The 63,923-nt window shown below is 46.3% G+C and overlaps 15 protein-coding genes across 15 annotated transcripts; 6 read left to right on the top strand and 9 right to left on the bottom strand.

Moving 5' to 3' along the window:
* Positions 1-5,010: 5,010 nt before the first annotated feature.
* On the bottom strand, positions 5,011-6,176 carry GL218_02832 (glutathione-dependent formaldehyde-activating enzyme; the record flags this gene model as incomplete). The annotated part of the gene is made up of 2 exons (XM_033579369.1): positions 5,011-6,041; positions 6,095-6,176. 2 exons carry the CDS (start codon positions 6,174-6,176, stop codon positions 5,011-5,013), a joined length of 1,113 nt encoding a protein of 370 aa, XP_033436357.1.
* Positions 6,177-6,930: 754 nt separating this feature from the next.
* Positions 6,931-10,003, bottom strand: GL218_02831 (Dolichyl-phosphate-mannose-protein mannosyltransferase 1; the record flags this gene model as incomplete). Its single annotated transcript, XM_033579368.1, has 4 exons — positions 6,931-7,440; positions 7,606-9,356; positions 9,414-9,703; positions 9,768-10,003. The coding sequence occupies 4 exons, from the start codon at positions 10,001-10,003 to the stop codon at positions 6,931-6,933; spliced, it is 2,787 nt and encodes a 928-aa protein (XP_033436358.1).
* A 1,077-nt stretch (positions 10,004-11,080) lies between these two features.
* Positions 11,081-12,735, top strand: GL218_02830 (uncharacterized protein; the record flags this gene model as incomplete). The annotated part of the gene is made up of 2 exons (XM_033579367.1): positions 11,081-11,171; positions 11,231-12,735. 2 exons carry the CDS (start codon positions 11,081-11,083, stop codon positions 12,733-12,735), a joined length of 1,596 nt encoding a protein of 531 aa, XP_033436359.1.
* Positions 12,736-13,416: 681 nt separating this feature from the next.
* Positions 13,417-14,976, bottom strand: GL218_02829 (UBX domain-containing protein 10; the record flags this gene model as incomplete). The annotated part of the gene is made up of 1 exon (XM_033579366.1): positions 13,417-14,976. One exon carries the CDS (start codon positions 14,974-14,976, stop codon positions 13,417-13,419), a length of 1,560 nt encoding a protein of 519 aa, XP_033437132.1.
* Positions 14,977-16,748: 1,772 nt separating this feature from the next.
* On the top strand, positions 16,749-19,130 carry GL218_02828 (PAB-dependent poly(A)-specific ribonuclease subunit PAN3; the record flags this gene model as incomplete). The annotated part of the gene is made up of 5 exons (XM_033579365.1): positions 16,749-17,301; positions 17,357-17,454; positions 17,504-17,686; positions 17,741-18,047; positions 18,097-19,130. 5 exons carry the CDS (start codon positions 16,749-16,751, stop codon positions 19,128-19,130), a joined length of 2,175 nt encoding a protein of 724 aa, XP_033437131.1.
* Positions 19,131-20,735: 1,605 nt separating this feature from the next.
* GL218_02827 (U6 snRNA-associated Sm-like protein LSm7) lies at positions 20,736-21,360 on the bottom strand (the record flags this gene model as incomplete). The annotated part of the gene is made up of 3 exons (XM_033579364.1): positions 20,736-20,866; positions 20,956-21,027; positions 21,141-21,360. 3 exons carry the CDS (start codon positions 21,358-21,360, stop codon positions 20,736-20,738), a joined length of 423 nt encoding a protein of 140 aa, XP_033436407.1.
* Positions 21,361-24,316: 2,956 nt separating this feature from the next.
* GL218_02826 (uncharacterized protein) lies at positions 24,317-26,249 on the top strand (the record flags this gene model as incomplete). The annotated part of the gene is made up of 3 exons (XM_033579363.1): positions 24,317-24,431; positions 24,715-24,828; positions 24,892-26,249. The coding sequence occupies 3 exons, from the start codon at positions 24,317-24,319 to the stop codon at positions 26,247-26,249; spliced, it is 1,587 nt and encodes a 528-aa protein (XP_033437135.1).
* Positions 26,250-27,052: 803 nt separating this feature from the next.
* Positions 27,053-28,355, top strand: GL218_02825 (uncharacterized protein; the record flags this gene model as incomplete). The annotated part of the gene is made up of 3 exons (XM_033579362.1): positions 27,053-27,207; positions 27,316-28,060; positions 28,143-28,355. 3 exons carry the CDS (start codon positions 27,053-27,055, stop codon positions 28,353-28,355), a joined length of 1,113 nt encoding a protein of 370 aa, XP_033437134.1.
* Positions 28,356-30,193: 1,838 nt separating this feature from the next.
* GL218_02824 (Sorting nexin-3) lies at positions 30,194-31,080 on the bottom strand (the record flags this gene model as incomplete). The annotated part of the gene is made up of 3 exons (XM_033579361.1): positions 30,194-30,222; positions 30,439-30,760; positions 30,979-31,080. The coding sequence occupies 3 exons, from the start codon at positions 31,078-31,080 to the stop codon at positions 30,194-30,196; spliced, it is 453 nt and encodes a 150-aa protein (XP_033437133.1).
* A 1,493-nt stretch (positions 31,081-32,573) lies between these two features.
* GL218_02823 (putative rna rnp-1 protein) lies at positions 32,574-35,389 on the bottom strand (the record flags this gene model as incomplete). Its single annotated transcript, XM_033579360.1, has 6 exons — positions 32,574-32,825; positions 32,886-33,293; positions 33,356-33,769; positions 33,824-34,207; positions 34,331-34,909; positions 35,063-35,389. 6 exons carry the CDS (start codon positions 35,387-35,389, stop codon positions 32,574-32,576), a joined length of 2,364 nt encoding a protein of 787 aa, XP_033436411.1.
* Positions 35,390-38,711: 3,322 nt separating this feature from the next.
* GL218_02822 (Actin-related protein 2/3 complex subunit 4) lies at positions 38,712-39,456 on the bottom strand (the record flags this gene model as incomplete). Its single annotated transcript, XM_033579359.1, has 5 exons — positions 38,712-38,720; positions 38,774-38,818; positions 38,882-39,007; positions 39,071-39,397; positions 39,454-39,456. The coding sequence occupies 5 exons, from the start codon at positions 39,454-39,456 to the stop codon at positions 38,712-38,714; spliced, it is 510 nt and encodes a 169-aa protein (XP_033436410.1).
* Positions 39,457-40,027: 571 nt separating this feature from the next.
* Positions 40,028-41,796, top strand: GL218_02821 (Ubiquitin carboxyl-terminal hydrolase 6; the record flags this gene model as incomplete). Its single annotated transcript, XM_033579358.1, has 2 exons — positions 40,028-40,043; positions 40,133-41,796. The coding sequence occupies 2 exons, from the start codon at positions 40,028-40,030 to the stop codon at positions 41,794-41,796; spliced, it is 1,680 nt and encodes a 559-aa protein (XP_033436409.1).
* Positions 41,797-42,394: 598 nt separating this feature from the next.
* GL218_02820 (uncharacterized protein) lies at positions 42,395-42,784 on the bottom strand (the record flags this gene model as incomplete). The annotated part of the gene is made up of 1 exon (XM_033579357.1): positions 42,395-42,784. The coding sequence occupies one exon, from the start codon at positions 42,782-42,784 to the stop codon at positions 42,395-42,397; it is 390 nt and encodes a 129-aa protein (XP_033436408.1).
* A 1,092-nt stretch (positions 42,785-43,876) lies between these two features.
* On the top strand, positions 43,877-45,217 carry GL218_02819 (Sedoheptulose 1,7-bisphosphatase; the record flags this gene model as incomplete). The annotated part of the gene is made up of 4 exons (XM_033579356.1): positions 43,877-44,055; positions 44,482-44,748; positions 44,867-45,094; positions 45,151-45,217. 4 exons carry the CDS (start codon positions 43,877-43,879, stop codon positions 45,215-45,217), a joined length of 741 nt encoding a protein of 246 aa, XP_033436299.1.
* Positions 45,218-51,416: 6,199 nt separating this feature from the next.
* Positions 51,417-52,718, bottom strand: GL218_02818 (uncharacterized protein; the record flags this gene model as incomplete). The annotated part of the gene is made up of 2 exons (XM_033579355.1): positions 51,417-52,058; positions 52,125-52,718. 2 exons carry the CDS (start codon positions 52,716-52,718, stop codon positions 51,417-51,419), a joined length of 1,236 nt encoding a protein of 411 aa, XP_033436300.1.
* Between the last annotated feature and the right edge of the window lie 11,205 nt (positions 52,719-63,923).

Below are 63,923 nucleotides of genomic sequence, written 5' to 3'. Positions count from 1 at the left end.
TTCATTTACACCTGCGCGCGCGCACGCTGGGTGAGATCCCGCTAGGGTATCATCACGAGAAAATTATCAGATCCCGTCAAGTAAGACCACGGCTTTACTCCCCTTTGGCGGGTGATCATACATACATACATACCTAGATACAACCCCGACACGGTTGGATTTCAATTGCATTGCTTCCACTTTACGTGGGGGGTTTTAAGTAGTTGGGGGAATTTCCCGGTGCTCTGCTCCGGCTTTCCAATCCCGAACTAGCATCGGCTTATTACTAGTATATCTAATTTTCCTGCTAGGCCTCGGCTCTACTGCTACTACGGTACCTAAGGTATTGTTGGTTTAGCAGTTGAAACAAGTGCATGATAGCTTACGGGGCGAGAGACGTGTGCAGCAAAAGGTACGCTATGTAAGGATGAACCGGCCGGTTGTCTCCCATCGGCCAGAATAGCCTTTCTAGTGGGTATCTACAGTCACACGCACGAGCTTTCTGACGAGGTACGTAGGGACCCGTACATACGTGGTGTACTGCAAGTCGAGATATCCCTCTACGCATACGCAGTGTCAATCATCAGTGTCAATCGCGCATAGTTTAATATGGTACCGTATAGTACGACTGCTATACGGAAAAGGACGTCTCTTGCAACAGGGCGACGTCACTGCGATGGAAATAGCGCCTTTAGGCAAGGTTCTACCGGCTTGTCAGGTCCCCTTCCCTCCAAGTCCCCTGCCCAGCCTGCAAGACGGGCGCTGGCGAGATGTCGGGCGCCTTGGCAACGATACGCCAAGTGAGCCGCATCTTGAGGAGGAAGTGGGCGAGAGATAGATTTCGGACTACATATATAGATCGCATTACCTAACCTGTGCACTGCGAACACGGCACGGGCTGCAACGACAGCAGATCATGAGATAAGTGCCGGTGTAGGAAAGGCCCTACTAGACCTATACCCATAATACTGTGGATTCTCGCCCTTCGCTCTGCTTTGCCGCGCGATTTCATCTTAGATGGACCAGATGCGCGTGAGATCTTCGGTCCTCAGCTAGACGTGGCAAAGGTCGGCCTGTCGTGAGCGAGTGAGAAACGGGTGACCGTAGTGAGTAATGTTGAGTGTGACTTATTTCCCGTGCTGTAGTGTATATCCACGGTCTCGAAGCTGAGTCGACGGGATGTCCCGCCAAAGTCTTGTATACTTCCTCGAGACTTTGCCGTCACAAATCCCTACCACGACGCCATATTACCCGAATTCACCTACTCTGTTACCTTAACCGGCGACGAGGCCTTTTTCTGGTCCCCTGCCTTACCGATTGAGTTATAATAATTAAGAACGATTGGGCTGAGCTATAATATCCAAATATCCTTGAGTTTTGCTCTCTCTCACCCTTCTTCTTTCGGCGAGGTGATGGGAAGGATCTGGCGAGAGGGTGTCATGCAGTATGATGGACGTTGGGTGCGTGCTGGTGTCGGTGTGCCACAGCAAACAACGTCTTTTCTGTTTCGAGCTGGACGCATCGGGGCTTTGTTAGTTTACATACAGGGTCTCCTTTTCCCACTCGTCTGGCCCGTCTCCAACGCACGGGGAAAAAAAATTGCCATGCCATGTCACCTCTGCTCCCCCCCATGTATGTATATAGGGCTGCTACGGTGCCTCCACCTAGTTAGATAGATTGTACATGTCGTATACATACGCATACCGTACATGCACGCGTGTATTTGCATTACATCGTATGCACTGCCGTACATGGTCTGGCAGTCATATACCGGTAGCTATATAGTACTCAGCCATACATGACAGCCTATACACTACGTAGGTAGCAGTGCTCGTGCCTGCCGCGCAACCTCGATGCTGCATGCGAAAAGCTTGTTCCATCTTGGCTATTTGTTCCGTAGTGTTGGACCAGCTTACAGTCCTACCATAACATGCACTCGTCCCGGAACAGGGGGTTGATCTGCGGGCTGAAGGTCGAAGGGAAGTTGCCCTAGTCCTACGGGTGATCTGGAAGCTGGGACTACGGCTAGCGATGGCTTTGCCGTCGTCGGCGATATAATATCAAATGGCATATTTGATTTGTCAAGGTCGCGGTAGATGAGGGAGGGAGGGAATGTGAGGGGAGGAAAGGGAAAGGGAAGGGGGAAAGAAAAAGAAAGACGTAGGCATGTGATGCGTGGGGTGCGACACAGATCGCACTCTATTCCTTCTTAGAATCCTTCGAAAAAACGCCACGACGAGTCGCTCGGCTGGGAGATGCCGACGTTGCGCAAGGACTTACGAGGAGAGTTGGTGGCTAGCCGGGGCTTGTTCGGGTTGGTAGGTGGCGAAAGTATCAGGATGGCATAGACAAATAGATCCAGCCTAGAAGTATCTACGTTGATGGGGGAATGAGGTTATCGTGACCTCCTTGCTTGCTTATCGTCGCACAGACGAGGCGGGTGAGAGATACTGTCCCGTGGTGCCGACTTGACCCGGCGCTCGGGTGATGCCGGATTTTCGGCGCTGTGCCCGGTTCGTCCCGGTAGGGGTGAGTTTCGGGACCTTCCGGGGTTCTCCTTTTGAGGCGGTGGCGGAGTAAAGGGGTTGATATCGGCGGGTATTCACTTGTGGATGCGACAGACGGCGTATTATATATTCGGATAAGTGGCCCCTTTTCCGGACCCTAAGTCTTTTACGCCGGACGGAGCTGTCTTATTACGACTCCGTATGAAGGTTATGATTATGTTACGTCTCCTGTCACTCATAGATATTGGGAGTATTTCGCAATGCTTGTAGACTATAACTAGATGATATATATAACTAGATAGCCTAGTATCACGTCTTGTTTATTCTCTCTGCTCCTGTAAATATGTGTTAGTTATACTATAATAAATTCATATATTTGTAACTAGGTAGCCATACATTGGAATGTACATTCTCTATACGCGTATAGTGTTGGCTCGGACGTCTATCCTCCACCCCCTTTTTATGGGATTTGAGACGGCGTAAATCCTCAGGTGTAAACGATAAAAGTAAACCAACGATTGCGTTTTATCAGCCTGATTTATTGAGACTGACGTGTTTATGCTCTTGAAGTTTATAGATAAATTTTTTTTAAAATATCGTACTTGGTACCTAGGTAGTTATAGGTCGTCTTCACTAGCCCACTATATCCTTTCAATTGGATCGCTGATCCCTTTAAAGGATGTATCTTAGTGAACTCCCGCGCAAACAGCGTTTGGTATATAAGAGTTAATCCATGTGCGCTTAGCCGATGTTGAAGAATCGTCGAGTTCCAGCAAAAAAAATTCGATATGCGAGTAGCCGTGTTCAAGAGACGGTAGACGTGTACTTAAAAACATATACGTACCATATACTACGACTACCTTCCATAACCGATCATCTAAGACTATACACAGAAAGTAAAAGTATCGAGTCTCGAAATTTTAATTTATTTAAATGTCTAGCATACTTAAGACAATTCCTTTTAAAACTTGTAAGGAGCTAATCCCGGGATGGTCTCGAGCGGACCGGGGTGGATCCGACCCATTTCACGAAGTCCGGCCGGTATACAAAATGGAAGTAAAGGATTTTTTTTTTTCTTACTCCCACTACTGTTTGTGCGCAACTTAAAATGCGCGTTACCGTACAAAAATTCCATCCAAGTCCGGTCCCATAGCTCAGTAGGTTAGAGCGTCGTACTAATATAGTTACTATGTAATTATATCTTAGTCCATGCGAAGGCCGGCGGTTCGAGCCCGCCTGGGACCATTTGATTTTTTTGGTCTTTGAGGGAGATTTATTTTTGATGGATTTTTAATTAAATATTTTTGTGTTGAGAATCGTATAAGGCGTCTGTTCAACCTAACCCTGCTCCCTAATGCTGAAGTGAATTGATGGAATTGAGATGGTTCTTGTGTTATCTAGTAGCTTTCGATCTTATACTTCTTATTTTCTCGTTTTATAGTGCCTATGTGCCTTGTTCTGGTCAATACTAGTAAAGTGTTGTACAGCATAAAGAGTATTTCAAATCGAAGGTCATATCAGTTGGTTACACTAACTGCGAGCTTTTAACCTTCTATCTGACCTTTTATTTGACCTTACCCAAGTGTCTTAGAAATGTCAAAGCAGCTTTTGGTAGACGAGTGAATGATGCTGCGGAAATATGACTGGTCTCATCGACCGTCTGGAAATTTGAGCTGCGCGTCTGACCTCAATTGATCTAATTCGACCGCCGGAAGTTATTGGAATCATTACAGTTGTCCATGATAATTTTAGAAGTGACTTACCTAGCGCCTAGAGATATTAGTGTTTCGATCTTAAAAGCGTCATCCAAATTCTACAAGAACGTTGATATAGTAACTAAGAGTTCTTCTAACAATGTTATGTAAAATGCATTGAATAACTTGGCCTGTAAGGGTTTAAGAAAGCACTGTCAACCGAGTGATATCACTGCGCTTTATAGTCATGGGAATATAAGCAAAATCAGGATGTCGACAGGACTGGCTCGTCAACCCCAAGGCTGCTTGCTATCTAGTAGATCGACGTGATACACAATAGCTGATATACTCTAAGTGGAAGAGGTTCGTAAGATAATATCTTGATATATGGTCAATAAAGCTATAAGTCATGCGCGCGACTTATTATTGGCCATCATAGTGACTAACATACCCATCCCTTTTATGAAATACTCTCTGTATCGCTCTCCAGAGGCACATATTCTGTTATATTCTAAATTCAGGTTTAACCTATGAAAGTTGAGGACTCGGTAAGATTAAAAAAGAGTGTTAGCTGCCTGTTTAAGCATAGTGGTTGTGTCTACTCTTGGGGGAATCGACACCCCCCCCCCCCCCCCCCCCCCCCCCTTTTAAGATGTTGAAGCATTGTGTAGTAACATATCTAATTAGTATACCAACTGGACTATGTTCTCGTGTAAGTAAAGTTTGCCTGGTAACGACGAACGGGCAATTTGTTAGTTAACTTATTACATCAACTTCATATTATATACAACCCAAACCCCTATTCAAAGTCCTCACCCTTATCCTTTTCTTCAACTACCCACCATCCCATCTTCCTCTTCTCGCTCCCTTAACCCCTCTGCTAACATCCCTATCACATCACTCCCCCATCTTGCCACCTCTCCAAACCTTCCATTCTCAGCATCCTCCTGAAAACTCACTCTTCCACGCCACCAATCCAACCATCTCTCCGCTCGCGCCCCCTCATCCGCAGCTAGCAACCCAACGCTCACGTCGATAAGATCAGGGCGCCAGCGATCATGCCAGAAGACAGAGGCGCCGCAGCGCGGGCAGAACTCGCGGAAGACGCCCGGCGAGCTTTCGTAGGTGCGGAGGGGAGAGTAGGTCTGCTGGAGGGTAGAAAAATCGAGAGGGAGGGCATCGGATGATATATTTGAGAGAGAAGCAGGCGTAGGTGAGGAGGTAGAAGTAGGCAGTAGAAAGAAAATATTACTCCGCGGCACAAACGCCCACGTCTGTATTTCAAATCCAGCAGCTAATCGGCAAGACCGACAGGCACATGTACCGGCCATATACCTCGTCAAGTCTGGATTATCCTTACTATGCGGGCGCAGCCACCATTTCTCATCGCGCGGGTTATCGATGGCTTCGCGCGGCGAGGTCACGGCTGGAACTATAAGGTCCGAAAACCCGGACCACGGGAGCTGGCTCGAGGCATCAGGGCGTGTAATATAGAAGCGGACTGTTTTGCAGTGACAGTGCGCTTCCAGTATATCCTTGCTATCCCCGCCTCTGTCGTCGGTTATCTGGCTCTTTTCGGGCAACTCGGCCCCCTTGATGAGCTTGATGAAAGGGGATAGACCGCCGTCTTTAGTGTTATCAGTATTGATATGTCTAGCATATCTCAGGAGCGGCTCTTTCTCGTCGTCCGCTTCTACTAATTCATCGTCGGCGCCAACACGTCCGATGATAGTACCGGTAGCTACCTCCCAGGACTTATCGTTTTCATCGTCGCCAACGGCAGAGTACCGAAATACATGGCAGCCACAGGTGCCACAGAAATAACGCTGGGGAGTAGTGGCAGAGGGCCGCGCAGTCTCGACTGGATATGCGACGAGGTCGTTTAGAGATCGCGGCACCTGGATAGGTGCATACGATACGCATAGTAGACCGGAACTATGGCGGCAATCGTAGCAGTGGCATAAGTCAACACCCAAAGGACTGGATGTGAACTCATTGGTGCGCAATACGACCGTCTGCTTTGCAGCACCGCAGAGGCAAGAGATTACGATTTCGACATTACACGACATCGAGGGTAAAGAGTTAACTTTAGGTATATATTAATGTTGACTTGACCGAGGGAATTTTGAAGTCAAGCTATTAAGTTCATTAACATATCCATGGGCGTTCCCCCGCACCTTTATAAATCTAATGGGCGATAGTCGGAGCTTGTCTCACGTATATTCATTTAAATGTCTAGACGGAACTTGCTGCGATTGGAAGCATCATAGTACTCATATTCACGTCAGTATAGCGGAACTACGGCCCGTCAAAGCAAGGCATCGTAGTTGGAGGTTGGAGACACGAATAGCCCACCCGTTATGGACGATGACGCTCATCCTGACACTACAGAGAGAATACGACAGTCATGTAATAGATGGAACACATGGACACATCAAAATCTTCAGATTAAAGGAAATAGGCTGCGATCAGCAGGTATAACTGACATGGTTCTAGTTTGTCTTCGCAAGACAATCGCTCCAATATCCCTATCTCTTTTTGTTTGCATTCCGCATTCCTAAAAAGTTTTCCCCTTCCGTGATCTTCATTAATATGGTGATATACACGAGTCTAGCGGACAACGCCGTTCGTCCGGGTAAACTCTTTACATTTAGAATGAACCAACATCAGTGGAGATTTTCTTCGCCATGACTTTGTCACACAATGAAACGTGAGGCTAAATCAGGAACTAGAGCAATGAACTAAGGCGTTTAAACAGTTGCCTCGTTACCCTCGCTAGCTGGCTTAGGGACAGACTTCTCGGCTTCCTTCTCACCATCCTTGCTTGATGACGCTTCCTGAGGGATAGTGTCATCTCTCACTAAATTCTTAGTCTCCTGGTTAGCACCCTCAACATCAGGATGTGGTGGCGCGACGCCCGCGGCGGCGAGCTCTTCTACTGGAACTTCGACTTCGTTGCCGTTGGCGTCGACGACGCGCGTTCTCGTTTCGTACTTGGTCTTGAATTCGACTTTGCCTTCGAGCGCCTTCACTTGCTCTTCGTTGAGGATATTGCCGTCCTGGTCCCGGTATTCGACTCGCTCTTCGCGGTTGATCACTTTTTGACCCTGGGGTTCGAACTTGGGTGCCCCCGAGATACCCACTTTTGGGGCATCTTGATTGTTATCAGCTGCGGGCTGGACTGGCACTTGGTTTTTGTTGTCTACAGCGGGTTGAGAGGTCTGGGCGATTGGGGCTGCAAGTCCTGAGTATGCTTCGTACTATACAAGAGATATGCATTAGTCTAGTTACCGTCTAATTGATAATTTGTAAATCCTGACATATGCACTTCATATCTGTATCCAAAATCCATATAGGAACAAGAACACGAACATCTACCTTCAAACTCGCTCTCTTGACGGCATGCCATGGGGAGGGATACTTACGCTCTCCAAGAAAGTGTTGCAATCCCAATCCCAAGTGCTGAATAGCTTGACACGGTTGCATTCTGCCTTTGTCCAGGCATTTCCGTATGCGAGGGGCGAATATAGGGCAAAGACAGCGGCGGAGATAGCCAATAGCGTAACTACACTGGCCTTGTTGATGATAGAGTTTCCCCTGACGCTTGCAAATCGAGCCGTAGTAAAGTCGATAAACTGGGAAAATGCTAGGACAGCGAAGACCAGCGCAGGGAAGTAGTGGTGAAGGAAGAGTTGACGTCCCATCAAGAAAAAGGGGAAGTAGTGGAAAGCCCACCCGAGCACCCAAGTTCCAATCTCGTAGTCGAATCGCTTGAACGTGGCGCTCTCATAGTCGTTGCAGCTGCGCTGCCATCGAAGGACAGCGATGGCCTTGAAGACTACGTAAATAACAACGGCGAGGGTTGAGGTGTACCATACGATGGGATTACCCATTAGGTAGATCTGGCGGTGGTTTTTACCCCAGAAGTTGATACCACGGCGGAGGATCGGCCAAGACTCAGGACGAGAGTCCCAGGCATGAGACTCAACCAGACCTGCGTTGGTCTTCCACATAACCTTCTGCAGTTCCCAGAATTTGCCGAGGAACCCGGGGTTAACGTAGTTGACCTTCTCGGCATCGCTGTCTAATTGCGGGTGCGCATTGGACTCAATGTACCATAAGCTGTTAGGAAGAGTACCACCTTTGGCACAAGTAACTTCCTGCTGTTCAGATGCCCAATCCGGTAACTTCACCTTGTGAGAGAATAGGACGCAACCAGTCATAACGTGGACGAGTCTAAACTTGGTCTGGATGGTTCGGAGCCGCCCCTTGGCGATGGACCCGAGAGACTGCTTCTTGGCAATTTCGACACGGAATAGATCATTAGCGTCACCAGCGAATCCTTCATATCCATATGCAGATACTTCATTTTGCCAGTCGGCTTCACTAACGGGCGGTCTAACATCGTGAGAGTGAAGGCGACGATGAGTAGCCAGGTGATATAGTCGGATCACATCGCCATCCTTGATGTAGTTCTCAGTTATGTTCTTTGCATTGTCCCAAGCGCCGGTTCCGTTGATAGGTTCACCATTAATATCTAAAGGCTGAGTCTGGTTCTCGAGCAAGAATAGGTTGTTGTCATCCTTGTGGGGGTAGAGGGTGATCTGCTGTTGCTGACTGCCTGTAGGGTACATTAGGGGGTGAGAATGAAGATATCCTCCCTGAGTGTTAACATGCCGGATGGAGACACGGCTGCCGAAGGCAACATCGACCGGCACATCTTGCATGCCCTTGTTGTTCAACGTAGCCTGAAATTCAGAGCTCATAAATCCATCTCCGTCGCCAGGATTTGAGAGGCAAATGAAGTGAATAGCGAATATACCTAAGTATATGGTAATGGGAATAATAATCAAGCAGAAAGCACGGGCCAAAAAGTGCTTCGCAAAGATGCGAATGGTGACAGTTTTGGTGTCACCAAGGAGCACCCACAATTGTACGAGAGTCAAGGTTCCTACCCAGGCAATTGTGAAGAGTCCAACCCATTTGATGCTGAGTGTAATTCCCATTCCCACGCCGGTCATGAAAAGCCAGAACCACCAGCCGGCATCGAACGCCTTTGAAGGACCCAGTTCATGTTGGTTGGTGAAGGATGTGAAGGCGAGCGCAGTGAATGCAGTAGCGGCGACTAGGGGAGAATCGAGAAGAATCAGACGGGCTTGGGTGAGGAGACCATTCTCTATGTTGCATGTAAGCGTAAGGTTATTGTCAAGTGGTTAGTAGAAGGGGAGCTTACCGAAGATGAGAAAAGCAGCACCGAGGGCGGCCGTAGCCGTACGACAACCGGCAGCCTTCAGAGTCAAAAATATAGTCGGGATCAAGGCAATACCACAAATGGCAGGATATAGTCGCATAGCCACGTACGGGACACCTGGCTCTAGATAATCCTTGCCAATCTCCTTGAAGTCGAAGTCACCGTTAAAACCAGCAAGCCAACCGAAAAGTGTAATAAGTAGCTTAGCTAACGGTGGATGGACGTCCATGAAGAATTTACCCTTGATATACTTAGTCGCAAACCCACCAAAGCTATAAAGAACATCCGGTATTAATATTGATAACCTCCATGGCTATAGCTTAATAGGGAACTTACTGTACTTCATCAAAGACGACACTCGAGGGTTGGTAGATGCGGAATAGTCGCACAACGGCACCAATAATGGTCAAGACTAACATAACCTGGTAGTCAGAGAAGGGTAGTAAGAAGACATCATTATCCTCGACACCCTCTGAAGTATAGTCATCGTGTTTGACTTGATCCTTGGGTTTCGGAGGTGTGTAGGGACCGCCTTTTGTAGCGGGCGGCTTGGCCGAACTGGACCTCGCCATATTGAATCGGGATGCGGGATGTGGGATGCAGCTGCAATAAAACTCGATAGTATTGAATTGGGACAAAATGGAAAGAAAGGAGGCGCTTTGTGGCCTTTTTTTCTGGAATTACTCGCGTCGAAATTGCTTGCTCGTGTAACAAAAGGTTTTTTTGGTTACGCGGCAAAAAAAGTATCACACCGAAGAAGTGAATTCAGGTTGATTAACGAAAGTCAAGAAGTAGAAACAATCATTATAAAATAATAAGATAATGAAAGTCCCATTCAAAGAGGTGGGATAAAAATTAAAAGAATTGAGAGAATTCAGATATTTCCCCCCTTTAGTCGCAAAGTTAATCGCAGTTTGCAATTCGCAGTGCGCAGTGCGGCGGGATGGGTTGTGGGAAGGGCTGAAGGCTGAAGGGGGTTTAAAGGGGTGGTGTGAATACGGCGTCAGAATTTATTTTGAGCTTTCGAGCAATCTTCAAAATTCAGTTGCATGGTTAATCCGAGTAATAGTCTTGATGCTACAGTGGCCTCATCCGGATTGGCGGATTGCCCCCAGGGGCTGATAGGGTAGTCTTTTCTAGGCTTTCTAGGGTCCAAAAAAAGATTCAGCTGCCAGTCGCAGACCTCTACCACATGCGCTAGTGGATTAGGTGAATTAATTCGCTACAAGCCTTGTGAAGCCGCGCTATGTACCTAATGTATGCGCCTAAGGGTCTAGAACGAATTGAAATTCGAAGTGCCCCCGCAATTCCGTAATTTATGAACACGAGTAACAGGTATAGTGTTATCAGAGGTAATTGTATCGGGTTATTTATTGGGTTACCGTTATGTTATTGGAAAGTCAAAAGATAACGGTACAAAAGTTACAGTTTTGATTCCGAAGTACAGTTTGGACAGTTTGATTGGTTAAATTTACGGATTATATTTTAATCCGATTACGGTACATGGGTAAACCGACCTTCATGATATTTTGTTAAAGCTCTTTGCTGCGACATCATCGCGCAATTAGCCAATCCTTACTTGCTGCAGCCTCCACAATCGCGTTCACATCTACAAATTTCGAGGGAGGCTCTCTGAAACTGCCATCAATATGGCTACCGATACTAATGGTGATGCAGCTGCAGTTTTGGATGACATCAAACCTCCCCAAGGTGTTGTCTTACCACCCAAAGAATTCAGAAGTAAGTCGAAAGCATCATCCTACTGAATCAGAAGTCGCGCTGAGCTAACCTATCTATAGCTATCCTTGAGAAAACAGCCGGCTTCGTTGCCCGAAATGGTATCGCATTTGAAGATCGCGTCCGAGAAAAAGAGAAGAATAATCCTAAATTCAGCTTCCTTAGCAATGCCGACCCATATAACCCATACTATCTATGGAGGTTAAGCGAGATCAAAGAGGGCCGCGGCACTGCTGTAGCTGCAGGCCGGGTAGGCGAAGCCGCTGCCGTTGTCGAAGCGAAACCCGAAGGCCCTCCAAAACCTCCAGACTTCCAGTTTTCCGCGCGTATGCCCAATATCAGCGCCCAGGATCTCGAGGTTGTGAAATTGACTGCACTCTTCGTTGCAAAGAACGGTAGGCAGTTCATGACTGCACTCTCGCAAAGAGAGGCTGGTAACTACCAATTTGACTTCCTGAGACCGAACCATAGTCTTCACAATTTCTTCCAGCACCTCATCGATCAATACTCGATGCTTCTACGAGCCGGCGGTATCGATGGCGAAGGGGGAAAGGTTCAGCAAGAGAGGATTGCTGAGCTACAGCAGAATATCGATGATAAATATCGTATTCTGAGCCGAGCACGACAAAGGGCCGAATGGCTGAAACACCAAGAGGACGAGAAGCAGAAGAAGGAGGAGGATGAAGAAAAGGAACGACTATCTTACGCCCAGATCGACTGGCACGATTTCGTTGTTGTCGAGACCGTAGTCTTCACCGAAGCTGATGACCAAGCAAACCTACCCCCACCGACTTCCCTCTCTGAACTACAATATGCTTCTCTTGAACAGAAGGCCAAGGTCTCCGTCAGTGCTAACCTACGTATTGAGGAAGCGATGCCTACTGACGAAGACAACGCCTATGGCGGATACGCACAACCACCTAATTGCAATCTTCCTCATCATCCCGTACAACAAGGCGCTCAACCCCCGGCTCAAGGTGCGTATCAGATGGCCCCGCCACCACGCCCCGGTGGCACTCAGGAGGATGAGGAAGCACAGCGGATACGAGAGAGAGAGGAAGCTCGTCTGCGTATGCAACATGCTCAGGCGGAGGCCAAGGGCGGTGCCGCTCCGATGAAGATTAAAGAAAATTATGTTCCTCGCGCGGCTGCGCGAGCGGCTAACCGACAAGGAACTCAAATGGCCCTCTGTCCAAATTGTCATCAGCAAATCCCGATGAATGAGCTAGAAGCGCACATGAGAATCGAGTTACTAGACCCGCAATGGAAGGAGCAGAAGGCCAAAGCCGAATCGCGATATGCGACGACGAATCTGTCACATTCTGATGTTGCTAATAACTTGAAACGATTCGCAAGCCAACGAGGAGACTTGTTCGACGGCGTTACCGGACAACCCATATCTGAAGAAGAGATGGCGAGAAGAAAGCGAGCAGCACTGAATAGCTTCGACGGCAATCCGGATGGCCGGAGCCAGGCTCACATGAACCATATGCAGAGCGTGAACGTCGATGAACAGATTGCTCGGATCCACCAGAGATTTGCTAAGGACAATCAACAAGGCCATTAATGTCTAACCTAATGACCGGTGCGTCTTAATAGCTGGTTATATGCTGATAGAGGAAGCGAGTCATGTCTAGAGAATATCGAGTATGGGATTGTGCGGATAGACGAAACGTACCCGCTACTTATCCTCACCTCAACAAATCTCAAGCTTCTTCTTTACGATCACGCCACAAATATGTGGAGGGAAATCGGGCGAAACAGGACGGTTCACTGGAAGGTCACACAGGTAAACAATACCCAAAAATAATAGTTGGTCTATATTCAAATTGCTCATACTCTAATACAGCGCTGTGCTTCCTGATCGTATTGCTCCCGAACTCGTCGAAGTATCCCGTGATACCAGCTGGGCCGGACGAAGGCCCTGTGTAAAACTAACTCAAGAAATAGTCCGTGTAGGACTGCCTAGTAAAAAAGGTGATTGTAGAACTTGTACTCAAAATCCTCGCTTGATGAGGCTCTAAACATTATATACCTATGTACCTGTATAGCTGTAACTCTACATTGTAAACTAGTAGTAGGGCGTCTGGGATAAAATAGGGTTGGATAGCAGCATAGCTCTGGTTGTTTAACACGATGCATTAACGAACCCCACACATAACACATCTCTACAAATAGTGACCGATTCATTACATATTCATATAATGGTTCTATTCTGCTAGGTATATTAAGTAAGTCTGTATATATTCTACACTGCACCCTGATCATCATCCGACTCATCGGAGATTATACTCTCGACGATCAGGTTACCCGACCTGCCAATCGTATCCGCCAGCGTAGCAGTAGAATCCGGCTCGTAAACGACTCGGGGCAAGGGCGACGCAATCCGGAACTTGTACTCATGCTCATAGCCCTCGGGCTCCTCCACATCGTCATCGAGCTCCTCTCCTCCCTTGAGCAAATCGTAGCACTCCACAAAAGCATACAATTCCTCCACCGTAGTCGTGTCCACGAACCGTCGCACGATTCGCCCGTCCGCTTCGTCGGGCATCTTGAGAGCGAGCCGTACGACATCCTTGGCGGAAGCTTCGGGTTCGGGGGCCACGGTACACGCGCGCCAGCGTCGCCACTGTTGGCGCTGGGCGGCGCGGCGTTCTGCAGCTTTGGCTTCTTCTCTGGCGCGCTGCTCGGCCTCGGCGGCGGCGGCTTCGGCTTCCCTGCGCTGGCGGGCGCGCTCGCGGTCGCGAGCTAGAGAGCGCTCGTATGCCGAGTCCTGTTCGGTGCGCAGGGTGCGCGCGACTTCGTGGGCAGTGCGTTCGGCGCGGGCGCCGGCTAGGTCGGGGGCGTACTTGTTGATTGCGGTTTGGATCTCGGCGAGGTAGGTTCCGGGGGGTATAGGGCCGGCTAGTCGCTTGACGATGCTCATGCGGGTGCTGCCCTCTTTAGGGGTCAGGCACACTAGGCATGAGGAGGGGAACTTGGTGCAGTTGTACTCGGCGGCGACTTGGTACGCCTCGGAGTCGAGGACGTTGCCGCCCCATAGGACAATATTGTTGTTGGGCTCGTTGACAAAGCTGATGACGTCAGGCGAGAGTAGGGTCTCCCGTGTGAAAGATTCTGTGTCGTCGTGTTCGGGCGACATGAGCACTATTAGGAGGAATTTGAGCTCCTTCTTGGCTAAGTCGAGGGCTTGCGCGAAACCACCCTCAAAGAAGGGTAGGCTGTCGTTACCATATTCCTCTTCGAATTCTCGCTTGAACCGGGAGGCAGTATCACGCGGCATCAGCATGCGCCGGCCCATGGTGCCCTTCCACCCACTCGTCATACTCGTGGTTATCATGCGGGGCCGTATAGATGCGGGGAGAAATGCGAATATGTACATGAATGTGCGGAAGAGCGTCGAGACGGCTCTGTATCCGAAGTTGAAGGGAGCGAATAGGATAGATAGGACGAAAGGCAGGCGAGTGGTCGTCTGAGGTTGAGGCACTATCCTCGGTGCAGGATCAGGTCTGGCTCGCGGGACTGAGCGTCCAGAAGGCCGTGCGGATGCTGCGAAACTCTCTTGTAGGTTTTCGTGTCTCGCTGCTTGTCGGGGAATGTCGTTCTGAGCGGCCATAGCTTCGACTACGGGATCGGGACCTTCGCCATCGAAGAACTTAGCTATTGCTATTTGTACGTTCCATTGCGACCTCTCTAACAACGGCACCGCATCCTTAACATCTTGTGCTGTGACCTGGGTGTACTGTTCGAGGGCCGATTGCTGCTCCGGAGAGAGCTGGCCTATATCGATATCGCCGTTGGTTGCCATCGTCTTGATATGTACGACTAAGCGTAGGATAAAATTTGCGTGATTTAATATCAGGGCTCCATATGTCGTATGAATTAGCGATTCCTAATAAGTCGGTATCGTCCTTTGAAGTTGTGAGTTTGAATAGATCTAAAGCCTCGATAGCTTCTTCTTCTTCTTGCCACTAGTCGTTTTAGAAAACTTTCAATATGCCACTAACTACCTGTAATAGTTTATTGTTCTACCGGTTGAATGAAGATTTAAGAACTATAAGGGTACCGTGCTTAGGTTGATACTCAACAAGCTGGATGAGTAAGTTGGCCTGAGGTGAAGACAAATGAAGACTGGGGATTGTTAGGTTTGGTGGCCTTCCGGGCTGATAAGTTGAGTTACCTAACCTAATTGTAAGTCAGTACGTAGTACGTAGTACGCAAGGCAGGTATGTAAGTTTAATACGTATGTATTACTTTGAAAGGACTAGCGTGAAGCACAACGTTTAGACTTGAAGCCTATAATAGCTTAGTTTTTATCATAAACAGTATAGTACCGTGCATGAAAAGCTTATATTCTTCCATGTCAGTTCCTTTATTGTCTGTGCATTTACAATTAATTATTTCCAAGGCTGAGAGAGGACATCTTGGCATCGGACGTCGGGGCCAATTAAGTTGCTTTCCGGCTCTTAGTAATCTGGCGCCGTCATCCCACTACAACTTCACTGCAACTTCTACTGACGTGCTTAAACACATCCGCATCGTATCTTTGTGCCCTTATCGTCAGCCTCACACTCGCCTCCTAAACCTTTCAATTGATACTTTCAATTGATACTCTAGCATTATAGTTTCAACCCTTTCGTCCTTGCTGAGCGTACTGTTTTGATTTATGGGCGAGAGCTCGCCCATTCTTGCCAGAAAAATGGGAGCGCTTTGAGGTGTCTAAGTACGTGCGTGCACTCTGACTCGGACTTTCTTCTACTCTTACATTCTCTCGCCCTTACTCACTCCTCTAACCTTACAAACTAATACCTGACTATATATATATGTAGGGGTTGTATCGACAGGGGCAGCGTATACTTTCCCCCCTGACCTTACGTAGCGACTACTCCATGCCGAAACTACGAGAATCTGCAACCTCTACCCAATACCAATGGCGAATACGCGGTTCGGCACTGCCGATAGAGGGAGGCAGATGGCCTCCCCAAGACCTAAAACGCGTGGTATGTTTTCAATTCAATGGGGTTAATGGGCGCGTCATAGCGTCATGGGCGTGCCTCCTAGCTGACTCACTCATCTTAATATTCTAATTATGTTGACTTATACCCTTTTAGACAGCAAGGACACTCTCTGTCGAAACGTACTAATATATGGCCATTGTCGTTATGAAGATCAGGGATGTGCCTTCAACCATGATAAGGGCTCCTCTAATTCAATGGACAAGTAAGTAGTGACGCTCTTCATTTGTTTTATACACCGAATTTCAATCCCGATATCCTGGCTGGCTCCCTCTTTGGTCCCATTCGAGATTTCTACAACGAAGCAAGAGCAGTTCTGTATAGAATCAAAGAGACTTCAAACTAGGGCATGTAGAAATATTAGCCAATAAAAAATAGCCGCTCGACGGTCGAGGCAATCGACATGATAGGGTGGAAGTATCTGATCACTATTCGATATCTACCGACCTCTACTAGAGTTTTAGTCTTCTCGATTATCATAATTGCTATTAGACATAAGCAAAGAGGAAGGTGTCTTTGGGCTAGTCGTTTTATAAAATAACGAGCTATACAATTCGAGGCAAAAATGGCCTGCAGTTGGTGGAAAAGCCATGGGCGAGTTATTTCGGAGCCAACCGCCAGCTATTCTCAACCATTATCCGAGCTCACAGAAACACCGCTGTCTCCTACAACACCAGCATATTCATCGTATTGGGCTCTGCGATATTTTGGGGGCCGTAAAACCCTTTCGATAAACCCTTTAGTTACTAGCCGGTCCGACTTCGCGCCTCGCCTCTCGCCTCGTCCGGGTACCCGTATTACCGTGGTTCCTGGCCGCTCTATCCAGCGTGAAGAGTTCAACATGAGTCCTACTCACAGAAGTTCCTCAGTTCCTTCACGTTGGCCCTCGCCTTGGACATATATTCCAGAATTTAGTGATGTGGCTAGCCCAGGATATCCAGCCAGCTTTCACGATTCCAGTGCAACATATTCCGCCAGTCTTGCTAACCCATTGTCTAGTGGTTCTAAGAAATCTCTGAATGTCGAATCCCCGTCATTCACCCCTACTCAACTTGGAGGCAAGAAGTCTAACTTCTCGACGAACGCTACACCTTTTACACCCCGGGGTGCCTCTACATGTGAGGACGCCTATTTCCTAACGCCCTATTGTATACTTACCTACGTGTTCAACAGCTACAACTTCGACCTTACAACAAGATACGGGGACTACGCTGTTTAAACCAGCACCGTTTCCAGATTTTACCCCCCAAAATTATGATCTAAATACTGCGGTAAGTCTAAGAAAGATGGCTTTTGGATCAAAAAGTTAATGAGGCTCAGACTGCAAGTAACGGTTCGGCGGATGGTGGATCCCTTGGCTATGATCCGTTTACCATGTCCAGTGTAAATCAAACACTCCCTTCAACACCGTACAATCCATACGCCGATGATCACAACGCCTTGGCCGGAGCAGGTGCACCATATTATACCGCTCAAAATTCTTATGCGGCTCCGTCTCAACCTGTAAGACCCCGGTTTTGATATATCCATCCTGACCCACTATCTGACAGGCTATAGCTTCAATATCACCTCTACTACCCTATCACTACGGGGAGAGAGAGTATGCAGCCTTACCAGCGACAGATATATGACTTATTCCTTCCGGAATCTCTCAGAGAAGACCTTCAGAAAAAGTCTGAAGCTACTAGACAAGTCCTTCCGAGTCAACCTGGAGTACAGCTGCCTTCTCTCCAACATTATCATTCTCTCGTTCCTTTGGATACCAAAATTCGAAGCACAGCTAGTACTTTTGGCCTTCCGAGTTGGGTATTCAAAGCAACCTCTCGCAAGAATGGGAACACATTCTGCTTAAGGCGAATCGAAGGTCTGTCCCCAATTTGATTTAAGTAGAAGTCGAACTAAATAGACGTTAGGATTTCGCCTCACCAATGAGGAAGCCATTAAAGCCGTGAATTCGTGGAAGAAGATTATACATCCCAATATAGTCACTACGATTGAAGCATTTACTACAAGAGACTTCAATGACAGTTCCCTTGTATTCGTTCACAGTTATCATCCTCTCTCAAAGACGTTAGCGGAGCATCACTTTCCTACCAACCGCTTCGGGCGCCCGACAACCGTATCAGAGAGGGTATTATGGAGCTATCTTGTCCAGCTAGCTAGCGCTCTTAAGGCAATACACAAGGCTAAGCTTGCAGCGCGGTGCGTCGACATCAACAAAGTAATTTTGACGGACAAGAATCGCATTAGGCTTGGTGCATGTTCAATTCTAGATGTTCTGCACTTTGAAGTACCTCGTCAACTTGAGGAGTTACAGCAGGAGGATTTCTATAGCCTGGGACGACTCATCCTGAGCATTGCAACGAACACTCCACCACGAAATCTTGGTGACCTACGCCTACCCCTTGAGCAGCTAGGCAGAGCGTATTCCCCGGAATTAAAAGAGAGGATATCTTGGCTACTTAGCCCACCACAAAATGTACCGACAAGGACCGCGGAGCATCTAGTATACGATCTCGCTCAGCATATGGATGATGTACTGGTGGCATCATTCAATACCCAAGACGAGGTTACCGCTCACTTAGGCAGAGAACTCGAGAATGGCCGATTAGTGCGATTGATGGCGAAGTTGGGCTCTATTAACGAACGACCAGAATTTGACAATGACCCCAACTGGGCTGAGACATCAGAACGTTATACTCTGAAACTCTTCCGAGACTATGTCTTCCATCAAGTTGACGCCCAAGGAAACCCGGTCGTTGATTTAGGTCACATCGTTAGTTGCCTAAATAAGCTAGACGCCGGTATCGATGAAAGGATTTATCTCACTAGTAGGGACCACCAATCGACATTCGTAGTCTCATACAAAGAGTTGAAGAAGCAGGCCCAGAGTGCATTTAGCGACCTACTTAAGGGAGCTAATAAGCCGCAGGCCAATCGCTACTAGAGAGAGCGCGGTTCCGACTACCCAAGCACCCAAGATCAGCAAATTGATGTTTCACGGATGTTGGGGAGAAGAAAACGATTCACAGTTCGGTGAAGTTGGCAAATCAAATGAACACCATAACACGAGGAAAGCTAGAGGAACTCGGGGAATAGGACTATATTCTGAATTTGAGAGAAACAGGAACACCTATGAAGGGTTCTGCAATGAGGACATTGAGAACAATACACGATGGGATAGGATATTCAAAGTAGAATTCATCCGAAAGTCGTAGGAATTCGCGACGAAACATACAACAACCAAGGAAGCGAAGCCTCGTCTTTCAAATTCAGAACACGAAATTACAATCATAGAATCATCAACAGATCTAGACACTCTTCCACGCGAAGACCGTGGGACTACGACTTGAATCCCTTTCTTTGCGGCCGTCAATATGGAGTCGGCCCGAATCGAGAAGCCTCCGTGCCCTATTGGACTATATTTTCGTCAATCAGTTGAATACTGACGATACATAACAAGAGATGCACCATAGCGCTCCTCTTTCAGGTAGTAACCTCGCGATTTGGTTTGTCGCCGTTTCCCGCGGTCATAGACAGGGTCGGCTAGGCTGACTACGAAGGAAGGACATACAACATTGCGATTTGTTTTCTCAGCAAAGTTTCGGATCAAGATGCGGGTTTAAAAGAAAGAAGCATGCGTGAATGAAGCGTCTATGATCACAAACATACCTAACTATCTCCCAGAGTATAAAGTAGAATATAAGCAAAGTTTCTTACCGTTCAGGAATTTGTTCCTTGGCAAGAGTGGAATTATCTTGACTGATTGTGGTACTGTGATGTGATTTGATTGTTAGACGCACAGGTCAGTTTTACGTGTATACTTATTCGATATTAGAGCCAGAGTTCTGCCACACTATATGATACGACAGGAGCACATACGCAACTGACGTAATAAGATTATTATTCCAATATGTCTATCACCGCCATTGTCCCGCGGCCGTCTTAGAATTAGGAGGTAAGTTTTATGAGAGGGTATGATTTCATTAACCTGTGGTCCAAAGTATGTAATAGGCGTGTATTTTTATTTTGATATAAACAGATAGGAGCGTTGGGTTGTCAATATCAGTGTATTTCCAGGAAATGACAGGGCATTTTTTAAAAGGGATACACGACTATCTCGTGATATAGGTGACGTGTGTATGAACATGTATTGAACACTAAGGTGTAGCGTAAGAGAGGCATAAGCTGCTTGAAGTTGAAAACTCGAAGGGCCGAACACCATTTTACCGATAGTACGATAATATTTTTTCGATGGGTATACGTAGAGCCAATATAAGTATGTTATTTGTCATACATGTCCTAACCCTAGTCATGGCCTTGTTTACTTACATCTCATCTCCGGCAAGCATATCGTACTACTTACTATTTCAGTTTTTCATTTTCGCATCATAGCCGTATTTGATTCGATTTGATTTGAGACCTATGCCATTCATAGGGCTAAATATTCCAGGTGTCTCTTCCATGCTAAACTCCTGGGGGACATTTAAGAAATCCCGCTAGTTTTCATTATCCCGGCCTCTTACTCGCTGAGCCGCAAGCCTTCGGGATTCTAATCTTCCGCTTGTTGCCCGAAGGGATTCTCAATCTCCTCGCTTCCGTCTACTGGGCTGATGACTACTAGTAGAGTACCTCGGGCGACGACTAAGCCTAGTGATCGAGTCGCCTCTTTCCCCTCATCATCTACGTAGGCGTCCATTAGTTTTTGCCGGCAAGTTATATAGGATAGTAGATCTAGATTAGGCAGTTGAGGAACTTGATAGCTGGCTTACCTCGCATAACTTCTTGCACGTCGTCGAGGACCAAGTTCATAAGCGCATCATAACCTTTCAGTGTACCGGTGACTACATATAGTTATATAAGTTAGCTCGAGTCTATTATCGTTTAGCACTACAATAGATGTAGTCCAGGGTTATATAATTTGACTGAAAGGGGGATGGCATGGTCGAGGACAGACCTTCTCGGCCACCATTAAATTTAACGGTGATCCTCTTATCTACGTATTTGCTTAGATCGAGGATGTTCTCTTTCTTTGGGCGTTCCCGTTCCTGCGGTGCACCGCCGCTAGCGCCCGAGTCAGCTCCGTGTCCACCTCGTCCTCCGCCTCGTCCGCCCCGCGCTCCGCGGGGATGTCCGCCGCCTCCTCGGCCACCGCGGTAGTGACCACGGTCGGCCATTATGTAATCTGGGTGTGGACGTGGGTTTGTTTTGAAGTGGTAAAGTATGCACTGTTCCCCAGCAGAGCTGGAATGCAGAGGAGGACGCGCTGTTCCGAGCAACCGAAAAAGATGCGGTGAAGAAGACTAGGCTCTCGTGAAGACTGATTTCGGAAGTTGGACGGATGCAGTGATAGGGGGTCGCGGAGGTCTGGACCGTTCGGTGACGAATCGGTGTTGCAGGCTACTATGAATACGGTTGCAATGACAAGCGACAAAGGAGGTATCGAGATTGGGTGAAGTTATCACCGAGTAGTGAGAACCTTGTAATAATTCGGTCCGGGTTTCTGCGCCTTTAATCCGGGCTTTTATGTGTCAGCTAATAGGTGAATAGGTACATTTAGGACACGCAGCCACAAGTCCAAGTCCCTAGTCAAGTTAATGCGTTAATGCGTAGATTGTTATGTCTTTCTTCTGCAGTTTGCAGTTTGCAGTTTGCAAGTTGCTGTCGATCGTAGAATACGGGGAAAGTCGATTGCTTTTTTTTAAAATCTCCCCTCTGTGGCTTTGGGCTGCGTAGAAGCAAATTAGTGGAACCCCGCGATAAGGCTATTCTCCAATTGATCCAAGGCTGGAGTGCCCCTCAAAAAGACGAAGGAGGGGCGGTTTTTTTTTTTTTTTTTTTTGACCTGTAAAATTTAGCTTGTTCTCGAACGCTTCTCTCTTCTGGTGTGCCGTGTCCAGGGGTACCGCGGGGTGCTGAGTGGCTTGTTCGGGGCTTTTGGAGGGGCATTTAGAGCATTTTACATAAAAAGGACCCGACGAAGGACTAGCGGCCTGTATGCAGCATCTGAGTAGCGTCCTGCAAATGTAGGGATGTAAGCTCGGCAGCACCTCTATCTATTCTAGCGGCTCTCAGGGATGTAAGCTGCAGAGTATATCACATCTCTTCTCGTTTCTAAAGCTGTAAATATACTTACATTATTTCGTACCGTACGAAGAGTAATTGTATGGATGTGAAGAGTATAGTTAGTTCATGGCAAAATAGGAGAAAAAACAAGTAAAAAAGAAAAGTTCAAAAAGCATGTAACTAACTAATATGAATAAAAAGTACCTCATATGGGAGTTGTCAACTCGCGTTCTTCACTACCTCAAAAGAATTAGATCCTGAGCTGAGAAGGCCCTAAACCGTATTCTTCAAATCGCACCCATTCGAAATTTTTGCTTATTAGTCTAACGCACCTCAGATCCATCACCACAAGTGGGTTTCAACGCCAAACTCATGTAGTCCGTCGATCTTTTCCTTGTTTTGTGCGGCGACAAGGGATCATACGGTCGGGAAGTCTTTAAAAAGAGCGGAATTCCAGCGTCGATGATCCTCTCCTGTATACGGCTAGGGTTAACCAAAGCTGCAAAGGGCCCCGAGGCGAGTCCGGGGAGGCAATGAGAAGCGAGCGACAAAAGGGAACGGAAGATGGAGAGCTTTCGGTCTCTATTCCGTGAAGCTCATGTAAACAGCCGAGATGTCGCTAAACTTCAACTTTTTGGTCGGGTGTCATTCTGTTGATATCTACCCGCGTATTATCCTATGAGCATACAACCTACCCCATTAGAACATTATAATTTAGAAGAGGGGAGAGAAGAAAAGTTCAACCAGGATAACCTATGTTTAATATGAAATTACTATAAGCATTAGGTACATAATATACAGATAACAACATAATCAATGTATATGTAAATATTGTTTACATAATGTTAGGTATAGATGTATACCTTACACACATGCACAAATATAAAGGTAGGTGGCTTGTGGCTCTTACCTCAGCTCAATTAACCTGCAGAGCTTGGGGCAAAAAAAAAAAAAGCCCATCAATAATATCGAGTCTTATTACCTAAACCAGCAAGCTTAAAAGCGTACCTAGGAGGTACATAGGTACCTTAACCTAGGTAGGTATACCTAACCCACTTCGCCATTCGCACTTTGGGAATTGGATCCTAGCAAACTGCCGTCTGTAAAATCTGTGGGCGGATTTCTTTTTCACCACCAACCTAAGGAACTTTATCCTATTTTAATTCGTTTTTATACTACATGTACCTACATACTATACTATACTATACTATACTACCTCCTAACCTAACATACCTACTGCGGTATCGTTCCGTGCCGTGTCTCCCCGAACTACAAGGTACGTACATAAAATCTAGAGATCAACAATTATGTCCATACCTATTGAACACTAGACATTTTGAGCCCCGCGTCTTTTGATTCCACCCCGGTTTCCGAAATTCCCTTATCCCCAGCCCATTCTCACGGTAGTTTACTCCGTATTTTCTATTTGCGTCGAGGCTGAGTATCATCATACTTCACTTGCTTACTTTATCATACACGTACTTCAATACCTCCATATATTCCATACCTCAATCCCTCAATACCTACATCATATGTTTTCATATTGACTTTCCCCTTTTCTTCCTTCTCCATTTAATTTGTTTGGCCTCTCGTTCGAACCCATTTCCCCTATTTTTAAAGTATTTTAAAAGCTACCCTCTTACTCACTGCAAACGAATCTAAAGGTTCGTTCATATGACGGCCGCCGAGCTCAGAAAAACGGAAAAGCCCAAAAGCTCGGCAGCCCTAACTTTACAGTCTGCGTGCCGCTCCCGGGCGTTTCGCAATTCTCGGCCCATCTGCGACTTGGAGAATTAATTCGTAATAAAGCGTGCTCCCGCTGTTTGCTTACCCTTATAATACATCACATCACCTTCTCAAACCCTCGGACAGAAATAGCAACGTCAAGCGAACCACTCCCCACTCATCTTGTTTTATACTCATATATGTCAACTCGTATTTTCTAGCGACGGAATTAATTGGACGTGTCAATCGGTTATCCTAAAGCTGCAAATCATTTTGTATATCAAGACTCCTACCAAAGCTTAAGAGGCATCTGTAAATTTCTCAACTGTGAGGCGTGCTGGAATGGCGCACAATTCAGAGTCTGATCAACATAAACGAAAAAGAGACATATCTGATGACAATGGAAGTCAAGCACCTCATGCTGATCGCATACCACAACCGCCTCCGCCTCAGTCAGGTAAGTCTCATTCACCCACCCATACACACTTACACATATCCACACCTTCATAGGTAGCCTCCATTTGGGACACGATGATATCGTTACGCCTTGTTTCGTATGTAACATTGGCTTCCATCTCTTTATCATCACATGTCCTATTATGAAATACACTTACCTTATTTATGTATCGTATCTTTATATCCAACTATTTTATTACACGTTCGCAAAATAAGTCCAATTGAGGAGTGTAGCCGCTCCGTAGAAAGATACTAGGAAAGATACTAACCTATCAATATCGAAGGCACGATAGCCCCTATCAATTATCTGTCAAAGGCCCATCCGGTCAAACTGAAGCTCATACAAGGCGACAGCGATACCTTCTCCGATGTTCTCACCCTAGTCAACGAGTATGAGGGTGAGCCGTTTCCACCTTATACTATTCTTCCTTGAATATACAAGGACTGACGCGATGACTCAGGAGTGTTGAATAGACATGAGAGCCTTGCTTCTAATTTAGGAGCGAAGTTGACGGGTAGCCGCTTGCTGAAGGCGATGGAGGGCGCTTTTGAAGGCTCAATAACGACAACTCCGGCACAAACGATATTTAGCCCTGATCCGGTTACGTGGCTTGACATTGTCGAGTTTGCCAAGGCAAAACCTGGGGAGTTTGTATTGACGCCTACTCCTAATGGCGGGCGTTGCTGCCAATTCCCCCTAAAAGGTGTCCAGGTCGAAATTGGAGAAGATGACTGGAGGTTAATAGTATCTGGCGCTCTGGACAGGTTTAGGCTTGTCCCACCACAACCTCTAGAAGAAGACGAGACGGCGGAATTAGCAACTCTCGAAATTGTCGAGCAGCGCCTACAGGTTTTAATCAAGAAGGCGGACGAAGTGGCGCGTAGGGCCCGCCAACTCAACTACCACTTGAGCGGACGAAAAGCGTCTATACAAGCGCGTCGCGCGTCGCAATCAGCCTCCGGTCCCAACTTCCAAGCTGTAAATCAATCGTTAGGTTCCGGTGCCAACCCCGGTTACGACTTACATGCCGATCTTCTCCAGCAGTTCCTCGCTCCCTCCCAACCTTCTAGTCACAGAATCTCTTCTGTTGGTTCTATACCACCAACACCAAATCCAATGGGCACCGCAACATCGACACCAAGAACCTCTATTCAACAGCAAACTATTCTAGGTAGCAACCGGCCTTCACCTAGCTATCCCACTGAGCCAGCTATGAGGGATGTAGAGGAAGAGAATCGCGCCTTGGTAACGGCCAAGATCGAGAGACTAGCACGTGGAGACGCCATACATCCGCCATGTGACAGATGCAGAAGGCTCAAGACACAGTGTATTAAACACTTAACTGCCTGCCAGGGATGCACCAAGAAACACGCAAGATGTGTGTGGAAGGGGCTTACAGAAGAGGAGGTGGCTTGGCTTAAGGGAGAAGCTGGTGGAGATGGAGATGACGACGGAGACGAGGCAAGGGACTCCGGTAGAGCTGTATTCGGATCCCAATCGCATCTCGAATTCGGCGAACGACGTAGGGAATCGGAACGCAGCGACGAACCTAGCACGAGTAGGTCTGGTTCGAGGATAGCCATCGGTAGACCCGCCGACGATGTCTGGAGAAAGGGACCAGAGACACCAATAAGTAGGCATGAAACTATGGAAGTGGATATAAGAGATGTGCGTCAGGGACCAGAATACCCAAGGAAAGAATTAGCTAGTGGGATGTTTAGGGAGCAGAAGTCAATGCTTAGCCACATGGCTTCCGTAGCGTCCGCGGCGGCAGATGCTGCTGCGATTTCGCGCGGGGGACATCAACATTCAGAATAACCGGAACGAGAACAAGACAACAATAACTTGGCCGTACATATATACGTAGGTGGAATTGTACATGCGGGTTTTCTTTAGGTGTTGGAAACTTGTATATACCCGGGCAGCATACGGCTGGGAGAAGGCGTGCATTATAGCTTCATGTCTGCTCATTTGCTTACCATTATTCATTATCCAACATATACGAGAAATTGAAAAAATTGAAGTTATATTACTTAGCTCTGGCAATGGGATGAAGTTAAAATTGTGCTAGATAACCTGATGTAAGACACCGAGGCTTAACGAGGCTCAATTAAGTGTCTTACAATCCATTATATGTATGTATCTGACCCCCCCCTCCCCCCTGGCCTCCTTCGGGGTGACCTGCCTACATGCCCAAACTTCCCGAAAACCGGGCTCGCGGGTGTTTGAGGCACAGTTAATGATGACCCACTTAATTTAACAGTTGAGAAGCGCGCTAGTTAGGGCTGCTCTATTAGACGCGACGGGATAAGACAATGTGGCGGCGGTACCCATTAAAAAAAAAAGTCAAATCTAATTGTATGTAATTCTTTGACGTCGTCAGTAGCGAACCTCCAGTTTTAAATTTTCCAATTTTAAACAATACCTCCACTCACTTGTCGACAGCTTAAACAAAACGTTTCTCACTTTTAAAAATTGCCATTCTAATAAGCTCATAATTGTGAACATTTTAATGGAGTGTCGGTAGTAAATGTTTTCCTACAGGCCGCACAGAAACTGACTTATAGCCGTCATCTCCATAACGGGTCATGGCTCAGCCGCCACCCCATGCGATTTACACAATGAACAACACCAAAAAGCGTCACGATGGCGCATTTCCGATACCACAGCAGTCGCCATTACCGCAATCTCGTGAGCTTGGTCTTGCAACTCCCGAGGCTACAGCGACAACATCGTCGCCATTCTCCAGATCTTGGCCACACTTGGTCGCCGGAGGGTACGTCATGATTCCTCTTCCTCGTCTATAGAGCTCCTTAAAGCTGGAAAATGCTCTTCAAAAAAGAAATGCATACAAGGCTTTCGCTAAGGCTCTCTATTCTCGCAGTATCGGAGGCATGACAGCAGCTGTGTTAACAGCACCTCTCGATGTTCTCAAAACCCGACTTCAGTCCGATTTTTATCAAGCCCAGCTCCGAGCAGCGCGAGAAGCAACAGGCCAAGCGCGCCTTGGCCCATGGCAGTCAGCCACGTATCACTTACAAGAAACATTCCAGATCTTGCGCGACGTGCATAAGTTAGAAGGGTGGCGAGCGCTATTCAAAGGTCTGGGGCCGAACCTGGTCGGAGTCGTGCCGGCGCGAAGCATTAACTTTTATGTGTACCCCACGAGCAAGAGGGCATATTCGCAATGGTTAGATGTATCCCCGGATAATCCGATTGTGCATCTAGGCAGTGCGGTGACAGCAGGGATCGCAACAGGGACTGCGACGAACCCTATATGGCTGGTGAAGACGCGATTGCAGCTTGACAAGAATAACGCCGAGCGCAAGGGTGACGTAGGTGCGCGCCGGTACCGCAACAGCTGGGACTGTATCCGGCAAGTGGTGCGGGACGAGGGTCCGCGGGGCTTCTTTAAAGGTCTGAGCGCAAGTTATCTTGGCATCACTGAAAGCACGCTGCAGTGGATGATGTACGAAGAAATTAAACGCAAGTTAAGAATACGGGAGGAACAGATCGTGCAAAGTGGCAAGGAAAAGACCTGGTGGGATCGTACAGTTGACTGGACAGGAAATTTCATGGGTGCCGGTGCAGCTAAGGGTATAGCGTCTATATTGACGTATCCGCATGAGGTGAGTACTCATGGAGATTATACAACGCCATCAAAGAATCAAATTGCGATCTGAAAGAAGAATTAACTAACATGATATCTAGGTCGCGCGGACTCGGCTCAGACAAGCACCGATGTCAGATGGTAGACCCAAGTATACGGGGCTCGTACAATGCTTCAAACTTGTCTGGAAGGAGGAGGGCGTCATCGGGCTATACGGAGGTCTAACGCCTCATCTAATGCGTACAATCCCCTCGGCCGCAATTATGTTCGGCATGTACGAAGTTATCATCAAGTTCCTCGGCGCGAAGAGCTAGATAAAAATACCTCTGGCACTAACCCACGTATTAACGCCCCTCTAGACAACTCCAATCCTATTAACATCCACGAATGCGATGGTACACGTCTATACCGACCTTGTAATAACATTAACTTGGTGTATGAGGCAAGAGGAAAAGGCAATGCTAGATGAATGACGATACCTCTCGAGCTTGGACTGGATATCCAAGGAATCATAGGCACCAAATGAAGCCATTATAAACAACAATCTCGTCTATGTCCCCACCTACGCACATACATAGACACTGTGCAGATGCTACATCACCACTACTGTATATCAAACGGAAATACGTCATAGAAAAAGGCTGGGTCACGATAGAATTACGAAGGCACAAACACGGCAAGGTTCTCGTTAGCCTGCTACGTTCAAGCAAGCTGGACTAGCAGGCAGCTATGATCTATACGTGTACGGAGTGGCATATAGCATGGTTGGCGTTTGGGAAGGTAAAAGGGGGATGAATGATGTTAGATAAGGCGAAAGAGGAATAGGATAAAATAAAAACGATCCACTCAGACCATATCTATTGAAAATGCATGCAATCATGTAGCATAAGGGATAGCTACATGTAGTGGGCCTCAGTATAAGACTTGAGTGTACTACGTTAGATCAGATAAATTCCGTCTCTACGAAATTAAACTAGGTAGCTAACTACATGTAGGTCTTCATAAGCCTAGCAAGAGACCTAGGTATCATGTTCTCGTTCCCTTGAGTATTTATTTATTATAAGATTTCGACTGAGCACTATAATATAGAAACATATGATAATTACAGACATTAACTTCAAATCATCAAGTTTAATTATCATTCCCATCTATATATTCACTCAAGACATCATATCATAGTGGATCGTCAATACCACCAAGCATCCGCTACCCCATCAAATTCTCACGAATCACAGCGCTCTAAGTAGCTACCCTAATTTCGCCGAAGTTTACACACGCTAAGGATATATAGTGTCAAATAAAAGGCCATCAGTCATCCAAGGCAACGTGCCAGAGTGGTTAATGGGTTAGACTCGAAATCTAATGACTTCGGTCGCACAGGTTCGAATCCTGTCGTTGTCGCGACTTTCCATTTATTTTTTCGATTTTTCTTTTTGATTTTTTTTTTTTCATATAATTTTCCACTTCTCTAATTTCTGATTTCGTTTTTCCTCCCAGTTCTGGGTTAGTATCTTAGTTGACGCATATTGGCTTTTAGGCTCAAACATGTCTTACATCTCGTGGAAATTTTTTATTCTTTTTTATGTCAACTGGTGTACTCATATAATTGGACTTGATCGCTAGGTAAGTCATCTGTGAGCATTATCTCTTAGGTACCAAAGCAAGCTTCGAATTTTACCCCGGATAACAATACTATTTCTCGGGTCTAGTAGAAGTTCAAACTAAACCGTCGGTTGCTTGAATTAAGCTTAGACGAAACACCCCAGGAATAGAAAGCGCAAATTATATTAATATGGGTAAAATCGACGAAATTAAGTATTTTTCGACTACTAGTACTTTGATCATTTTTGCTAGACGGCTTTAAACCGCATCTTGATCAAGTCAGCTATGTCCACGCAGGCGTCATGAAATAGATGTACGCAATTACTCTTTAACCTCGTATCCGTAAAGCTCAGGCCAGTAATATAAGCGGTTCCTTCGTTTCTCATCGTAATGTCGTCTCCGTCTCCCAGCTACTACGTTTCGATGCTACCCCCTGCAAGTGAGTCTCCACGAGTTGTTTAGGCGGTCTCTTCCGCAGCTTTCTAGGTATGCGACGGCTACCGGGATTTTGTGATCCGTTATTGGTAGTCCATGAGTCGAAAAGTCGCAGTCACCAAGCATTGCGGTCCCAGTTAGGGTCTAGAGATCAGAGTTAGCTATCCAGTTTCGAACATAGTCGGCATATTGACGTCAATCCCTCATGACAGCTCAAATCTGGCTATAAAAAAAATATTTTTTTATGTAACCCGTTTCCGCTCACTCATATTCTTATTTGAATCCTCATAGCCAGCCCATCGAATGAAAAGGAGAACTGCCATATTAAGAATGTGACTAAGGGGAAAAAGTCAAACTCACCCTGTACGAACGCAGCCAAGACCTTGCTGCCGGTCTGGAGTAGTGGATGGCCAACAACGATCTTGAGGAATTTCTCGAGCCCAGCACGGCGACCCTCAATGACGTCGTCGGAAAAGCGGTTGGTGAAGACCTTGCCGGGGAGCGGGGGAATGGTGACGCGGGCGCTCTCGCGCTCGAGAATGTCGCGGAAGTACTCGAAATCGCTGTAGCGCCGGCGCACCGAAGAGTGCCGTAGCTTAAAGGCCGGGATGTTGGTCCGGCACACGATCTCGTAATCCGTGTACATGTTGCGTGACGTGCCGTGCGTGCGCGGGTTGCGGACCTGTTTCATATAGCCAAGTGCCATTGGTCAGCTTACTATTACCATTGGTCGCACTGCTGATTCAATTGTGTCGTGTGATGCATATAAAATAGTAAAGAAGGGAGGGAGGGAGAAGAGTATAAGTCTTGCTCGTGTGCCTCGTTAAGTAAGGCTATGCGCCATTCACGAAGCTACAACGAAGCCATATGAACAATGGCGTGTTTCGGTAAGGGACCTACCTCTATCTCGAGAAAGTTCTCCGGAGGCCCGTAGATCTCCTCGAACGATTGCTGACGCGTGTCCGGCATGGACTGCAGGATGGGACGGGTTAAACCAGCCATTCCGCGCGGAGAGGTAGCTGTCGGAGAGGTAGAGGTTTGATTTGGCGACGTGGGTGCCGCTGAAACTGCGCCCCCGCCGGTCGCGGGGACCTGTTGTTGGTCGGTAGACGCCGTTTTGGCGGTTTGTTTCGTGACTGTTTATAGCAGTTCGCTCGAGGTTTTGCGTCAGAGGCTTGCGCCTCGTTGGCTTAGGGGACCAGACAATAGATTCGGTCGAAAATCTTAGTAGAAGGCGAGGTCGGACTTCGGTAAGAAGTTTCGGGTCGAAGGTATGTGCGGTCTCAGCTCAGCGTGATTGGATAAGAGGTAAGATGGGGAAATGTGGTAAGGTTTGGTGTTTTGGTAATTGTCGACTATGGAAAGTTCCAGGAAGTGGGATGAGGTTTGGTAGGTGGGCAACTGGCGGGTCGATAGTGGAGTTAGTACCTTCTAGGCGCCAAGGACGCTGTTTCCCAAATAATTGAATTAGGTAGGTACCTTTACTACATTGAAGGTACGAGCATTTAGCATATAAACAAGTATTTATGCTCTATATCTTGCGTGTATAATACTTTACAAAAGTACAGTACGTGTGTAATAATACCTGGTATAAGCTCATGCGGGGAAATACATGTATCTGAGAGTTACTGGTTTGCATAATCGTCCTATCACCTCACTTACCCCCCGATCTGCCCGACCAATATTCGGGGCTACGGGGATCGATTAGTAATAATATTAACTTCATCCCATCTTACCGTGACTTAGGTATACTACATAGCTCTTACCTATACTTATGATTATATATACTTACCTCTTATCTTGATTCTGAATTGGGTTCTCACAATTTTCCATATCGTTATTTAATATTTAAACGCATTAATTACTTACAAAGTAAGAAGGCATAACTAATAACTAGTGGACTTAAGTAACGTGTTGACCAACGAAATAGTTTATTGTGGCTATCTACGAATGATGCCTCAACTAAAAAGAAACGAAACCGGATTCCTAGCAAATCGCAAACTTGTGAACTCTGGGTGTAGTAGATTACCCCATATTATTGTCACATAATGACCAAAGACATGCGTCTTAATTCTCGCGTCTCTCTACTCATGTAGATACGGAGAATAAATCTGCGAAAAAATATCCCCCCTGCGCTCAGTCCAGAGCCTACAGGGTGCGAAGTCTGGTTAAGATCCTCAACTTTGACATTCCCATCAGAACGAGCGGCTCAGATGAGCGACCACGTGCTGATGCACCTTCAATAAATCTTTCCGCAGCTGGTCAAGCAAGGGATTCCTTCAGGTGTCGCATTCGATGATGATGATGGCTAGCATGAATAGCCCTCTGAGAAGACCGAATAGGTGTAGCAAAATGGACTTCTAGAGATGAAACGAGGTTGGATTTGTTATCCGTTGGTGACAATCGTTATTGTCGTTATAGCAAAAGCAAAGTTGATAGTGACTACCCCGAGTCTATGCAACTGAATAGCACAAGGTCTAGATGACCGTCTCGCTCTAGTAGGAGGGCAGCTGTCCTCCCGTAATGGCACGGCGGATAATCTTCTCGATCGCGTCCCACTCTAAGGCGGCAACGTCGGCCAGCGTCATATTGTCGAACGTTGGTCCTGACGGCAAACCCATCTCGCACCAGAAGAAGCCCCAGTAATCAAAGGTCTTGCTTTGCTCGAGTTTCAAGGCGCGCTTTCGACTGACGCTGAGATTATCTACAACTCGGGAAGTCTCCATGTTAATTAAGGCGATGTAGTACTGTTCAATCTTGTTAGGATACAATCTATAAGCAGTGGAATAGGGGTGGATATAACATACCTCGACGACATCCAGAGGGGCACCGGGTTTAACACCGAGGGCATACTGGTGGCACCAGCGCTCGGCAAAACGAGGCTGGTTATAATCGCGCAAGTCAAGCTCGGACAAGTTGGCCGTGTATGCAATGTTGTCCTTCTGACTCACTGTGAAGCCGGGACAAAGCATAGCAGCTTTTACAAGTCGGTTGAAAAGCTGCTTGGTAAGGCGATTGAAGTCGGGCTTTTGGCCACGGCGCATTGTGCCTCTCTCAAGAAGTTCCTTCAAGTACTGAACCATCTTGAATGTCGCATCATAGATGTAATGACGCTCCTTGATGGTGATACGCTCAGTTAGGTACCATGGCATCTTCTTCAGAGTGCTGATCATGCACTCAAATGGTCGTTCGGGACAACCTTTCGCATATGAGGCCTGTAGAGGGGTAATGTTAGGAGCGAGAACATAATTAAAAATAAGGGGAAAAGGCTACTTACGTGGGAGTTGGCCTCAGCATGCTTATAGAGCATACCCATCTCTTCCGCACAAACGAATCCTTTGAAGTTTTCAAAGTCATACTCGGAACCAAATGTGAATGCATAGGGAGACTCGTGCCAGTCAATGCCATGCGCAGTAGGGAAAAGTTCCTTCATAAGCTTCGCCTGAGAAGCAACTGTCATCTCCACATTGCGGTCACCAAGTTTAGGGTGGCGTTCCTGCTTAATAGCCGCTCGATGCTTATCCACGGCGTTCACAGCATCTTGGAACGACACGAACTCGACATAACAATCGTTGGTCTTGCTAGTAACGCGGTCCATGATAATATGGACAGGCTCATCCTTGTCGTTCAGGATACGAGCGCTACGACCCAAGAAGGCGATAATCTCGGCACGGGTAATCTCATAGGGGATCTAGAAGAATGTTAATCATATGCCCATAGTCCATCATTTCTATGAATAACTTACATTGCTAATGCAAACAATCCCGTGGTTGCTGCGCTCGGCAAGATGGCACGTTTCAACAAACGGCATGTTGCTGGAATGAAGCATATTTTCGACAGTAGGTTGCCCATTAGGTCCCGTCAAGTGATTCAACCAGTCCGAGCGAAGCTTCTGGATTTCCTCGGGAATAGGAAGGAATTCCAATGGCCCATAGATAGGAGATGTTGATCGTAGACTCGATCGCTGGCTAGAAGGGCTCTTAACAAGAGTCTGTCGCTGCTGGATCAGCTCTGTTGTCAAGGGAGTGGGAGAGGCTGACTGAGCTTTTCTCAAAGACTCTAGGAGGCCGTTTCCGCTTGAGGAACCACTAGAAGAACCCGATGTAGTGGCACTGAGACGGATGATGGACTGCGCCGATCGGTCAGCGCTGTGACTTCCCGGGGGAGCTAAGGGGCTAATTCGCCGAGTTCTTGTAGGAGTGGTACTGTTATGGCTTTGACCCCCTGAAAGATTGCGATCAAGTAAACCAACTCTCTGGAGACTGGTGGGAGTAGTGAATTGGACGAGGTTGCCCTGAACGATAGGCGTTTGGCGACCTCGAGAGAGTCCTATGAGGTCGACTGCCGAGCTTGAGCCACCTTGACTGATTATCTGGCTCTGAGAAGAGGTTAAACCAGTTCTACCCCTGAGCACCGTAGGAGATTTGTCCAGTGTCATGTTGGGTGGTGCCGAAACCGTTGTATTCTTTCGCTTGTGGCCGCCCTTCTGATTTGGGGAGGTCGTGGGTAAACCATTCGCGACGTTGTGAAGGACCTGTCTGAAGACCTCCTCATTCTCGCTCTTAATGGCACAGGACTGTCGACGATCACTGGCAACTCTGTCATAATCTTCCTGCATCGGCATGCCTGTCATTTCACGCTTCTGGAAATTCCAATCTGCAGGGGTCCAATGTTGCTGAAGGCGAAGCAGCATCGAGTGGTCTATGATTGATGGCTGCATAGCATTGTCAACAGCTACCTGCTGGGCTTGACTGAAGGGAACTCCACTAGGGAAGTTCTGCATATTCTGCTGAGCCTGGTGCATGTTCATGAACATTTCTACCGAAGGGACCTATAAGATGAGAAGTAAATTTGTTAGCATGGTAAACTAATTTACGATGTTAAGATAAACAAAGGGTGTTTTGTCATGTTTGATTATCATCAATAACTAATAAACGACAAGATGTAGGTGTAGGATTAGGTTTGGGAGGGGGATCTGTGTTACCTTCTCATTGTTGATGTTAGAGGCAGTTGTGCCAGCCATCGATCCCATCAATGTGGAACCAAATGATCTAGGGGTGGTATAGTAGCTGCCACTAGGAATAGTGACTACACGTGCCGCCTCAGTACTGTCCACTGCATTTACAGTGGTGTAAGCCATGGTATGGCTACCAGCCTCGGAAGAACTGATGTTCTTGTTAAGAGAAGCGCCTCGGACAGGAGCACCAGTGTCACTGCCCTCACGCGAAGTGGCATTCAGACCTCCAGTTAGAGGTTGTCGGGGTAGCTTGGAGTTAGCCCATCGGCTACCAGGAGCTGTAGTTCCAGACATATTCACTTAGATCAATGAGATGTAAATAGAATATGACTTAACTAAACAATATGTAAAGTCAGCATTATTTAAGTAGACAAGTAGTTGTTTTATCATGTGTTGATAGATGACTTATTACTGAAGGGATAATGTTCTAGTAGTAGTGCGCGGGGGGATAAGCAGGCTAAACACTTACACGAAGAAGTTGATTGTTGTTAAGTCGCGACCGGCGTTGTAAAGAAACGCTAAAGGGATAAGTGAAGTGGTTTGGAAAAGAAGTAATGACTTGTTGAGATAGAGGTCCAAGATGTAGTAGTCCTTAAGACTTCCAGGTGAATGCGCGTGCTGATGTGAATGGGTCGTTAACTACTTTGTCGATTAATATCCACAGAATCTTTATAAACTATCCGTACAATTGGGTTAGTCTTGGGGGAAGAGGGAAGGTAGAAGCGTTATTGAAAGTGTCAAGTTTGAAAGTGTGTTGAAGGTGTAACGGAAGGAAAGAATATTTGAAAGTGCGGGATGCGTATTAAATAAAATCGGGAAGACAAGTTTGTGTGTAGAGGTGTGTGTAAAGGTACGTCAGGTACTAAATATAATTACCAATGCACCGACGACAACTGTCAATACAAGGTAACTTTTGAAGCGTTGCGACGCAACGGGGTTGGTGATAGTGGCTAAAAGTGTACAGACGAGGGTACAGTCTAACCGTTGCCTAGCAATTTGTTCGTCCAAAAAAAAGGCCCCACGTCATGACTCGACTTGAATATGCGAAAAGAGTAATTCCGTGAACAAGAGGAGATGACAAGTAGTAAGGACATAAAGAATCAGGGTTGCAGGGCAACAAGGTACCTGATCTTGAAATATGGGGGTTCGAAAGCGGTTCACTCACTATGCACTTGATCGGTAGTAGATACCTGGGCAATTAAACTGCCCACCTCTTCATAAAACCGAACTCTGCTAAAAAGGACCACAGTGGGGAGAATGGTATCCAGAGGATATCTGGATAATGTCTGCTATCTGATTGTGTAAGTTAAAAACACCAAGGTATTCTTAGGCAGCCAATGAAATTGAGAGAATTTAGGAGGGAATATACGTACCAGGTATGAAATCACCAAAGGTCCAAGCTTCTAGTCTTGTGAGTCAGGATATTTAATAAAAGTTGAGAGAGTTATTACTTTGAGGGGGGAGGGGAAAGGGAGTTTGAAATACCTATTGGATAACTATGTACCTCCTAGGTAACTAAGAAAGTTAGGACCACGTCGAAAAGAGGTGACGGATGAATTCAAGTTAGATTCACAAGAATGTTTTACGAGGACTGTTAAATAGAATCCCCTCGAGACTTAGGGCGATGAGGATATTTTGTTGTGGGGAAGTAACAAGGAGATCGCGAGCTGGCACAAAAAAAAACCACCTCAAGTATCAAGGCTATCAGTTAATAACTACTAGAAATACCTTCGTATCTTTGGTTGTGGAGGAAGGCAGGAGAGAAAGGGGGGATAAATGGAAGGCAGGTGCTTAACGATGTTGAGGCAAGATAACTGCTGTGGCAAGACCTAGTGTTTGCCTCAAGGTTCGATGTTGGCGAACTCGAGATATCTAGAAATAGCATCGTGATATGACGGTAAGAGCTGCTATTTTGCAAGCAGTGGTCTTTCCTCTCTACGGTAGTAGTAGGTACTCGAGATGCCACCGAACGGAACCTCAGGTATCGTGGTCCATCCGGTTTACGAGTAGGCAAGAACACGAATATTCCACAGTTACTTCCAAGGCGTTAATTACAAGCCTCGCGTACCTAACCAATAATACTTGCTCAGTTACAATGTTAAGTGAAATCGCCAATAGGCCGTAGGTAGTATTTAAAGTGCAATATATTTAATAACGAGAGTAGAGCGTCAACTAAGGAAGCACACGCGGAGCAAACTGGTTAGTTTTTAAGGTAGGGCTACAACTAAAATATTCGGAACAGACCGTCTAACAGTTTGTGATGGTAATTGCACCCTTGAAATAACTTCATATGTGACCGTTGGCCCTAACGATAATTATACCCAACGCTACGGCTCAAGCCACGATTTTGGTGCTTTTATCTTCTCCGCAGTATTGGTGTCTATAAACCCTAACAGTTAGGACCTTTGCTGATAGGTAATTAATTCTATTTTTGTCAATTATAAAGAGATAGACAGAATGATCTTACGAATCTTGTTAAATGATAGGTGAAGTCAAATCCCACCATAGCTACGGATATGCTACCAGTTACGTCTTCGCCTTATGATCTATCTTAGTCCCATCTTCGATTTTATATATTCGATACTGTCTATCGACATAATTTTTGTAATAATTAGGCGTGCATATAATGACATTCGTGGTGCAACTAAATCCCTTGGCTGATGATAGGTAATTGATAGTATGGGCTCGGGCCCGGGCCCAGTATATGTCGTACTGATGCCAGTTTATTAATATGCCATATATTATATTCTAATGCATAAGGACACTTCCATAGGGTTGTGATATTAGGCCTATGGATATATCAAAAATATTAATGCTTTTATAACTCGGAAACGTGCCGGCCGGGAAAAATTCTATACCAAAGCACTATTCTCCCCGGCGAAGATACTAATTGAAGATAATCGTTGAGTGATAGTAGGACTCGCTTGCTCTAGGCATTATCGGGAGAAGAGTATGACCGCCACTTGAGACTGGTGAAGGCTATGTTATGCAATGTATTGATTTTCCGGGCAAGCTGATACGAGGAATCGAATGTCACAAACCACTGCGAGTATGAAGAGACGCAAAATGGGCTATTGTAGGATAATCTATTAGGCCAGCTCTCTCGATGGTGTATTCCTCGTCTATAAACATCTATTGTTACTTGGATGCTCAAAACTAAGAAATTTGGACACAAGACAGCGGGCTTGACTAGATAAAGGTTGCACTTGTAAAAGGGATGACAAGCTATAGGTAATACTGGGAACTGTGATATATATAGAATGAGGATTGTTGAACTGGAAACGAAAGCAAGGATTTGATGAATTGAAGAGCTTGAATATGAAGCACAATATTAAGCGTTTGTATAAAGATTGCCCAGCCAATCACTTCACTGCATCAATACCCGTTGGCTAGATAGATCAAATGGTAACCTGAAATCACTGTTTGCTATCATTTTATATCTAGGTAGGTAATGCATATTGCTAGAGTTCGCTGTCTCTATTTATACGGCCTCAACCAGTTATGCTCTGGGTATGTCAGTTCTTGCATCTCCGGGAGTTGTCAGCTTCATAGCTCCTGTCTTATTCTCTCTCCAAGTTTGACCGGGAAGAAACCCAGTTCTCCATGAGTGCAATTTTTAGTCAAACTGAGGATGGTATTAGTAAATTGCCGAAAAAAGGGTTGGTAGAAGGAACTTACTGGTGTTAAGAAAGATTCAGCCACGAATCTTGCCCGTGCGTTCAACTAATTTTGGTTAGTCAATCCTGACTATAAGGGGTCAATACTAGGATGACATAGATGACATACAAACAGCTTCATCTCCGAAATCTCCTTGTCTACTTCCTCCATGAATTGGATGATGAAGTCTACTAGCTTGTGTTTCAACATCTCCTCGGTATGGAAGTTGGTAATTAAGAAAGAAATATCGTAACCCTATTCGGACCAGATTAGCTACAATGGACACCACGGTAGCTCTACCGGAAATGGCGGGAATACCTTGATAGGTTTCCTCCTAAGGATAAAGAAGGCTTCGGCTCGCTGGGTCAGGAATCGGGTGAACTTGTGGACTAGGATATTCTCGATCTCGTCTGCCTGCTTGATCTTGATGCTAATTCGTACGCTATTGATGCTGGGTTCGATCAGGACCTTCTCGTTCTCATTGCGAGAGATGACTAAGGGGTTGAGTAGAACTTCAGGAGAAGTCTGGGCTTCGATCTCGGGAACATTGTGTCGTTCGGAAGTTTGGGAGGCAAAGTTAGAGAGGCAAAGGGCGGCCGTGAGAGTACTCCGCACGCATTGGAGATAAGGGCGGAGAGATTGGGACTGAGACTCGAAGTTAGTAGTTGAATTTTAGTATAGGAGATGAATATAGAATATACCATGGTGCGTAGAGCGGTCAGTCCCCTAACCTGGTGTTTGTCCTACAATGGGGTGTGGGGTGAAGCAATTCCCAGCCTGACAGCGGTCCTTTAAGTTAATTACGACGTCCTTAAGGTCTTAACGTCTAATGTGGGGCACTACATAGCTGAGATACGTACCTTCTAGGGGTAAAGATTACCTAATGTACCTAAAGTAGGTTGTACAGCTAAGCTTGAGCTTATCGATATCGATTTACTATGTAAAGTAGCGTAGACACGTGACGTCGAATTAAGATTGGTGGAGGTGGATTATGTGGTTATGTGGCTTGACACATTTCTGTAGCCCCGCAGCGGGGACCCACTTCAGTTGAAACTCCCTAAAGGCGGGTAGAATCGTATCGATTATTGGGGGGTGACGCACCACCAAGTTTGCCTTGCCTTGCCTAACCTAAAGCTAATTGCCAGACGAATAAATATATTTTATTTCCCCTTTCCCCTTTCCACCTTCCCCCTTTCGATACGTCTTCTAAGTTTAACACTAGCACGTAGAACCTCTAGAGAATAGTGAAGGTCATATCATTAGAGGCACGACAAGATGGCAACCATACCAGGTGAGCACCTTGAGCACCTTGAGCTGCAGATCCTAGCTCTATGCTGTTAATTAAGAAAAACCCACTAATATGTTTTATACTTGGTATAGTCATCGTAAAACACCAGGGAACCAAGTATGACATTGACGTCGATCCCGAGTCTACCGGTGATGTGTTCAAGTTTCAGCTTTACAGTGTTACAGGCGTAGAGCCCGAACGCCAAAAGATCTTGGTCAAGGGTGGCCAAGTGAAGGATGATACCCCCATGAGCAAGTTCGATTTCAAGCCTGGTCAGACTATAATGATGCTTGGGACTCCAGGGAAGGAAGGTCAAGAGGTCCTTGCTCGACCGAAAGAACCGATCAAGTTCGTTGAAGATATGACGGAGGCCGAAGCAGCTCAGCAAGAAGGTGCTATACCCGCTGGTCTGGCTAACCTTGGCAATACCTGCTACCTTAACTCCACGCTCCAGACCCTCCGCGCTATTCCAGAGCTCCAGAATGCTTTGACCAAGTATGAACCCCAGAACGCAAGTACCACTGGTCTTTTACCGCCCCTGGATTTGACCAAGCAATTACGAGAGCTCTACAAATACATGTCTCAGACTCAGGAGGCATACACCCCCCAGGTATTTCTAACTGCATTGCGGACTGCTTTTCCTCAGTTTGCCGAGCGCTCGCGGACTGGTCATGGCTTTGCCCAGCAGGATGCGGAGGAGGCATGGTCTCAAATTGTCACTCAGTTGCGCCAAAAGCTGCGCGTAAAGGATGCTCCCGATGCCCCTGAGACTTCTTTTATCGATAAATATATGCAGGGAGAGTTTACATCCGAACTCGAATGCGACGAGCCTGCAGCTAAAGAAGGCGGAGAGCAGCCTGTTGTCTCTAAGGAAGCTTTCCTGAAGTTGAACTGCCACATCGATGGCAATACGAATCACTTACGAGACGGAATTGCGAACGGTCTAAGCGAGAAGGTAGAGAAGAGGTCAGAAGTCTTGGGCAGGGATGCTGTCTATACCAAGACCTCTAAAATTTCACGACTACCCAAGTACCTAACAGTACATTTCGTTCGTTTCTTCTGGAAGCGAGAAACCCAAAAGAAGGCCAAGATCATGCGAAAGGTCACTTTCCCCCACGAGTTGGATCTTGTGGAATTTTGTGACGACAAGCTAAAGGGAATGCTTGTTCCAGTTAGAGACAAAGTCCGAGAAGTTCGGAAGGATGAGGAAGATATTGAACGTGCGCGCAAGCGACGTAAGCGAAATGCCGCTGGCGAGGACGAGGCCGATATTCCGGGTGGTAAGGGTGCCAAGAAAGATGATAAGAAGGAAGAAAGCAAAGCTAGCACCTCAGCGGACGGCGATGTAGAGATGGGCGAGACTTACAAGACGGATGCCGAGATTGACGCAGAACGCGACGCAGCTCTTCTCGCAGCTAAGAAGGAACTTAATGCTCTTATTGACCCATCATTAGCAAATGATGATGGCGCGAACCAGTCCGGTTTGTACGAACTACGAGGTGTCGTCACGCACCAGGGCGCAAGCGCTGATAGCGGTCACTATACGGCTTACGTCAAGAAGACGGCTCCGGTCGATACTAAATCGGGAAAGCGAAAGGAAGAAGACGGAAAGTGGTGGTGGTTTAACGACGACAAGGTGTCGGAGGTAACGGCAGACAAGATCGAAGCGTTAGCCGGTGGTGGCGAGTCGCACTCGGCTCTCATCCTGCTATACCGCGCTATCCCGCTGCCTTCTGCCGAGGGCACGATCGAGTAAATACGAAATTGACGAGGACACGATATCGCATACGGGCGTTTTGAGTGCATGACAAGCAAAGGGGGGGGGAACATAATGGCTAGCATTAGACGCGCTTTCCCTCGATAGGGTACGGTTCGGAAAATAGATGTCTTGCCACATTTGGTCGGGATTTTGAACTCAGTTTTTCTCATGTAGGTTTTATTGCTACGTGTGCTCCGTCGTCTCGAAGTCTTCGAAGTCTTCAACTCCCTAGACCCTAATGTCTTCTCCATACGCCATCCTTCATATATACATATCCCTCATCCATGTCTATGTTCAAAGGTTTCAACTTGTGGCCGTATTATACGGTGCGTCCTTAGACTACATATCCTCTGTTGTGGCATATGTCCTCCATCTAATTTAAAGGGTGGAGTGAGGTGGGGTGGTAGGCTATGATGACCGCTGTTTAAACGGTAGTTTCTTGTAGGCGCGTAGCGTAGATTTTCACTGGAGTAATATAGGAAGATGAATCCTAGTAATTCATCCAGCCTTCCGTAGTTCGTCCAGCTACCCCCCTTCCCCTGTATTCCCATTTTATCTTAAAAACATATTCTTCTCATAACCAGTTCAGCCCAATTCATTTCTTATCCGCCTCCTCAGCCTTTCCCTCCTGCGCGCTCATCCTTGCCCTCAGATCAGCCAACTTCCTCTCGAACGGGAATTTCTGGGCGACGAGGGCGGCGCGACGGGCCTCGAGATAGCGGATACGGTCCTCGGGAGTAGCCTCAACGATCTGGCGCTTCTCCTGCTTGAAATCGGATTGTGTCTTTAGACCCGCGCCGTAGATGGCGCCGACGATGGTGACGGCGGCGAAGGCACCTGTCCAGATTAGTCGCTTGACTGTTATACCGGATATCCCGCTGGCTATCTTATTGCTGTTTGTGCTTGGACCAGGGTGTGCGGGGCCTCGTCTTGTTGGACGCGGGGGACGGTGTTGGGTTAGTGGTTGTGGTGGTCGGACTGCCATGGTTTTGTGTCTCTTTGATTTATCCCCAATATTCCCTCCAGCAGATACGGCTCTCCCGTTGTTTCTTTGCTTCTGGCCGGTCTACCGCGTCATTACCGTGAGGACTTGTTCCTCCTCCTCCCCTCCCTTCTGAGATATTAGTACTACTATTACTTCCGCTGTTGAACGAGCTAACAGAATCAATCGGATGCAGAACTAATAGCGACGGTGACGTAATTCCTCTCCCGGTATAAAGCACGGCAGGTTCGGGGGGCTCGGGCAATTGGATATGTATATGTGGCTCGACGGGGTTATTTGTAATGATCTCGTTTGTAACGATCTCGGAGTCGTGTGAAGTTGAACAAGTTGGAGGTTGAGGAGTAGCGGGACAGGATTGGAGCTCAAGCTCCGCGATGAAAAAGTCGGCGCCGCTCGGTCCGCCGCCGGCTTCGCGGGGCCTATCAGTGGATCCTTTGGCTTGCAGGGATATGGTCCTTAGTAATCCACTAACAAGGTCCAGGAACGACATCATCGAGGTGTTTGGGGTTACCGGGGTTGGTAAGATTTGGCCTTTTTGCTTTTCTTTGTAGACTTTCTCTTTTTTTTCTTCTTTTTTTTAAGGTAATAGTTTACTTTCCAAACTCAATCTTTGATATTGATCACGGATATCGCAGCTACAAGCTAAGCGGCTTATGACGCTTATTTCCCCCATTAGTTGATTCGGATTTCCCGTCTTACATAGAATACCTCTAAAAGTAGATTGCCGGTTTATATATCCGCTATCATCCTTTTGACGTTTTGGAGGGGTTAATTTGCGCCGCATCTATTGCAAACCTACCTCCTCGAGTCTGTTACCCTTAACGGCCAAAATATCAACCGATATAAGGCTGTTGAAGTGTATTTAACGTCTATACGTCCACGGGACCTAACATTATTAGACTAGCAGCTCACAGTTGTTCCTAGGGTTCATATACACATACTATAAGAAGATTCTTCCCTTAAATCAAAGGCATTCCCGAGTCCTACTACTACCAGCTGCGACTCGTTAATAGCGCACCTCATCTCAGCTAAACCCACTCTAATATTCTGAGGGATCACTACCAGCTGGGAGCAATGACAACCCCTCGAGTATTCCTCGTTCGTCATGGCGAGACCGAATGGTCGTTAAGCGGTAAGCACACGGGTTTAACGGATATTCCATTGACGGCCAATGGAGAAAAGCGTGTGAAGGCAACTGGTCGAGCACTTGTAGGGGACGATCGATTAATTGTACCCAAACAAATCGCGCATATGTGAGTTCACCTCCTCTTCAACTGCGTACTTTTTTCGGCATCGTTTGAGGTTCTTCGCCGCAAGGCGAAGTTTAAGAATTTGGCTGGTTGGTTGCCTCGATGAGGAGCTCAAGATCCGGTGCCGGTATCACATGGAGTTCTCCTACTTATTCGTAAGACTGCCACTAAACCAAAGTGTGACCCTTACGAATACCAAGAATACCCTAGCTCTACACCATTTGTCCCCCTTGAGTTTGCTCTTTAAGCTAAATTGGTCGCTATAAGTATTATAATAAAAGCTGTATAAGCACAGAGCGCCAAGTGGTAGCCCACCCTGAGATAGGGTGAAAAATATAGACAGTAGCAACGCTTCAGCGTAACCTGTCAGTGGTGAATTCGAGCAACTAGCTTGCATCATGCTTAGGCGCTGATAATATTTTCTCTTAGATATGTATCACCGCGAAAGCGAGCCCAGCGAACCTTTGAATTGCTCAACCTTGGTATTACGGATCCCCTGCCGTGGAAGATTCACGGTGTAAAGCCCACTGATGCCAGCCAATTATGCAATGCGCGGGTCGAAGTTACTGAGGACATCCGCGAGTGGGATTACGGCGACTATGAGGGAATAACAAGTCCCGAGATCCGTGAAATTCGCGCCAAGCAAGGTTTCACTCAGAAATGGGACATCTGGAGGGACGGGTGTGTTGGCGGAGAGTAAGTCTCTAGCCCCGAGTTAATTAGCAAATGGCAAGGATATAATTGCCGATGGTTGCAATTAATCTCGTCAAATACCCTAAACTGAGTATAAGAGGAGAGCTAATATCATTCGAAGGAGCCCTGACGACGTCACCCAGCGCGTGGATCGTTTGATCAAAGAGATTCAGGAAGTGTGGCACGCGCCCGTAATCGGCAAACCCAAGTCAGAGGACCAATCCTCTGGGGATGTCCTAATTGTAGCGCATGGTCATATACTACGTGCTTTCGCGATGAGATGGGTGGAAAAGGCGTTGCAGGATGGTCCAGCTTTTCTACTAGAGGCTGGTGGTGTTGGAATATTGAGGTAAGTGACTTTTCCTTAGACTAAACATAGAATAATGTTAACAACGAGGCTATTAGCTACGAACATCATAATATACATGAGCCTGCTATATTACTAGGTGGTGCCTTTGTAGTTAGCCCATAGACGAAGATGGAGTATTTGGCCGCCATAATCTATCTACCTTACGTATAATAGAATATAATATCTGGGTCAAACGTTTCCCCCTTATACTAAAATTATTCATACCTATGTCAAAGAAATACTTATCGTCTTCCGAAAGATCATATCCCGGCATGTCCAGAAGCTATACTGCAAGCAACAGAGAATCATAGTGTCAATATGTCCTAAATTGGCATGCTACTACACAAGTACATATCTTGTATTACGAGACGAAAGAGCATCGACTCGTAGTTAGGCCACACGAACATCACCCTAACGACCGCCTGGCAAGATTACAATACGCACCTGGCAGTTTTCCATAGCAACAAGCGGACCCATATAATTCCACAAGCACCTAAAGACGACATATATACCACAGCAACGGGCTGTTCCTTCGGCCTGGGCCTGACTACTGAATCCATTAAGCCATCCTGTTGGTTTAATGGTGAGGTTGCCAGTACCGGTCAGTAAAATCTTATCGGCCAACTGTTAGGATTTTCGTAGGTTCTGGATTCGAATCCCCTCGAGGGGGTTCGGACCTAGGACTGAGCTTTTTGTCTTCTCTTTTTAAAGACCTAACAATCAGTTAATTATTTACAATCTCGCTCGCACCGTATCTGATTGGTTATCCTTTAGTTACCTAATATTTATTTTTATCCCTCCTATTCCTGGTTGCCTATCTCGCACCCTCTCTTTTTTTTCCACTGGGCATAGATGCGCGCCTGCTACTGTTTAGACTAACAACGCGTCTAGCAGTCAAGAAAATAACAATTATTTCGTATATGACTCTCTAGAGCCTCCACCGTTGCCTTGTCTATCTTCAAAAACCGAGATATACCCACGCACTTCTACTCTAAGAATAAAAGCAGCCATACGAAACACTGCCACTTTATTGAATATGGTTTTATCATGCCCGTGCGATAACTGGAACTAAGAGAATAGATACATATGTGTCCCTCGGTGAGTATCCACGTCTTGGCGACTTCAAAATATACAGTTTTGACTGGTGTGCAGGAGTTGAATGACCCCAAGCCTATATCTAGATTATTTCGATACTATATTTCTATACTTGATAGTAAAAGGCTGTAAAGTCTCTTAGATCTCGCTCGTGTAGTCTGTGACTATGCTAACTGTATCGATTCGCCTTCGACATGCGATTTACTAATGTTCGATGACGATGACGACCTGGAGAGAAGAGCTCATGCGAACTCATTCTCAAAGTACTACAGTAAAAAAAAAGACAGAAGCTAGTTTTAACAAGATAAATGTCCATGAAGAGATTAGTTGTTAGCCTTGCTTCATACGACGTAGTATTATGACAGTAAGACGACTCTGTAACAAGATATCATCCCTATGCCGCGACCTAAGCATTGAGATATATCATTCGCATCATAACAGAACGATTTGCTACTTGTATTGATGTTTCACTGAGAACTTGGGTTGACTTAGTTGAGTAAGGATTAACGTAGAATGTAAGTAACACGGCAATGATCTTCGACCCTGAAATAGGAAGGGTTCGTACCCCAGGGAGAACTGGGAAAGCTGAAAGAGAGTTCTCATTCTCGAATGATAGCCTTCCAAATATATGGGCATTCAGGGGTAGTATAGAAGAGAAATAATGTAGTTCTTAGAATTCTTGGATAGGTAGACGTTTCTGTTGAGTAAATGCCATAGTCTGAAGGGTAATCTTAAGGATCTCAGCATAAGTTATCAAGGGAATTGCTTTCTCATCCCCTATTAAGGGACTAGCGAATCTTCTCAAACAGCCGAGGATTATATAGCAGGCAAGTAGTCCTTGCTATACAGCTAAGACCGCTTGACCTCAAAATAAAGATACCTACTACCTATTTACTTATGGTACATGGCATCTACTTACTCAACAATAAAGGGGTACATACATACATACATAGCATTGACTGCTTTATAAACTTAGCCACGAAAACACTTAGTTAATCGGCACGGCACCTCAGGAATACATGTCAAACGTCACATCTGGTCCGTTCCGTTATGGTTTTGCCCGACGGTTGAGAAGGCGCTTCTTTGAAGCCATAGCGGTCCGAACCCAAAGTCAGGTACCTTTCTATTGTTTGAAGTATCTCCCGCAATGGTTCCCGGACACTAGCCTAAAACGCCGAAGGGTAAGATCCTCTTGTAACGTAGTGTTCTTACAGTCTTAAGAGGCATTTATACCTAGATGAGGGGCTTGTTGGGTCATTCCGAACCGTCTCATTTACCCCTCTTCATTGACGAGCTCTATGTATTCTTGCCTTTCTGTACCAAGAGGACTAGCTACGGCTCGTGGCAGTATATTGAAACTTGCTTATGGGGACTCTAATCCCAACCGAACTGAGGCAAGGTTAAAGTAGACTTGCCAACGTATAAGTTACGAGGTAGATGATCTATGAATCATATGACGAACACGATATTATTCTTTAAACCAAGCCTAGCCTGGTTGGTAGAGGGAAAATGTAGTATATTTCTACTAGTGTAAACATCCTCAGACCTTCCCACTTCCAAGTATTATTCAAATAGAAAGTCGAAGCGTGCTAACTTCATTTTACTTGGAATGATAAAGGAGGAACTACCTCTTCTACTTAAATAAAAGCGCAGATGCAATAGACTCAAATATCGAGTTCGTCTAGCCCTCTTAGCTCTTCGAATAGGTAAAATAATCTGGGCTCCATCCACAAAGGACTGCTTGTTTGATTTTTCCGGCATTGATATAATATGGGGGACGTAGAGAAAGCAACGACGAAGTTGCGAGTCGGTGATAGCTTAGGAGCCTCTCCCATTGATGTTTTAGGAAAACACGTAGGCTATAATACTGTATGCTGCATGACCATAGCCAAAACGCCAGCCTTACTACTAATTATTCCTTAATGTACTTAGTTGTATTCCTACAAGTTTGCTTTCTTCCTTTGCCCGGCATCCGTGCGGGAAGCTCGTAGTTATCGAAGGAAGGTCGGTTCGTAGCCTGGTGTGAGCTATGTATGAGCTATGGTACTGTTTTGTCGTTTTAGTTGGAGCTACTGTTCGACTTTGCTCTGCCCCAAGCTTCGGGTGTATTCAATAAACCATCGACTCTAGTTGTTATGCGATTCTAGCTTGGTATTGTCTGATGCCCATCGAATTTGTAGCGAGTATTCGAGATACATGGTAAGGAGGTATTTGCCCAAGGCCATCGAATATACTTTACTATCGAGATGATGGGGCGGGAGTTCGGCTTCGGATAGAAACGTACGCGTCCGTCCGTGGAAGAGCACCGAGAGCGCACTGTAGTATTAGCTTTTACCTTAGATCGCAAAAACATCAACAGACTTCAGACTATCGAAATAAGCATTAAGTTTGCATCACTGGTCTTTGAGCACCGTGTATCTAAAGTATAGAATTTGATAATCTTAGGTAGAATTTACCGACGAAGTCATATGTTGCAAGAATTCGTTAGTAATTGTAAGAATTACAAATGTACATTCGGTAGGTTACAATCTGAAGACTGGTAGATGTTATTATTAGTCTTAGTGATTGGTTATTATTATTAATCTTACGCAGACCCCAATTCCAACACGGCAGGGTGTACAGTAGTAATATGTAGTAGGCTTTTTTAGTCTAGCTAGGGAGAGAAGAGGGCTTAGTTACAAAAGGTGCCTTGTCCAGCGGAAGAATCCCGCCTCGTTGGTTTTAACCCGCATCAGCACCAGCACCAGCACCAGCACCAGCGTGTCAGATAGGCTCTTCCGGATGGCTTTCCCAGGGCGGGCCACGTTCTCGACCTAGTCAATTTTCCAAGGGGGAGGGAAGGGATTAATAGGCGAGAAAAAAGTCCCGAACCGAACGATGGAGAAGAAGCAAACGTAAAGTTTCGGTACGGTACGTGGCGTCATCCGCTACGTCCCACAATGTATATACATAGTTCGTGGAGTCGTGATCTTAGCCTTGAATATAAGACCATACAATACCTACCATACATACGTTGATACTTACAATATATGTGGTACCATATATGTAATAAACTGGAGTCCTGTTCCTCAAGGTCTGTCGGTTATGACTCGATTTGTTATTCTTCACGCTAAGCTGAAGAAACGAAACACAAAATAAAACAAGGCCTATGATATTTAATCTACCTAACCTAGTAGCTTACATAGTTTGTATGTACCTATGCATGTAAATCTGTAAAAAAGGCGAGACAACGATCCCCCTCAAGTCCGAGCCCCTTAGTCTACAGCAGCAAGGTGTAAAGTCTTACACTCCATACGTACACTGCCTACTTACCTAGGTACCTAATCTATATACACAACAACACTGCCGCCGCCGAAGGATTCTGTAAGTTTGTGCGCGTTGGGATGTTGGTCTTTATGCCTGTGCACCAGGGATTGCCCCGACTCTGTAATCCCGCTAGAAAGTAAAAAAAAAAAAAATTCAACCGCTACGAAAAAACAAACCCACAAGTCGGCGTTTTGCAAAAACAAAAAAAAGTGTACATTGTTAATACGAAGTATATATCCCAACTAGCGGTTAGCTTGTCCTTTCTGGGGGGGCTGACTAATAGCTAGTCGATACACTTCGTCTGCCTTGTTTACCATCCTGCCATCTGCCCTGCGTAGTCAAGGGTTCCATCGCGTGTCGGGGCTCCGCGGGAGCTAGAACGCTTTTATGTCACGGCCTCGACTTCACAACGAAGCCGGTCAGCCTTTGCCGTGTTCAGTTATCATCTAGGTACATGTAACATGTAGTAAGGTAGTCGAGCGAAATTACTATGTATGCCTATTGTTGTTTTACATTTTACATTAACTACAGTTAGTAAAACTAAGAGATGAATCAAGTTTCAATATACATAGTTATAACTAACATAACTAGCTAAATAATATCGTTACTTTTCCATCTTACCTAACTAACTACATGGAAATATACCTAAGAATATTACCTTGGCTAGGCTATAATAATAATAATGCTCATTTGCGTATCTCAGTAAAGAACTGTCTCCATAGAATATATTATCAACGAGGTTTTGCACCTCGCCTCAAGCTCGACGGGGATGCCGGGTTGAGCAAGGACCATCCCCTTCCCCTCCTTTGCCTAGGCGCGAGCAATGCCAGTAACTAGGTCACGACGTTGCTGGCGTATGCGTGTAATGCGTCGCTAAACTCCCCAGAACGCAACGGCGACCGGGATACCGCTGTCAACGTCAAATTTGAATCGGCGAACCTGCCGGATCCCTTTCCGCGACTACGAGCCAAAGTGGTACAGTAGCATCCATACCCATCCATACTATCCATACTATCCGTGGCTATGAATTGCCAACAAATTCCAGCCCTTTTCTTATCAAACCTTGGCCCCTGTATCCACCCCAAGGGGGTCCCGCTGGCCCTAGTTCAGCGTAGCCACCTATATTATCGTCCCCTGAACCTTCGAACCCCGTCGTTATCCCCTCGGCCGTAGACATTACCGCACCGAATTACCACGTCTTTGTCTATACCTTACTAACCCGTCTCTTAGAGGCCACCGCGGATATCACCGCTAGGTATCTAGAGTAACGCAAAACATCTAAAATGTTTTTGTCTGTATCCTTGGTCTACATGGTATTTTAAACGCGTTGAATGTCACTTTCAAAAGCCCTTGTTTTTTTTTCTGGAAGACAGCAGCAAGGTAGCATTAATTCGTCTAGGTCATAACCTATACTATGAAGGTAAGTCAAAAGACAACGCTTAGAAATCAAACGCGCAATAAAAACAAAAGTAACCACCAATATTCGGATTTTTGCCGTGAGGCGAACCAATCTTCTCATCCCTTCTCGTATTCGAATCGAGTGGGCGTCTTTTTAAGAGATTAAAACGATATGTAGAACCGCTGTAGAAAATAGATAAAGATGCCATGATCGAAGTTTGTCGCCAAACTAGTGATCTGAGTAGGTAGGAAATCTTTCGAGCAGCCCCCGTTCTCCCATTTCCGCGTAATACGCCCTAGACTCGCAGCCGCCGCCCCAATAAACGAAATGCAAATGCTGCCTAAAGATGCACTACCCTCATAGATTGGGAACCGATTAGGACACCCAGAATTCATCACTGATTTATCATTCGAACAAGCCGCCAGCAGCCATCTAATTTCCCGACCCCTCCCGAGGTCTTTCTTTCAACATGTTCCGCTGATTCCTCCGCTGTATGCTTGCTTCCGTGGAAACCAGTATCCTTTACTGTTGTGTTCGCCGATTCAGACGCCCTAGCATTTTCTGATCGATATCGTTACTAGGGCTAGGACCAGTGCCCATTATATTTTCCAGACTCATCACAGAGCTCGTATTATGATGCGCTGCCGGAGGGCCGGATGGGCTGCCTCTCGGCGGTGGCGTTCTGCTATCGTACCCGGTATACGACACGGGCTGGGGTTGTAGTTGTGATAATGGTTGTAAGTGACTTGGGCTGCCGCTGGACGAAGGGGACCGCCGCCGAGGATTATCGTCCGGAAACGCGCTCGGTGGTGGTAGTCGTACGCCGTGCTCCTCATCTGAAGGTCTTGGTCGCCGCCTTCCTGGATCAGACCTCTCCTCCGAAAAAGAACCGTATGAGTTAGTAGGCGATGGTAGTGGCTGGTCATATTGCGGGTTCGTAGTCGGATAAGCACCACCCGAAGGAAGACTTGATGGACCTGCTAATGGTTGACCATATGCTCCAAATAGTTGAGTTCCCGGCGGAATACCGTTTGGTAGTGCTGAAACAGGAACAAACGCGGTGGACGAAGAGGACGAGACCGGTTGAAAAACACATTCTTGGTTCATCTTGATACAGTTCGTGCATTTTCCTCCTGGGGAGTTCTGATATCCACTGCAACGAATCTAAGCCCTTTGTTAGTCTTCCTTAGAGCTCATTTTAATATGCCCATTCGTATAGTGCACTCTTACCTTCCTTCTTCTGCAGTATCTACAGGCAATGGAGGTTCGCTGGCGAGGGGCAGACTGTTGCATCACAGCAGCTCCCACGGGTCCACCTCTCGCGAATTCGGGGTATTGCCCTACGGCACTACGGTCACCCCGGTATGCGAACTCGTAAGGATTCGGTGAGCTGTAATTAGCGAAATATTGTGCCCTGGGATCTTGAGGCGGATAGCTGGCTCTGGGATCTGGAGCTGCGGTGTGGACTGGAGGAAGATAAGGCGGATGGCTAGCCGGAGGAGGGTAGGCATTGCCACCGGTTGGCGGAGAGTAGCCAGTACTTGAAGGCGCTGGTGCGGCAAGCGGAGCAGGGTATCCATTGGTAGAATTAGGTGAAGGTCCGTAGCCACTACTTCTTGGGTCCCAACCTCTAGCACCAGCAGGCTGGGGATAGGGATCTTGCATAGAGGGCAATCTTACTGCTCCTGACGCCATTTGTGGCCGGGAATGATAGGCAATTACTCTCGTACGATCGTCTTCCTCACCGGGAACTGGAGGATACTGAGACTCGTCGTTTTGGTCGTGACTTGGTTGCTGTCCTCTATGTCGACGGTCTTCTGCCATGCTACGTTAACAGACGCTTGGGGGCGCCGGAGCGAAGTACGAGAGCGGTAACCGCGTAATAGTTAGGAGGTGATTTATAGTGGTGCCTGACGCAAGGTATGATTCGAGACTTGGTCCCCCGGTTGACTTATGTTATTCTGTTAAACGCGCACTTTTCGAGATAGAGTAGTACAACGGCCAAAGACCATGTCAAAATTTTCTTTCTTTCTTCGGACACTGAGAGAATCCACGAGACTAGGTCGTGACAGGTGTCAAGTCTATAAGCTGTCCGATGGGCATATACTGAACCGATTTCTTGAGAGATTGCCGAGCCCACTAGCAACACATGTAACTGGATAGTAGTAGGAGCTTGTAGAGGGACGATGCCGGTAATAATTATAGAAGCAAAAGATGAAATGTAATGGTGTTAGAGTAAAGGAAATAGAGAAAGAGAGAGCAGAAAAGTTAATAACTGCACGTAGAATGACGGCGCAATAAATTTAGGTGGAATGGCGGGGCCAACCGTTGGTGGAAGGGGAAGAACCTTAACAACAGCACAGATGGCGGAGTCTGTAGTGCCGGGAGGAAGGGACGGGGTCTTCAGTTTTCTATAATTTAATTGCGGGATGACCCTTGGGGGCTGCTGCAAGAGAATCTTGGAAGAGCCTAGCTAGCCCGTTAGCTGGAATGAACCCGAGTGAAATAAAGTAGCGGAGCTAAAATGATAATAATAATAAAATGATAAAAATAATAAAATATAGACACGTTTTAGTCAGGGAATGAGACGGGGGCTTGGGAAGGGTCTAAACGAATAACGAAGAATATCCATCCATATGCGATGGATTGATGAAATGATCATGCCCAGCCCATGAATCTCATTAAAAGACACATACGCATATACACCATCGCAGAGGTCTGCGATATACAACTCCAAGCGGAACTAACCTGTTGTCTGAGGATACGAAGCTTGTAAAGGTAGGAAAATTAGCCAATAAGTCCAGCTAACAACCAACAGTAATATTATGAACAAACAAGTAGGTTAGGTAGGTTTATGTAGGCAGGTTGATGCTGCGTGAAGGGCCAGTCCAGCTTTATTGCTGGGGGGGGTTCAAGCAGGCAAAACTTACCGCGAGCTGGGACGTTAGGGGATACGTAGCTCGCATGGATACAAGTATATGTAGATGTAGATGTAGATGTAGATGTAGATGTATATATGTATATGTATATGTATATTTGCGTATGGTGGGCGTATGTGCGTGTATGTGCGCCTAGTCACCTAGCTCACCTAGATGTTGGGGCAGGGACAGGGACACAAAAAACAATGCGGATGCCAGTTTTGAGAGCGGAGCAGGGGCCCGCAGGTGCAAGGTTTATGGGGACGGGAATGAGAGAATAGACGACTAAGAAGACTTGGGAGACTGGAAGGTTGTCTTTGAGTGTGGAGGCGTTGGAAAAGACCAAGAACGCTCAGGTGACTCGGTGTAAGTTGATTCGAGCGATGGTTGCCGCGCCCGACATAGGATAGGTAAAGTGCAAAGTTTCAGGTAGTACTTGACTAACGCAGAGACGCTAAGTAATGAAGTAGAGAAACGTACCTTTTTTTTTTTTCTCTCTCAAATGAATGACTGCGCATAGGTAGAGCTAATGCCCTACTAGCGGCAGCGTTCCTTTCCGGGGTGGGCAAATGAGAGCGGTGATTCGTGCCGGTGGACCAGAATGAAAAATAACGGAACCGACGGCGGATGAACTACTGCGGATAGAGAGGATGGTGTGTCTGTGTGTGGATGAGTTGGCGACCGATAGCACCGTCCTGGCATGGGCTATTGAGTCGCTAACCGAACGCAAAAAAAAAAAAAACAGTTGTCTACTTGTAGAGTGGCTAAGGTAAAAGCTGAATGATCTCACTAGTAAAGGCAGTTTCATCCAGTTGCTGTCGAAGCGTTGGTAAGATTTAGTGAGACGGAGATTGAGATGGATTGACCGATGGATTAAGAGGTGTGGTGTGTGTGTGTGTGTGTGTTGAGAGTATGTGAGTGTGTAAAAGAGATAGAGAGTTGTCTGAGTACGTCTGAGTGTCTGCTACACCGAAAACTCAACGACGAGGTCGATTGAAGTCAATCCGACGACGAGTGCTTTAGGTAAATGTATAATTTGTTTCGCACAGTACCAGCCTCAAAAACGTTGGACGATATGCGGCAGTATGCGACGAGAATGTATTCTAGGAAGAGAGAGAAGGTGAGAAGGTCGCGTCGCACGGGAGTTATGGTTGAAAGTGCAATATATGCAATATGTGCAGTGTTGTAGTATGTAGTATGATGTTCCCCAATTGGAACGACAATAACCTTTGGAGCCGGGGGTATTGATCTTTTGGAAAGGGCTTGTTTTTGTTCCAATCAAGTCCAGGTTTAGGCTAGTACCTTACGCCTAATGGGCAATGGCGGAATCCCGTCAGAACGGTTAGGCCTAACAGGTCGCAGAACGGGCCGCAGAAGGAAGGACCCAATCTGATTCGGTCGAATGACCGCCCTTCTTTCCAATATAGGTACCTATGTGCGTAGTATGGTTGTATTGTGTGTATCTCTAGGCGTGTGCGCGCTTGTTGAGCAATTGCTTGCCTTTTAAATGTTGAAAATAGCTTTGGGGCTTAAAGAATAAAATAAACCAGTAAGCCTTTTTCTTCTTTCTTTTTTTTTTCTTCTTCTTTTCCTTACCTACTTCTTTCCATTAACTCGGAAATAAATAAAACTCGGTTTTCACTTACATATATTAGTTCAACCTATATACCAATATGTAAGTATTTGTTGGCAAGATACGTGTGTAGGTATATTGCAGGTTTATAGGTCATGTGTACCACTTACAAATTATTTACGAAACTGTATTGCGCTAACGTGTCCAGTAGAATGTAAGACAGCTAAATATTGTGGCGATGCTGATGCTGTGTTTTGCGTCTTCCGTGCAGATAGGCAAGTAAAGCCTACCGTATGTAAAGCGGCTAACTCTGTTGTTGTTTGGGGCTGCCTTAAAAAAAAAAAAAAAGAGCGCCACGCTGGGGATATTCAAAAAAAACCTATGTTTTTTTTTTCTTGCTTCGTTATTTTTAGTTGCGTTCGCGAAGGCTTCTTACTGTGCCACTCGCGTGGTAACAATGCGGCGCGAAAAAAAAAAAGAAGAAAGAGATTTCTAGCCGAACCGATCCTTTCGCTCGGTCCGTTTGGCGGTGACGTACGAATTTAAGTAGGATAGAAAAAGGTAATTATAGTTCCAAGCGCCGCAAGGCTAGCAAGTGATCGTGAGAAATCCAATTCCTTTATATTACTGTTGCTACTCGACGGGGCTGGCTTGCTCTCCTTAAACTGGATTGAGTAAGAGAGCCGGCTGACCGATGGATGTTAGAACGAATCTAAGGATACCTGGTTTTGCAGAGGCTGGCGTCTGATTTTCTCAAATAATGCAAACGTGGCTTGTCCCGACGGCGTGGAACACTTCGGGTAGGCTGTTGGTAGGCTGATCGGCTTGCCGGGCTCGGGCTAGATGCACATGTACCGCAGAGAGCCCCCGTGAAGTTGCCGAGAAAGTTCACGGCTGCATGCAATTTGTAGATGCGATACAATAGGGTAATCGTTGGATCGAGTAGATGAAAGAGTAACTCTCTGGATAAGGTTGAAAAGGTTGGCCGATGCGAGTCAGCCAGTATTATTATGTTTGGTGGTGGGGCGGTCAGCTTGACTTTCTTGTAGTTAGTTATTATTATTATCTTATTACTTTCCCTCTCCTCCTCCTCCTCCACCTCTTCGTCTCGTTCCTGTTCTTTTCTCTTTTCTTTTTTTTTCCTTGTTTTTTTACCCTTTTCTTCTACCCCCCCTTTCCCTTCGAGCTTGTGCTTCAGGTTGCTTGCCGGATGTTAATCCAGCCAACGGGATGTTCGGTTGAGACCTAAACTGACAAGTTCCAAAGTACGTAGTACAACACCGCACGTCTGGGGAGGGTGGTGTAGGTACGCGTGGATGCTTTTTCTTCCTCTATTGTACCTCTACAATGCCGCCAGGATCCTTCACTTCCGTCGTTAACCCTCAGGGCATGGGGGTCACGTTAGATGGATGGATTGTACAAGCTGGGGCTAATAGGCACCTGATGCACGCAACGCAAGCGTGCAAGGTCCTTCGGGTTCAGATGACGGGGTAGCCGTCAGCTAATCACGATGCCGATGGCTTGACCCAAGGCTCTGGGCACCCAGCTTCTATTTCCCCTCCTTGTTTAGACAAGGGTTATCCCTTAGCGTGCGCCAGTTTGTTCTCACACCGCTGCTTTCCTTGGACGGACACCTGGGGGGGACACCTATTAAACCTGCCTTGCCCTGCCCTGCTTTGCTAATGCTATTAAAACCCGTTCCGCTGGCCTTATTGCTGCTGTTGGTAACTTAATGCGTCCAAGCATGAAATTTGATAGACGCCAGCCGTTCGCACTAGCCTTCCTAGAACGGGAATGCGGTAACGGAATACAAGGCGGGCGGATAGATCCCAAGGTAGCGGTTCGACGGGGGGACCCGAAACTCTGATCAACGGGCTGCACTGCACAATGCCTTCCTGGGAGCGCCAATGGATAAATGCAGTCAAACTATCACCTATCCCGGCTTGCTATATTAAAGAAATGGGTGTATATGATCGCGGATGATATTAGTACTGCGGTTATTTACTCCGGACACCGCTACCACGACTTTTTATGGCGTGAGCCGTGATGTGAAGTAGCTGTACTTGTATGTAAGTCGCGACGCGAAGGGATCCAGCAAGGAATTAACCCCAGAACCTTGACCAGGGGTGCGGTAACCAGGCCAAATCAAGCCGACCCTTAACGTTTGCGGGATACGCTACGTAGTCAGCGTTGCCTATTAGGTATAATAGACGAGCTAGTGTCTAGAAGTTGTGATGAAAGTGTTTAGATGCGTTGATTGATTGCCTTTATTAGGTTGGAAACCCTCCTACACTGCAAAGAATAAGTCGTTCTCTTCTCCATATATGTGCAGCGAGGGTAGCCAAACTGTCGTCATCGAAAAAGCAAAAAGGGCATTCAAGCTAGACAAAATCTAGAAGCCAGAAAATATCAGTTTCGAGCTCAGGATACCGGTCTTGTCAGGGTGGAGGATTTAAAAGGAAAAGCAGAAAAGTAGGCTAGAGGTACATTAGTTGCTTTGCTGTTTACTGCCTAAGGTACGGTGAGCTTCAACAGGTCGCACGAGAGATGTTTATTAACGGGAGGTCTACAAGCGGCTGCGGTGCAACGTCCAAACGATGATAAACCCCTGAGAACGCATGCAATATGTAGTGAGATAAAACTATTAGATGGGCTAGATGGTAGGCTGGATGGAAAGCGGCGGGGTCCATGGTGTGTATATTATGTATATTACATGTGTTTTCACGCTTCACATTGCCGTTGAGTCACTTGGGGTGTACCGCAATGTGCGAGGTGAAGGTGGGTATGTATTCTGCATATTCTGCATATTCTGCATATTCTGCATGGCCTTTCTCAACTGCTACCTTGTGATCGTCCCGCGATGGACATTACCGCGAACGGAATTCCGCCCGTATTTTTTCGTCATATTCCCGTGTTCCTTGTCTTGTGAAGTTCGCAATTTTGCACCACCTTAAAAACTTCGGAGGCTATGAGATGCGAGAGGGGCAGTCATCTATCTGTCTAGACCCTTTGAATACATACTTGTCTCTCATGGCTACGATGGGGTCCACCCTCACCCGAGACCTTGATTGCGTTCCTCGTATGTTGGCTTTGCTGCACCCCGGCGAAGTGATTAACACATACAGTCAGCCTCGGCTCTGTCCTCTTGTGGGGTGCAGACAGGGTAAGAGGTAGCAATCCTAATATCGTATACCGCCGTGAGCAGCCCTATATCATGGTTCTTATCTGGTTCTATATCGCATTACCGCATCTTATATGTTTATTGCCGAGTGATGGTCCCTGCTTTGCTCTGCATAATACTATCTGCAGTTAGGACACTGTCACAACGATGAATCATTACGACTCGCCGTCATGATATGTGGTGGTATGGATCATGTTTCAGAGTATGCAACATTGGCTGTTCTTCACGCCGCGATGGTGTTCTAGAAAAATGGTACGGGCGGCACAATGAACCCAAATGACACTAGGTTAGGTACTTGGGCAGACGAATGATACATGCAGTAATCTCCGCCTCTTAATAAGCTAGCTACGAGACGAGGATGCATCTATTATCGAGGGACTCTCTGTAATATAGGTAGCATTGAGCTCATTTCTGGAAGTTCTTTTATGCACTTTACGTACCTCGTACACAGATGGGCAATTTTGCACATGGCAAGGGGGGGAAGCTAACGGAGAAATAACGAGACCCAAGATCCGAACAGGCGGGTTCGCCGGAGGCATGAAATAAGCAAGGGGATCAATGAAAATAGCAATCGAGATGTTGCGGTGTTTATGCATAGATCCTAACACTAAGAAATGATATGTGGAGAGATACACACTATGGTAAAGCTCGCCGTAAGATTTGTGATATTAGTATAATCCTAGATTCGACAGAAAATGAGATGAGATGAGATGAGATGAAATTCAGCATAGTAGTTATATTTAATAATAAATTTGAAGAGAGAGAAAAGAATTATGATGAGGGTTATGACCCATCTTCGAAGCATATTCACATATAGGTGCGGTAAAAGTCGAGATCATTCGAGACTCGACACTTCATGCGCATTAAATAGGATTCGTGAGCTGAGCCAAGCTAAGCTAAGACCAATCGTATACATGTATACCTACCTATACGTAGAGGTTGTGTACAATAATACAAAATACAATAATACAATGCTACCTCTTACAAGCTCTGTAAGTAATAGCAGATCCTCCCGTGGCCGGGTCGCCGTTAGCCCCCTTTCACACAGCTTTCAGCCCGTCCCCGCTCTCCACTGTTACATTGCGCTGATCGCATAACGCTAAGCTGTCTATGGTAAATCGTCTTCCAGGTCCGTCCTATCATCCCTCCGTTTGGTAATGGATGAGCGGAACTAGTAGATTTCATTGGTCCCATGGGAGCTTTCGAAACATCGAATCTGGTTAAACCCAAGCAGGGGAACAGGGGCAGGGCTCAGCGGTAATGCGGGCGAGGGAGCAAGGGGGGGAGGAGGGGGGTGTGGTTGAAGTACCTCGAAAGATGCGGGAAACATGACAACATTGCAGCATGGGAAACCTAGCAGCAAAGCCATCGTACAAAGCAGCAAGGGACAGGGCTCACGCGCCCATAAGAAAAATCCTTCTCTTCTTCGATACACATGCAACGTCGGACGACTAGGAAAATGCCTAGCACGGTTGCGTTCCCAATCGTCGATATCAATGGCACTCCCTCGATACATAGTCCCCAAGACCAAAAATTGTGATAGATTTGGCGTCCGTGCATGTGTTAGCCACTTGAGCCGCTGCGCAATTCATGACGCGCAGCCCTTGTTCCCGCCCCGTTGCATACCCCAGAACACTCGGCTTGTAGTCGCTGTGGTAGCCCTTTGAACCGGATATTGTGCTGCATGGTCCTGGGGAGGGTAAATCCTCCCGTCCCTGTTGGTGCCGCTAGAAGGGGAGGGTGTGGTCGGTGATGTGTGTGTGCATATGATGCATTGCCCTACCCGTTCTCACCCTCGCCGTTGAGAATCTGACTTGACACCCCTCCCTCGCTATACTGGTACGAGGAGTTATCCTTACCCATAAGGCCAGCGACTGTACCATGCTACACCACCTTACATATCCGCGACGCACCGGAAGTCACTGGTCCCTTTCCTATACGCCTTTGTATAATTTGGCTCGCATGATCGCGATCCGACCTTCTCGTAGTCTTAACGAATTTCGCACTCTTACGCAAGCCTCGGTCACCTATTTGACCCCTAGGCTATAAAAATCTCTGATGGCGATGAGAGATAAACAAGCCGTATATCACAAGTATACGTACGCAGCCCGGCTATTCCCTTGATAGAGCCGATGCCAGGCGTAAGGCCACATCGGGTGTTAGAAACGCCAACAACTATGACAGGTCGTCTTAGCTCCCGTGTATCTGTTGGTATCACTTCGATTTTCTCGCCCAATCAATTTTCTTGGCAGGGGAATCCGTAGATCGTAAACGTGGTAAATGAGCAAAGCCGTGGCCAGCCCGGACTGCCCGTTTCAATTCTACCGCATGTGGTTGCCTTCCTTTGGTGAGGCACGGCAAGTCAGCTTTGAATAGCTGACTTCAGCTATAGTCATCATGTTCCTGTTTGTCTCATCATCATCATCATCATCACCATCACCACCATATTCTTCTCCACCATCGCTATCCTCATCACGTTCGGCCTACGAAATCGGTTCATGCCCCGGGCTTACTGTATCGATAAGTATCTCAAGTGACGCATTGGACATATGCAACCGCCACCTTTTAGGCTCTTCCCGTCCTTCGTACATATCCGCTCCCATCCGTGCAGATCCATGTTCGTTGGAATGGGGACCCGTCGACCCACCTCTGTGCCGTATCTGCAGCCGTGTACCGTGTACCGTGTACACATGTACAATACATTCGGCTCAAACTGCAGCACTCCAGCTTCGAAGGCTTGGGCTTGGGCTTGTGAAACCTAACTAAATCAGTAATATCACATTTATTGTTAGGTAGTGCTTATATCCAACAACCAATGATGATGCAGCGGAGAAATGCCTTATAAGATGCTTGTCATCCTTCTAGCGCACGTGGGTAGCGTAATTCGATTCCTCCACCATGACATATCCTCGACATATCCTCGTCAACTTAGCCCGTGTGCAACTTAAGTTGCCGGCTATACTAATCTTGCTGATTTCCCTTTTACTGCTACTCGGGTATTCGCTGGCGTCACTCATAGGATATCTCAGTAATCAGTCATAATATCGGTTCATTCATTTTCGATAATATAGGTAGGTGCACAAGCTCCTGTAAAAAGTTAGGGTTGTTCTCAATAAACCAGGAGGCGTCGTTGTCAGTCAACGCAAAGCCCCACGTCCTACACAAAACTCTTTATCGTTGGCTTGAGAATCACCAGCCAGTATGAGATGGATTATAATAGCGCGCCACGGCTTTCTGCAGGTATCAGACGTTGTAACCCAGCCTACCCCATTCAGATCTCAGGGACAAATCAGAGTCGAGGATGCTGGTGATCTATGAGGTTGGATTGGTTCGGTGTGTCGAGTACAAACTCGCACTACAAAACCCCGACGCATACTCGATGTTTGCCTGCATAATCTAAAGCCACCAGTTCATTCGTACACCCAACGTGCAAGTTGCACAGCAGTGTGAAGAGACACCACCTACATCTATAGTACCACGGAGATACGATATTAGAGGCAATTATAAATACCTATTTTTATAGCTGCTGAAAGTAGTTGAGAGAATATTTGGTCAGGTTGGAAGTTGTTCTAAAATTGTTCTAATAAATATTTGCTTAATGTGGTTATGAACCAACGTAAGTGTAGCTATTAAGCATATATTAATGACAACCTCCGACGACATTCTAGATATGACAAAATACACATTTCTTTGAACCTCGAAATTAATGGGCTAGTCGTTTGTCTTCTTATTTTACAATAATTGATAGTCTAATTGATAATTAATAAAACTTATATAAACGTAGGAAGAGAGCTTACAAGGTAAGACAAATGATCTTAGTAATTCCATTCTTTGTCGATGCACTAAACGCAAAACTAAAAGCAGCCAAATGAATTATGGGGATATGTATTAAAAATGGCCTACCTTTCAGGCCATTTGGACAGTGAACTCGTTGCTAATGTAGTATCTGGTGGGTCCCGATCTTCTCAATATTTGCGAGGTTATTTGGCGAGCTGGCTTAGGCTGACTTGCGCACCTCATCAATGAAGTAAAAGTTAAGGAGAAAATCATCAAGTAACAAACTACTTGCCAGTTCTGTTAATGTCATGGTAAATTAAACAATCACTATACGCCTTTCAGCTCTTTTCCTACCAACTGAAAACATCAAAATATACCTAGCCAGGGTGCTATAATTGCGGGATACTTGCCTCTTCTGGAACCATGCGGCCCAGATTCAATATGCTCAGGGACCTGGGGGGTTTAAAAACCGCCCATCTGGGATCAGGATCCTAAGAAGGTTTAATCATGGATACACCGGAGATTGCGCATCATGGGAATCCGATCATTTTACAGTAAATACATACTAGACACCACATAGTTTTACGAATATCCAAGAGTTCACTTGGCGTCCGGGGATGTAAAAATAAATTTTATAAATAAATAAGAACCCCCTACAAAGACGCCCCATTAATGGAAGTTTACAAACAATAGACTAGCCTAGAGTTGTGCTCTTACTCATTCTTGCGGCACTTTAGCACTTACATAGTAGTATTAAAAAACCGCTACCCTATCCGTAGCACTGGGTTCTACCGAGTGTGATATCCACATCCCTTGCTAAAAGCTGATAGCGCAAGTACCCAATTAGCTATCTTTACTTAACAATCAAGAGACTCAAATCCAGCACATGACGAGCATTGTTACTCTACTAGGCTAGGAGGTGATAAGCGCTAACTAGAACACCTCAAGGAATGACCTTGTCTCATTTTCACTCATTCCCGCAAGCTACCTATCTATCCATGGAGGTAGACAGTTCTATTGCCTATAGGGCTATCTAACGAGGGAAGGATAATCTTTCTAGGGGTAGTTATTTATAATGTAGACAGACACAAGAGGAGAGACGGGCCCGGATATATCACTATGTTTAGTACCCTTTAAACCTAAGACCAATATGTAGCAGGAACTTGACTTTCCAATACCTTAAATATGTCAGAGTATTCCGGTCTACAGCTTAAGTAGGTAGTCTATATAATCTAAATAACGATGGTGCCCCGTTTCGATTTTCGTCGATAGTTCAAGTCAATAGTGTAATTGTAATTGCCTATCTGGGCACATACCTTAGGTACTTAGTAAAGACAGTGCCTTTGAGAATTGGAATTTTGCATCTAGTCTTTCCTTTGATATTTTAGTAAACCCCCCTTTATTTCGTTAAAAACAATATACAAAGATATTTCCTATCTCCTGTACGCTGTAATTACAATTGCTGATACTTGGGGATGAATTAGGTCTATGGCGACGAAGCGAATATAAAGACGTGATAAAACATAGTTTATTTATATCAAAGATTATTCCAAATTCAGCATGTGCTGCTTACACAATAA

Source organism: Daldinia childiae (genome assembly GCF_008694065.1).
Source record: "Daldinia childiae strain JS-1345 chromosome Unknown Scaffold3, whole genome shotgun sequence".
NCBI lineage: Eukaryota > Fungi > Ascomycota > Sordariomycetes > Xylariales > Hypoxylaceae > Daldinia > Daldinia childiae.
The sequence above is the reverse complement of the archived record's forward strand: the minus strand, read 5'-3'. Positions and strand labels throughout refer to the sequence as shown.